General features: G+C 34.5%; 5 protein-coding genes across 5 annotated transcripts; all 5 read right to left on the bottom strand.

The window, feature by feature from the left end:
• Window positions 1-1,144: 1,144 nt before the first annotated feature.
• On the bottom strand, window positions 1,145-2,264 carry LOC125785605 (GTPase IMAP family member 9-like). The gene is made up of 2 exons (XM_049469502.1): window positions 2,261-2,264; window positions 1,145-1,929 (listed from the first exon to the last, which is right to left on the bottom strand). The coding sequence occupies exons 1-2, from the start codon at window positions 2,262-2,264 to the stop codon at window positions 1,145-1,147; spliced, it is 789 nt and encodes a 262-aa protein (XP_049325459.1).
• A 1,446-nt stretch (window positions 2,265-3,710) lies between these two features.
• On the bottom strand, window positions 3,711-8,760 carry LOC125785604 (GTPase IMAP family member 9-like). The gene is made up of 2 exons (XM_049469501.1): window positions 8,745-8,760; window positions 3,711-4,853 (listed from the first exon to the last, which is right to left on the bottom strand). Exons 1-2 carry the CDS (start codon window positions 8,758-8,760, stop codon window positions 4,234-4,236), a joined length of 636 nt encoding a protein of 211 aa, XP_049325458.1. The 3' UTR covers window positions 3,711-4,233.
• A 21,766-nt stretch (window positions 8,761-30,526) lies between these two features.
• On the bottom strand, window positions 30,527-36,535 carry LOC111197469 (GTPase IMAP family member 5-like). Its single transcript, XM_049469724.1, has 2 exons — window positions 36,223-36,535; window positions 30,527-31,622 (listed from the first exon to the last, which is right to left on the bottom strand). Coding segments are annotated over exons 1-2 (900 nt in total). The 5' UTR covers window positions 36,224-36,535; the 3' UTR covers window positions 30,527-30,723.
• A 2,060-nt stretch (window positions 36,536-38,595) lies between these two features.
• Window positions 38,596-42,442, bottom strand: LOC103046497 (GTPase IMAP family member 7). Its single transcript, XM_049469723.1, has 3 exons — window positions 42,110-42,442; window positions 41,425-41,475; window positions 38,596-40,265 (listed from the first exon to the last, which is right to left on the bottom strand). Exon 3 carries the CDS (start codon window positions 40,261-40,263, stop codon window positions 39,316-39,318), a length of 948 nt encoding a protein of 315 aa, XP_049325680.1. The 5' UTR covers window positions 40,264-40,265; window positions 41,425-41,475; window positions 42,110-42,442; the 3' UTR covers window positions 38,596-39,315.
• A 9,940-nt stretch (window positions 42,443-52,382) lies between these two features.
• LOC111197466 (GTPase IMAP family member 9-like) lies at window positions 52,383-56,841 on the bottom strand. Its single transcript, XM_022686869.2, has 2 exons — window positions 56,719-56,841; window positions 52,383-53,620 (listed from the first exon to the last, which is right to left on the bottom strand). Exons 1-2 carry the CDS (start codon window positions 56,729-56,731, stop codon window positions 52,509-52,511), a joined length of 1,125 nt encoding a protein of 374 aa, XP_022542590.2. The 5' UTR covers window positions 56,732-56,841; the 3' UTR covers window positions 52,383-52,508.
• Between the last annotated feature and the right edge of the window lie 2,028 nt (window positions 56,842-58,869).

Raw genomic sequence — 58,869 nt, 5'->3', positions numbered from 1 at the left:
ATTTATTATGGACTTGGTATAAAAGTGAGCAGATGCTGAGGTTCAATTCAAATTAAATTTTATTTATATAGCGCTTTTCACAACAAATGTTCACACAAAGCAGCTTTACAGAGATACGGGTCCAAGCCTTTTATGAGTAAACACCAAGGTGGTGGCGGCAAATCTGCAGAGGTTGCCAACTTTCTGCAGCGTCAATTACTACAGACCTCCAAAATTTACATAGAGAGACAGAAAACTAACTATGTCCCCATTTAGATTTTATTCAGTTTAGACCCAAATCACCAAAGTTATAGAAACAAAATGGATAAAACACAAAAATTATTCAGAAATTCTTTAAAACAAAAAATCATTAAGGGTTATAATCTCATTACATTTACAGCACTTCTTCCAAAATATTATTCAGATCTGTAAATGAGAATAATGTAAATGTCAGCCAGGAGGATGTAGAATGACCAACTCAAGAACTCTTAATGTGTTGAGCTTTATTGACAGAGAAATCTCATCCTATTCTACCATGAGGAAAGTGGTGTTATTATATACCTTACTAAACTAAAAACAGCATTGTACAATGCACCACTTTTAATGTAATATTAAAAACAAGACCAGCGTATACAGTTTAGATGAAGGAATGTCAATACGTGGTTTTAAAAATACCTTATGAAGGGAAATGTACAAAACACAAAGGAAACATCGTTTTTATTACAGATCTAATTTGATTATATTGATTATCTGATTACATTGTACAGCATTTGCAAATTAGTTTGATTATGATTAAACTATAGTGTAAAAACTGTACACCTACATAAGAAAAGCTTAATTCAATAAAACTCTTCATCCTATTTAATTTATATATTAAGTACAACCATGCGCTGAACTGAAATTAAAAATAAAACAAACAAAAAACAACAGTTAAGTCCCATTTTTAGAATTCCAAAATCAATTAACAGATGTAACAAGAATGTTCACATGCTTCAACATTATTACCCATAATAAGCTGTTGCATTGTATAATTTCATACTTTTAATTCATCTTTACTAAATAAATGTCACATGTAAAAAAAGTCTGTATTATTGAATGTTCAAGAAATCTATTTTAGAAAATCCTGATTATTTCATCTTAATAATTTTATTTTTAATTAGCGGTCTTATTTCATCCATGCCATTAACCCCATTGATGCTGCTACTCCTACTCCTGCTCCTACTACTGCTCCTGCTGCTCCTGCTACTCCTACTGCTATCCCAGAAAATTTACCACTGGCTGCTGCTGCTGCTGCTGCCCCTGTTCCAACAGCTCCCACAGTTCCAGATACAATATGTTTTACTCGTTTCTTTCTCTGAACCTTACTGTATATTTCTCTGGTGTAAATCTGTTTTTCATTCTTATCCATCAGGTTGTCGATCTTCTTCAGCAGCTCTGTGACTTGGGTCTCATCATTTACATTTTTATTCTCAAACACATGATAACCAGCCATACTGTCAATCATTTCCTTCACAACTGACTCTCCTTGCAGGTGTTGTTCTATATTTGTCTCCTTTAACTCGTTTCCATGAGTGAACAAAATAAGGGTGTGTTTTTTTGCCTCTTCTCCAAGGGTCTCCAGAAACCACTTTACAGTTTTCTCCTCCTCCTCTGAGAATCTCACACCCAGTTTCAGCACCAGCAGAAACACATGAACTCCAGGATGAGCCAGATCAATGGCCTTCTCTATCTGCTCTTTCACTGTTTTGTAAGAATGTGTATCAAAAGGACCTGGAGTGTCAATCACAGTGACTTTTCTGCCCTCCAGTTTCCCGTAACGTCTTTCACTTTCTTTAGTTACAGACTCAGAGGATACAGCCACCATAAACTCTTGTTTTTTAAGGATGGTGTTTCCTGCTGAACTCTTTCCTGATCCACTTTTACCCAGCAGAACAATCCTCATCTCAGAATCTGTAGAAGGAGAATTTATTCAAATGATAATCACCAAACTGTTCACTAAGCTTTAGCTGTTAAATCCAAGAAATCCTAATCTTAACAACCCCTAAATTCCTCAAATGTATTTACTGTAAGTATTGAAAGTTAAAATGCCATGTTTTATTACAGATATAATGTCAGATTGTTACTCTCACTTTACCAATCTTTTAATAGAATGTCATTAATAAGTTAGGCAATGATCATAAACACAAAACACTGAATTTAAAAACTTCCATTTATCATAAGAAACACGCTGATTATTTTTACTTTTTTAAAGTTTGAGTCACAGATTTATTTGTTAAGTTACTCATAATTTAGTTACGAGTTTATGTTTAATAAAAAAATTAACTTACACTCAGTCCACATAAAATTAAACCTGGATTTTAATAGGAATGTTCTGTTCCTCCTTAAAAGCTGAAGACAAAAAAGTTCAAATGCATGAGCTGTATTTATGGTTTAGGACGGTGTTTTATAGTTATTATTTTGAGATATTGAGCCAGAGAGTATGAATAATTATTCTGAGCTGTTCTGTCAGAACCGTCAGCTTCCTTTGTTGGAAGTGGCTGGAGCTTTAATTTGCTGCTGGTCAAGCTCCACTGTAAATTATATCATCATTAAAAAAACTAAAACCAACAAACAATGACTTCAAATTCATCACATTCTTATATTTATATGAAGAATGGGTCACCTTCATAAATACAATGGAATTGCTAATATTTATATTTAGATATATTATTAATATTCACAATATTTTTTTAAGTAATTGCATTTAGTTGTTAATTATATTAATAATATTATTTCAGGTGGAAATTACAATGTGAATAGCCTTAAAAATAAAACAATACCAAGATGTAATTGTAGTTTGTAAGCTTTTGCAGAAAACCTTGTGACCAAAATTATGCTATTAATATTATTATTAAATATTTACATAAATACTTAACATTATCAATATTAGAATTAATTATTATTTAATGTTATAATTAACATGATTGGGGTCATGCAGACCAGAGTAACATCATTCTGATATAAATAAAAAATATCTTTTATTCTGGGCTCGATCTTATGGATATTTGGTAATGGTTTTATAGATCAACATTTCTTCAGTCTCAGGTCTCTGCACTCTATCAGTAGAGTAAAGGGAGTTTCTCCTGCAGGTGAGAAAGAATGATGAAGTTCTGTTTAGGATGCTATTCTAATAGAGGAGTGCCACCGGTGGATTAAATGTGATGTGGTTCCAAATAGGTGCCTCTTGATGGGATAAACAGCATTCACCCCGCTCCTTACACACACACAAACCAACAACATCAACAATAAACAGAATAGTAAATAAAATAACATTGCTGTTCCCGTAAATGAGCTGCTGGAGCTCCTTCACAGCGTCAACCAGCAGCTCAGTTTCCTCTGCTGAGAAGAGTTTATTGGACACGTCCAGGTAGCTGCACCGTTACAATAGCAATCCACCAAAGTCAGAGCTCACCAGAGCTCACCTGATTCTTTAAACCAGTGGTTTAAAGAATGTTTAATAAAGGTAAATGTACAAAACACAAAACAATAAAAAAAAAGATCCACAATGTTCTGACAGATTTTATTGATTATATTGATTGTCTGATTATATTGATCAGCATATGCAAATTAGTTTTTGTATGATTAAACTATAGTATAAATGTATCCTGTTACCTGTGTGTAGTGATTAACACCATGCAGTAAACTAAATATGTAGAATTTAAAAACAAACCATTACACTGTATAATTTCATCCTTTATAGTAAATGTTACACATATTCCATTTAATTATCTATGTACACCATGTATGTAATGTACAGTAAATGTACAAGAAAACTGTATTTTATATGTAAATCCCTGAAGTGCTGTAATACACTTTACTCTGATCACTCTGAATTCAGAGTTTATTTAATTTCCTCTTTTTCTTTTTTATTATTTTATCTGCCCCATTATCCCAAGCTCCTCCATGACCATGTTATTCTTTTTCTGCTAATCTTATTGCTGCTGCTACAATTCCAAATATTCCACCATTTCCCATTTTGCTAGTATTGACCCACAGAGTATTTGCGGTGGAGTTCGGGGCAGCTTCGCTGTAAAGCGTGAAGCCGAAGCCCCCCCTCACACGAAGAGAAACATGAGAAAAAATAATAAAATTAAAGAAGGAGGAAGATGGGGAGGAGGTGGGTGCGAGGTTGTTCAACGAGCAGGTAGAGAGGAAGTGACGGTTTATAAAGGGAAGGAAGTGGGAGGAGTGAGGGCGTGTATCAATCTCCCAAAACTAAGCTATAATACACACTCTTTGACTCTTATTGTACATTTTCCTGGTGTAAGTCAGATTTGTATTTTTATCTATTACCTCATCAATCTTCTTCAGCAGCTCTGTGACTTCAGTTTCATCATCCTCATTTTCATTCTCAAACACATGATAACCAGCCATACTGTCCACTACACCTTTCAGCTCTGTGTTTGAACCCAGGTATTCTTCTATAGTTTTCTCCTTTAACACGTTTCCATGAGTGAACAACACAATGGTGTGTTTTTGGATCTCCTCTCCAAAGTTCTCCACAATCCACTTCACAGTGTTCTTCTCCTCCTCTGTGAATCTCACATCCAGCCTCATCACCAGCAGAAACACATGAACTCCAGGATGAGCCAGATCAATGGCTTCTTCAATCTGAGCTTTCAGTTCATATTTAGGGGTTTTTCCATCGAACAGTCCCGGAGTATCAATCACCCAGACCATTCTTCCATTAACAAGCTTGTAACCTCTCCTACTTTCCTTGGTTATATGCTGAAAGGTAGAGTTCACATCAAATTTCTTTTCATTAAAGATGGTGTTTGCTGTTGCGCTCTTTCCTGATCCAGTCTTTCCCAACATCACGATCCTCATCTCAGAATCTGTAGAAAGGATATTTATTGAATCAAAATCCAAAACTGCTCACCGAGTTTTTTGCTGTAGTAATGACTTTCACTGCAGCTTTAAAAAAAAATCTAAATAATGTAAATGTATTGTTTTAACATTTAAAAGTCTGGGCCCTGTTTGTTACCTTCTATTGTGTATATATGTGAGAAAAGATACAGTTTGTTATTGCTTCTTTTACATATATGTTGTGATAGAATAATACAACAATAACCAACAAACAGTATTTATTTATTCATTTTTATAAAACGATTTGATAATGTCACATTCAAATGTGTATATATTAATATTTCTAATAATAAAATACTTTTTTCTTGAATTTAAAGCTGTTTGTGGGACAAATATATTTAACTTTAAAGTTTTTAACACTGAATTCAGGTGAACGTGAGGACAGCAAACCCTAACCTCACTTAGGTTTTACATTCAAACATGTGTTTGATGCCATGACTCACGCAGTGATACTAACAGAAGTTCTAATTAATTTATTGAGCTTGTTTTGGTTATGAGTCTCCATTTTCCTTCTTTCTTTTATTTTCTTTGACCTTTTCTGGGCATTCTAGCTTTCAGTTTCAGTTTTTCCTCAGTCAGTAAAGTATTAAACAGGCTTGGGGCTCTATGTTAGTGATCTATAGGCTAGATGTCAATTGTGGATCGGGCACCTGGATTTAGGGCATGTGGGCGTGTCTTTGGTATCGTGATGAACAAAAAAATACACCTTGTGTGGCTCAAAACACGCAAAAGGCATGTACTAATTCTCTTAATTAATCATGGGTGTGGTTAATTTTGGGCGTAACATGAAATAAACCAATCAGAGCGTCTCTTGCTCATCGTTCTCTTTAAGAGTAGATCAGGTGAGCTCTGTCTTTGGTGGATTGCTATTGTAACGGTGCAGCTACCTGGACGTGTTCAACAAACTCTTCTCAGCAGAGGAAACTGAGCTGCTGGTTGACGCTGTGAAGGAGCTCCAGCAGCTCATTTACGGGAACAGCAATGTTATTTTATTTACTATTCTGTTTATTGTTGATGTAAAGACTGGGTTTGTGTTGCTGTGTGTTCATGTGTGTGTTTCATGAGCAGGGATTTAAAGTTCAGCACATGGGTGAGGCTGTACAGAGACCTGGGCTTCAGCCACTGAAGAAATATTGCTCTTTGAAATCTTTACCAAATGCCCAAGTCGAGCCCAGAATGAAACATTATATTAATATGCAAAGACACTTTAGAATCCATGATGTCCACCGGAATATGCACCATTTTTTCCAGCACACATCTCTTTTTCCAGCATTCATAGAAAGCATGCAGTCTTTGTGTATTTGTGCCAAAACTATGCAAAATAATCTAAATGTTGTTTTCACAAATAATATATTTTCTGATACAATTTACACAAGGTAATGAAGATAAAATACCATATAAACCCCACACTATGTCATAGGATCAAGTAATGTAAAAAATGGCTTAAGATTTAGTACCTCTTTAAATACTTTATTGAAATGCAGATAATATAGATCAGAAGAATCAACAACCGGACTCAGACTAGACTCTACAACCTGATTAAAGTCTTCATTCTGAGGGGAAGATTCACTGTCCAGTGTTGCCAACTCCCCAGTAAGGAAAGTAGCTATTGGCTGTCCTAAAAGTCGCTAGAAGTCGGTAAATGAAGTCATCACTTAATTGGCATAAAACATGTTTTTAAAGCTTTAAAGGATTAGGGTTGTGGGAGAGAAAAAAGTGAGTAAAAAAAAAACACCATAAATATGTTAGAAATGTTACAAATGAACAACTTCTGTTGCTTTTTAAATAGGCTGTCACTTTTTTACAGTAACTTCATTTTTACGTGAATTACATAAATTAGTTTTTTGCCATGTTGTTAAATGTTATTATAAGAGCAGCCAGAACTGTTATTCTACGTTTTTTTTAGTTTGTTTGTTTTATTTTATTTTTATTAATTTTTTTACGTTTTCTTATGTTTTATTTTTTATTTTTAAACCTATCATAGACAAATTGTTCAATGGTTCAAAAGATATTTAGCTTTTTTATAAAGAGGCAGACACTGTGGAGGAGGTGAGGGACAGGCTGTGTGGTGAATGAGGTGAGTGACTGAGACTGTGTGAGTTATGTAAGGGATTTCTGTTCGTGTCACACTGAAGACACATTAATATTTATACTCTGATCTGTAAATACAGAGCGGGGTCAGTCAGCGGCGGCTGTGGGCACGCGCAATTCTTTTACAGTGTGTTGGTGAAGCGGTGTGTGTGTGCTCTGAGTGTGAGAGAGTGTGGGTCTGCACTGTGAGAGTAGTGGGCGGGGCTCACGGCAGCACCCGCTGCAGCGCGGAGGACAGTAACTGAAGAGCGCGTGTTCATCTCGAGTCGCCAAAAGTCTCCAATAACACCACAAAAACTCGCTAGATTTGTCGCTAGTCGCTTTTTTACAAAAAAAAGTCGCTGGAGGGTCTTAAAAGTCGCTAAATATAGCGACAAAGTTGCTAATTTGGCAACACTGTTACTGTCTCTCATTGTCTGATGGGTCAGAACATTATCTCCACTCAATAACCAATGAGTTTTGTGTTATATTCCAACAAGAAGCAGCTTCTCTGTCTTTAGTCTTACACCACACTTCCCTGCCCCCGCTCCCCACCCAGCACCAATCAGGGCAGTTCAAGCATAACAATGATTGACAGATATCTGCAGCCAATCAAAAATGTTCTAAACTCTTAAGCATCATATTCAGTCTCCTAATTTTCTATAAAAGTTTAAGCATGTTTAAAGCGATACAGAAACTCCCAGTGTTACAATGAGTAGGATTAGGATTTTCATAGTTTGGTATATCACCATCACATCCCTCACATGAAGTCTGAGAAGGCAGTGCTGGTATAGTATAAAATAATGCCTGTATAAAAGCAGTCAGTGAACTTTTTAATAGGAAGAATAAGTAAAAATCCCCCACAGAACTAAGATACTCTCCTTATCAGTGTCTCATCTTTAAGTTTTGGAAATCAGGTCATCTTTTGATCGCTTAGTTATTATATCAGTTACTATCAAATCAGTCAATTAGGTCTAATTTTAAAACACAAATCATATTTCATAAATCATACACTCTAAGAAATATAAGTACAGATTTGTACTTAAAAGAGTACAAAGCTTGTCGCTGGGGCTGTACCTTATATTAAGGTTCAAAAAAGTACCTTTCAGTGAAAGTCCTTTTTTGTACCCATGGTTTTTGTGCCAGTAAAGATTATAAAGATTATAAACATTGTCATCAACTAAAAATGGCTCAAAAACTTGATGATACAACATTGTCTGGCTTTCAAATAAAAAATGTGCAATTAAAATATATATTGTTCATTAGTACAGTGATGCAGAATACTGAATGTACCTTTTGGCTGGTTAAATGGTACAAATCTGTACTTATTGCTGTTAGAAATGACTTTGTACTTCAGAGGGAACAAATCTGACCCTGTAAAGACCAGTATTGTACCTTTGAGGGTACAATTATAAAGAATGTACCTTCGAGTACAAAAAAGTACTCATATCGTACCTCTGTTTTTTAGAGTGTAGTTTCCCATTTTGTAATTAACATTGTCTTCTAAACACACAAATAATTTTATACAAAGATACACCAATTCATGCACACAGTTAGTATGAACATGAATTATTTGTGTAATTTTAGTCTCTTCTTATCAGAACCATTGTAAGTGTATATATATATATATATATATATATATATATATATATATATATATATATATATATATATATATATATATATATATGTATATATATATATATATGTGTATATATATACACACACACACACACACACACACACACACACACACATATATATATATATAAACTGGAAATCACACATACCTTCACAGGAGGCCATTTGTTCTTTTACCAGATTCCAGTTAAACCTGTGAACCAAACAAAAACTAGCTAAAACCAGCAGCAATAAGACAGCATTGCATTTTAACACCCCACATTTATTTGTTGTAAAATTAACACATTATTATAATAAAAACACAACCCACCTCCAAATGTATTGGAAATTTCTTTATATAAATGTAGTTTCTGAAAAGAAAAACTTTCATTAAAATGATTTTAAAATACAACTTTTTAGAACATTAGATTTTAGAGTACTATAACGTGTTAAGATAAGGAAACTAGAGTACTATAACGTGTCAAGATAATGAAAAGTTCAAAATAAAAGCCCCCTTTCTCAATATCAAGTTATTCTGTTGTGGTGTGGTACTAAAAGGAATCTATATGATATCACAGATATATTTCACATAGTCCTGATAGTAGACCCCGTGTATGTGTCACTCACTTAATAACAGGACATCATGAGTAAGATTTTTATAGCCTTATATATTTTCTATTCTTCTGTGTTTTAATTTATGTTAAATATGTTTCTTATTATATTGTGTTGTTGCTGCTGGATGCCTACATTTCCTTTGGGATCAATAAAGTATCTATCTATCTATCTATCTATCTATCTATCTATCTATCTATCTATCTATCTATCTATCTATCTATCTATCTATCTATCTATCTATCTATCTATCTATCTATCTATCGTCACTCACTTAATAGCAGGTCATCATTATGTCTATTTTCAAAATAAAGCCAATTTAAATTGTTCAGCTTTTATCATTTTATCTCTTTTTTTATTAATCATAATAATAATCAAATTAAATTAAAGGGCCTTTATTTTAAATATACACATCCAAATGTCCTGTTATTAAGTGTGTGACACAAAAGGTGCTGTACTCTCAGGACTAAGTAGAACTTATCTGTGATAACAGGTGAACTCCTTTTAATAACAGTTTAAACATTTATTTTGAATTTACAGTGTCCTGATATTAAGTGAGTAACACTCTACTATCTGGACTAAGTGCAATTGATCTGTGAAAACAGATTCATTTTAATACATTTATTAAAGTAAAATAATATTATTGTTATAATCTAAAGGGCTTTTATTTTGAAATGACACATCATGATGTCCTGTTATTAAGTGACACATACACGGGGTCTACTATCAGGACTACGTGAAATATATCTGTGATATCATATAGATTCCTTTTAGTACCACACCACAACAGAATGACTCTGAGTTAGTCCCGCCCACTGAGTTTGATGGTTGATTGACAGATTGAAATATTCCATAGTGCAACGGTGTGCATAAAATAATTAAATAATTATTTAAATTATTTAAGTTAAAACTTTAATTAAATATAAATATCACAATCAACTAACGAAAGAATAATTACATTAAATTATTTATGCTAAGTTTTTACATTTAAATTAATAATGTAATTAATTAAATCTAATTTTAGATATTTATTTAACGTTTGAATTAATTATTTCTTTATTCATGTATTTATATAATATTGTCACAAATAACCCTCATATAATATATAGCAAGATCATGACAAAACATAGATTACTATAATACATGTTAAAAAAATTAAAATTACATCACTATAATATATATTAAAATAATGAAAATTACATCACTATAATATATATTAAATTAATGAAAATTACATTATTATAATATATATTAAAATAATGAAAATTACATCACTATAATATATATTAAATTAATGAAAATTACATTATTATAATATATATTAAATTAATGAAAATTACATTATTATAATATATAATAGGATAATGAAGATTACTATAATATATATTAAAATGTAATTCAGTGTGTTTATGCATTCCAGTACATACTGTATGAGCTGTTTACTCAGCACCTTGTTGCAAAATAACGATGCATTGTTTTATCTGAAGAAACAAATCTGAAAAAATCTTTTTGTGATATCACGTTTTTAGCCCAACATGGTTTTAAAATATAGAGCCAACCAGAACAGGGATTATTTACTTTTATTATTATTATTATTTTTTATTTATTTAATCATTTTCACTCACACCAACCTTTACATTTCCATGAAACACACAAACACTCACAGGTGAGTACACAGCCTCAGACACGTTTCTAAATTTTGGGTAATGGTTGCCTCTAGTTTATCAATATATAACACTAATATTAGTCTTAACATCCTGTTAAATTCTAATTGGTATAGAGAAGCTGGAAATAAACACAAATTAAGCATAATTGTGTTTTTTAAAACTAAATAAAATCAATACAAATAATACAATACCAGAAAGTATGAGACATAAGCCCTCTGAAAGTGGTGTATAATACTGTATTGATTATTTATAGTTATAGACTATAGTGTAGGCAATAATGTATTGCATTTATACTGGATATACATGATTAACCATTTTTAATTATATTACATTACTGACCAAACTGAATGGCATATATATAAAGATAGAGACTTTACAAAAAATGATGTTTGAATACTCACTGTGAAGTGCAGAGATGGCAGAGTCCTGCGCTCTGATGTTCTGTTGCAGATTTCAGAGAAGTTAAAGATCTCTCACAACAAGCAATGTAACTTTTATCATATGATCATTTATCATTCTGTTTATTTAAGAACAGTTTGGCCCCACCTCTGTATCCTGTGTCAGATTTAGAGAAGTGTGCGGAGCTTCTGGTCATGGTGAACATAAGGCTTGTGTTGTGTACAGTAGTAAAGTTGTAGTAAAATGGTATTAGTGAATATAGTAACTCTGTATTGTAGAGAAGAGAAGTGGGCGGAGCTTCTTCTGGTCATGGTGAACATAAGGCTTGTGTTGTGTACAGTAGTAAAGTTGTAAGTAGTATTAGTGAATATAGTAACTCTGTATTGTAGTAGAGAAGTGGGCGGAGCTTCTTCTGGTCATGGTGAACATAAGGCTTGTGTTGTGTACAGTAGTAAAGTTGTAGTAAAGTGGTATTAGTGAATATAGTAACTCTGTATTGTAGTAGAGAAGTGGGCGGAGCTTCTTCTGGTCATGTTGAACATAAGGCTTGTGTTGTGTACAGTAGTAAAGCTGTAGTAAAATGGTATTAGTGAAAATAGTAACTCTGTATTGTAGTAGAGAAGTGGGCGGAGCTTCTGGTCATGGTGAACATAAGGCTTGTGTTGTGTACAGTAGTAAAGTTGTAGTAAAGTGGGAGTAGTGAATATAGTAACTCTGTATTGTAGTAGAGAAGTGGGAGGAGCTTCTTCTGGTCATGGTGAACATAAGGCTTGTGTTGTGTACAGTAGTAAAGCTGTAGTAAAGTGGTATTAGTGAAAATAGTAACTCTGTATTGTAGTAGAGAAGTGGGCGGAGCTTCTTCTGGTCATGGTGAACATAAGGCTTGTGTTGTGTACAGTAGTAAAGCTGTAGTAAAGTGGTATTAGTGAATATAGTAACTCTGTATTGTAATAGAGAAGTGGGAGGAGCTTCTTCTGGTCATGGTGAACATAAGGCTTGTGTTGTGTACAGTAGTAAAGTTGTAGTAAAGTGGTATTAGTGAATAAAGTAACTGTATTGTTGTAGAGAAGTGGGCGTAGCTTCTTCTGGTCATGGTGAACATAAGGCTTGTGTTGTGTACAGTAGTAAAGCTGTAGTAAAGTGGTATTAGTGAAAATAGTAGCTCTGTATTGTAGTAGAGAAGTGGGCGGAGCTTCTTCTGGTCATGGTGAACATAAGGCTTGTGTTGTGTACAGTAATAAAGTTGTAGTAAAGTGGTATTAGTAAATATAGTAACTCTGTATTGTAATAGAGAAGTGGGAGGAGCTTCTTCTGGTCATGGTGAACATAAGGCTTGTGTTGTGTACAGTAGTAAAGTTGTAGTAAAGTGGTATTAGTGAATATAGTAACTGTATTGTTGTAGAGAAGTGGGCGGAGCTTCTTCTGGTCATGGTGAACATAAGGCTTGTAGTAGAGAAGTGGGCGGAGCTTCTGGTCATGGTGAACATAAGGCTTGTGTTGTGTACAGTAGTAAAGTTGTAGTAAAGTGGGAGTAGTGAATATAGTAACTCTGTATTGTAGTAGAGAAGTGGGAGGAGCTTCTTCTGGTCATGGTGAACATAAGGCTTGTGTTGTGTACAGTAGTAAAGTAGTATTAGTGAATATAGTAACTCTGTATTGTAGTAGAGAAGTGGGCGGAGCTTCTTCTGGTCATGGTGAACATAAGGCTTGTGTTGTGTACAGTAGTAAAGCTGTAGTAAAGTGGTATTAGTGAAAATAGTAACTCTGTATTGTAGTAGAGAAGTGGGCGGAGCTTCTTCTGGTCATGGTGAACATAAGGCTTGTGTTGTGTACAGTAGTAAAGTTGTAGTAAAGTGGTATTAGTGAATATAGTAACTCTGTATTGAAATAGAGAAGTGGGAGGAGCTTCTTCTGGTCATGGTGAACATAAGGCTTGTGTTGTGTACAGTAGTAAAGTTGTAGTAAAGTGGTATTAGTGAATATAGTAACTGTATTGTTGTAGAGAAGTGGGCGGAGCTTCTTCTGGTCATGGTGAACATAAGGCTTGTGTTGTGTACAGTAGTAAAGCTGTAGTAAAGTGGTATTAGTGAATATAGTAACTCTGTATTGTAGTAGAGAAGTGGGAGGAGCTTCTTCTGGTCATGGTGAACATAAGGCTTGTGTTGTGTACAGTAGTAAAGCTGTAGTAAAGTGGTATTAGTGAAAATAGTAACTCTGTATTGTAGTAGAGAAGTGGGAGGAGCTTCTTCTGGTCATGGTGAACATAAGGCTTGTGTTGTGTACAGTAGTAAAGCTGTAGTAAAGTGGTATTAGTGAAAATAGTAACTCTGTATTGTAGTAGAGAAGTGGGCGGAGCTTCTTCTGGTCATGGTGAACATAAGGCTTGTGTTGTGTACAGTAGTAAAGCTGTAGTAAAGTGGTATTAGTGAATATAGTAACTCTGTATTGTAGTAGAGAAGTGGGCGGAGCTTCTTCTGGTCATGGTGAACATAAGGCTTGTGTTGTGTACAGTAGTAAAGTTGTAGTAAAGTGGTATTAGTGAAAATAGTAACTCTGTATTGTAGTAGAGAAGTGGGAGGAGCTTCTTCTGGTCATGGTGAACATAAGGCTTGTGTTGTGTACAGTAGTAAAGCTGTAGTAAAGTGGTATTAGTGAATATAGTAACTCTGTATTGTAGTAGAGAAGTGGGCGGAGCTTCTTCTGGTCATGGTGAACATAAGGCTTGTGTTGTGTACAGTAGTAAAGTTGTAGTAAAGTGGTATTAGTGAATATAGTAACTCTGTATTGTAGTAGAGAAGTGGGCGGAGCTTCTGGTCATGGTGAACATAAGGCTTGTGTTGTGTACAGTAGTAAAGTTGTAGTAAAGTGGTATTAGTGAATATAGTTACTCTGTATTGTAGTATAGAAGTGGGCGGAGCTTCTTCTGGTCATGGTGAACATAAGGCTTGTATTGTGTACAGTAGTAAAGTTGTAGTAAAGTGGTATTAGTGAATATAGTAACTCTGTACTGTAGTAGAGAAGTGGGCGGAGCTTCTTCTGGTCATGGTGAACATAAGGCTTGTGTTGTGTACAGTAGTAAAGTTGTAGTAAAGTGGGAGTAGTGAATATAGTAACTCTGTATTGTAGTAGAGAAGTGGGAGGAGCTTCTTCTGGTCATGGTGAACAAAAGGCTTGTGTTGTGTACAGTAGTAAAGTTGTAGTAAAGTGGTATTAGTGAAAATAGTAACTCTGTATTGTAGTAGAGAAGTGGGCGGAGCTTCTTCTGGTCATGGTGAACATAAGGCTTGTGTTGTGTACAGTAGTAAAGCTGTAGTAAAGTGGTATTAGTGAATATAGTAACTCTGTATTGTAATAGAGAAGTGGGAGGAGCTTCTTCTGGTCATGGTGAACATAAGGCTTGTGTTGTGTACAGTAGTAAAGTTGTAGTAAAGTGGTATTAGTGAATATAGTAACTCTGTATTGTAGTAGAGAAGTGGGCAGAGCTTCTTCTGGTCATGGTGAACATAAGGCTTGTGTTGTGTACAGTAGTAAAGTTGTAGTAAAGTGGTATTAGTGAATATAGTAACTCTGTATTGTAGTAGAGAAGTAGGCGGAGCTTCTTCTGGTCATGGTGAACATAAGGCTTGTGTTGTGTACAGTAGTAAAGTTGTAGTAAAGTGGTATTAGTGAATATAGTAACTCTGTATTGTAGTAGAGAAGTGGGCGGAGCTTCTTCTGGTCATGGTGAACATAAGGCTTGTGTTGTGTACAGTAGTAAAGCTGTAGTAAAGTGGTATTAGTGAATATAGTAACTCTGTATTGTAATAGAGAAGTGGGAGGAGCTTCTTCTGGTCATGGTGAACATAAGGCTTGTGTTGTGTACAGTAGTAAAGTTGTAGTAAAGTGGTATTAGTGAATATAGTAACTCTGTATTGAAATAGAGAAGTGGGAGGAGCTTCTTCTGGTCATGGTGAACATAAGGCTTGTGTTGTGTACAGTAGTAAAGCTGTAGTAAAGTGGTATTAGTGAATATAGTAACTCTGTATTGAAATAGAGAAGTGGGAGGAGCTTCTTCTGGTCATGGTGAACATAAGGCTTGTGTTGTGTACAGTAGTAAAGTTGTAGTAAAGTGGTATTAGTGAATATAGTAACTCTGTACTGTAGTATAGAAGTGGGCGGGGCTTCTTCTGGTCATGGTGAACATAAGGCTTGTGTTGTGTACAGTAGTAAAGTTGTAGTAAAGTGGTATTAGTGAATATAGTAACTCTGTATTGTAGTAGAGAAGTGGGAGGAGCTTCTTCTGGTCATGGTGAACATAAGGCTTGTGTTGTGTACAGTAGTAAAGTTGTAGTAAAGTGGTATTAGTGAATATAGTAACTGTATTGTTGTAGAGAAGTGGGCGGAGCTTCTTCTGGTCATGGTGAACATAAGGCTTGTAGTAGAGAAGTGGGCGGAGCTTCTGGTCATGGTGAACATAAGGCTTGTGTTGTGTACAGTAGCAAAGTTGTAGTAAAGTGGGAGTAGTGAATATAGTAACTCTGTATTGTAGTAGAGAAGTGGGAGGAGCTTCTTCTGGTCATGGTGAACATAAGGCTTGTGTTGTGTACAGTAGTAAAGCTGTAGTAAAGTGGTATTAGTGAAAATAGTAACTCTGTATTGTAGTAGAGAAGTGGGCGGAGCTTCTTCTGGTCATGGTGAACATAAGGCTTGTGTTGTGTACAGTAGTAAAGCTGTAGTAAAGTGGTATTAGTGAATATAGTGACTCTGTACTGTAGTATAGAAGTGGGCGGGGCTTCTTCTGGTCATGGTGAACATAAGGCTTGTGTTGTGTACAGTAGTAAAATTGTAGTAAAGTGGTATTAGTGAATATAGTAACTCTGTATTGTAGTAGAGAAGTGGGCGGAGCTTCTTCTGGTCATGGTGAACATAAGGCTTGTGTTGTGTACAGTAGTAAAGTTGTAGTAAAGTGGTATTAGTGAATATAGTAACTCTGTATTGTAGTAGAGAAGTGGGCGGAGCTTCTTCTGGTCATGGTGAACATAAGGCTTGTGTTGTGTACAGTAGTAAAGTTGTAGTAAAGTGGTATTAGTGAATATAGTAACTCTGTACTGTAGTATAGAAGTGGGCGGGGCTTCTTCTGGTCATGGTGAACATAAGGCTTGTGTTGTGTACAGTAGTAAAGTTGTAGTAAAGTGGTATTAGTGAATATAGTAACTCTGTACTGTAGTATAGAAGTGGGAGGAGCTTCTTCTGGTCATGGTGAACATAAGGCTTGTGTTGTGTACAGTAGTAAAGTTGTAGTAAAGTGGTATTAGTGAATATAGTAACTCTGTACTGTAGTAGAGAAGTGGGCGGAGCTTCTGGTCACGGTGAACATAAGGCTTGTGTTGTGTACAGTAGTAAAGTTGTAGTAAAGTGGTATTAGTGAATATAGTAACTCTGTATTGTAGTAGAGAAGTGGGCGGAGCTTCTTCTGGTCATGGTGAACATAAGGCTTGTGTTGTGTACAGTAGTAAAGTTGTAGTAAAGTGGTATTAGTGAATATAGTTACTCTGTATTGTAGTAGAGAAGCGGGCGGAGCTTCTTCTGGTCATGGTGAACATAAGGCTTGTGTTGTGTACAGTAGTAAAGTTGTAGTAAAGTGGTATTAATGAATATAGTAACTCTGTATTGTAGTAGAGAAGTGGGCGGAGCTTCTTCTGGTCATGGTGAACATAAGGCGTGTGTTGTGTACAGTAGTAAAGTTGTAGGCCGCAAATGGCCCGCGGGCCGTAGTTTGGACACCCCTGCACTAGTTAATTCTCGAGCTTCCTCTCTTCCTTTTCTCTTTCTAAGAGTTTGAGTGGCATTCCCTCTCTCTTTCACTACTCTTAGTAGCTTCCTCTCTTCCTCTCTTCCATGTTCCACTTTTTTTGTTGGGGGCCAGAAGGAGAAATATATTTGAAGTCACGGGCCACAGAAATGCGCACTCTCTCCGCTTTTAGACTCTTTGGCCCGTTTTTCTGCGCTAGAAATGCGCACTCTCTCCGCTTTTAGACTCTTTGGCTTGTTTTTCTGTGCTAGAAATGCGCACTCTCTCCACTTTTAGACTCTTTGGCCCGTTTTTCTGCGCTAGAAATGCGCACTCTCTCCGCTTTTAGACTCTTTTGCCCTGTTTTTCTGCGCTAGAAATGTGCACTCTCTCCGCTTTTAGACTCTTTTGCCCGTTTTTCTGCGCTAGAAATGCGCACTCTCTCCGCTTTTAGACTCTTTGGCCCGTTTCTGACACCTAGCGTTCAAACTTTGAATCTCACATTATAAAAACCTGCTTAACAGCGGGCCAACTTTCATTCTATTTCTAAAATACCTCGCGGGCCGCTCCAAAAAAGGAAACGGGCCGCAAATGGCCTGCGGGCCGTAGTTTGGACACCCCTGCACTTGTTAATTCTCGAGCTTCCTCTCTTCCTTTTCTCTTTCTGAGAGTTTGAGTGGCATTCCCTCTCTCTTTCACTACTCTTAGTAGCTTCCCCTCACCCATGTTAGGAAGGGGATCACTACCTAAGTTTCTAAGAGCACCCATTAATTTAGTAGTTTGTTTTGGAAAGGTTCCATTTACGTTTACCCCAGGAGATAAAGGGCAGCCAGTCCTCCCCTGGTGTTCTTATGTTTATTTTCCCACATGCTTTCCCCGCGCTCATTGTGATGTTTTGTCTGTCCACCTATTTTGAGAATCAACTCCTCTTGAGTTGCTTTTCTCAGCCACATCCCAATCTGGGTTCTGTGTTTTATTTTCAAGTTTACCTGCTTTAAGGTCTTTTGTTCTGCACTTGGGTCTGTTTAGTATCTGGTTCAGAGTTCTTACTAGAGTGAGCCCAACCATAACGGATAGATGGGTCATAACTAACTTCTACAACTATATAAAAATATTCTTCTTGAAACCTTAGTTCTTTAAACATTTTTCTAAAACTTATATAAATATGTATGACAATATACCATACTAGAATCACAGACCGAACTTGCTGTTCCGCTCCTGCAGCTTTGCACAACAGAATTCTTCTTTTCATGCAGGAATTTTTAAAATTGGCAACTAACATAAAATAAGCTAATATTTCTATAAAAGGGAGAATAACAGACTTTCCAGTGGCATAACATTTATTACCAAGAACCAACAAGGAAACAATCTACCAAAAACACATTTTCTTACTTTTTCTGCTATGTTTAGCTTTAATAAATTAAATGTTTTTTTTTAATATGTCCCTACTTGTTTAGACATGAGGTTTCAGTTTTTCATCCAGGATCTTTTTTACATAAACAAATCTAGTTGTACCTTCTGAAGCCAAATGCAAAACAAACAATGAAAGGACTCTTATGCAAACTTCTCGAGGCACATCCGTGTGCAGGCTCTTCTCATGCATGCCTCAGGACTGTACCAGCCTTTTACTGGAAACGCCCTATACTGCTAGTGGAGATCATATCCTGAAATATGAGTGCATCAGATAATAATCTACAGTAAACAAGCGGTTTCAGTCATGTCTCGATCTCGATGCCAGTTAGAGTTTGTCTCGTCTCGGCTTTGGGATGAAATGCCCTCAGAAATTGTGACACACTGAACAGTATCAATAAGCATCTCATAGCATAACATACAGTGTTTTACAGTACAGAGTGCATTGGATAAGAAAAATAAGGAATTAACTTAGAGTTCAGTAGCATAATTCACTAGTTCACAGTGAGGCAGTGATTAACCATGACTTTTCTGACACGTTTATTGTTTATGGGTTTTTTGATATGAGAGTGTACATGGACTACACTGAGAATTTAATTTTTTATGCAATCGATACAAATTGAGGATATTGTGGGATATTAATTTGTGTGATCTTCTTGGTTGCTATGTTGTTGTTTTTTTGTTTTGTTTTTAGTAATAACATATATGTGATGTGTACAACGTTTAGTATTTTTGTTTTGATGTATTGAGCCATGCATAAAGTATAAAAATGGTAGAGTAACAGTTGTTGGACCAGTTTTTAAGCTGGTAAAAGAGGAGCATCGTTTGCAAACAGGTTAATTGTGGATACATCTTTTAATCCCTTAGAGACTCAGACCTTCATCTTTATTGATTTTGTTCTAAAGCATGATCACATGATCTCCTGTTGACATTAACTGGAGAGTAGTAGTTTATTCACTATCTACTGTTTACATACTGTTTGCACTGCTAAATGTAAATTATTATGTAACTGTGTATATAGAAAGTAGAACAAAATAAAGAAATAAAGCATGATTTCAGTTAGTTAATGTCAACAGGAGATCATGTGATCATGCTTTAGAACAAAAGCAATACAGATGAAGGTCTGAGTCTCCAAGGGATTAAAAGATGTATCCATAATAAACCTGTTTGCAAACAATGCTCCTCCTCTTTTACCAGCTTAAAAACTGGTCCAACAACTGTTACTCTATTATTGTTATACATTGTTATACATTATGGGACAGTAAAGAAATCCATTTCTTGTCTCTTAATGTGTTTCAGAGCATCAATATTGAATCTAAATCAAATCAGAAATCTAATTTAATTGTGAAATCAGAGATGATTTTCAGCTCTGTAACTAAATGTTGTTTTTCATATTGACTGTTAGTCAAATAAATTAAATGTAATAAATTCTGACTATATTAGTAACATAAGCACTCAATGAATCAATCAATCAATCAATCAATCAACCAGTACATGAAGGGGTTTCCCTCATTTACAGTGTATCTCAGCCAATACACAGGGAAGTGATTATCAAATAAATAAATAAAAAGACCCAGCATTTTAATAAGATGTATAAGATATATTTTAAAAGAAGATAAAAAATAATAGATAAAAGATACAAATAAGAATTTAGTAGGAATCATGAAATCATAGGTAACAAAATAAAAGGTAATCAAAATGATAAGAATGCAACTACAGATTAATAAATAAAACTGAGAACATTTAAGAGTAAAAATATAATAAGCATTAACTAAAAACAATTTTAAAAACTGCTAAAACAAACCAAAATAAAAAATGAACTAAAATGAAATATGACAAAACAAAAACCCCTAAAATGAACTATAACAGTGACAGGCTGTCTGAACATGGTTGGAGACTAGGAGTATAAAATAATTTTAGAGTTTTCTGTAAACTACAGTTTCCTGTAGTGAATTCCAGCTTCCTGCTGCTCTGTAGCTAAAAGCAGATTCTCACAGTTTACTAAAAGTTATTGTAAAAGTTCTTGGTACCTCTGTAAAAGTGATCCAATCACTGGAGCAAGTCTGATAAGTTGTGTTATTATTAATAATAAGCATTTTTGTGATGAACGGTAGCTTATGGCCAGAAAGAGCTTTAAATATAAAAATTATACAGTGTGTTTCTCGACGCACAGCAAGAAAACACGACACAATTTTTTAAAACATTAAAAATTCACATCTCAGTAGATGGTTGACCTGAAATACAAGCAACTAAATGTAGGCAGGTTAGTCTAGTTATAATTACTGAATAATCACATCAATTACAGAATCATATCTTTTCTGTTCCTGTTCTAAACTTCAGGGTTTTCATTGTGATCATGGCCACACCTCCTCCTCCAAATGATCAAAACTCTGCCGAACCCCAGGAGAGGAGAGAACAGCCCAACACACATCAGCCTTTGCAGGAAGACATAGATTTCCCTACTCCTCCATGGCTGGAGATGCCAGGCACCCATGGAGGGCAGGAGGCCCAAGAAGCTTCACCAAAAGAACCAGAAGATCCCACAGACTAAGAGTCTTCAGAAATATATACAAATATATAAAGACACAAAAGGCCCATACATATCCTTATAAATTATTGCAATCTGTAGAAAGTTTTGTGTTTTTTTGTTTTGTTTTTTTTTTAGTTTAGGAACAGTAAGATGTGTGTTTCTGCTTACTCAAAAGAGGCTTGAACCTGTAGTTCTAAAAAAAAGTGCAATATCAATTAATATAAAAACTGTGTTTGTTAATGGGCGGGACATAATATTTTGTATTCCTGAGGGCTTTATAACCTGGGCACAGAAGAACTTAGAAATGAACATATTAGGTGAATAGTAAAGAACAGAAGTACTAGAGAAAGGTTAGGACATTGCATGCTCTATTAGTTGTTTTTTCTACTCCTCCATGCAGAATTCTTTCAGCTGTGTGATGTTTAAAGGGGTTATTTGTGCTACACATCATCTCACACTGAAAAGAATGATGAGTAAAATTTACTTTTTTTTAGACTTTGGTCTGTTTACAAAATAAATCTTTGAGATTATGTAAATATTTGAATGTGTGTTTTAACTAAAAATATTTAAATTTTAGTAATACCGTATAACTTAAGTAATTGTAATTAGGTAATATTGTATGCAGATATTAAGTAAAGTTTGCTAAAAGAAAGGATTGACTGAAGGATTGATTGAAGTTCAGTTCATTTATTTACTAACATTAAATAAGTGTAACATTAAATCTTGAAACCGAGTTGAAGTTACTTATATTTATCTGAAATTAAATTTACTTAAAAAAAGCAAATGCAGAAAGTTGCAAAACTTTTTTTAAATAAATTTTACTCATCATTTTTTTTAGTGTACAGCATCTCAAAATGATTAAGATCCAGACTTTGATTTGTTCATCCCAGAGCTCTCAAGTTCAATCTTTTGAGCTACTCCTTGATGATTTTGCTTCATGACAGTGATCTTTTGGGTCGTTGTCATGTTGCATAGTCCACATCCAGTTTCCGCCTCCGATACCCCCTCTGATACAGTGTAGATTTTATACTGGACTTTATGATAGAAAGCTTTCCAGGCCCGGCTGCAGCAAATCAGCTCCAAACCAGGATACCTCCACCACCATGCTTCACAGTAGATACAGGGTTTTTTGCTGAAATGCTGGTTTGGTTTACGAAATCAGTGGAAAGTTCGATTTCTAATAGATCCAAGATCTATGAAATTTTGTATGAAATTTTGCTTTCGTGTTGTTTTTTTTTTTTACTGTTACCATTTTTTTTATCTAAATTAAAAATTAATGAATTAAATTAGTTGAATTTAACTAATTTAACTTAACCTCTTCTATTATTTGCACTTCATTATTGTAAGTCGCTTTGGACAAAAGCGTCTGCCAAATGTAATGTAATGTAATGTAAATTGTTGAATTATTTCTGAATATATACTTTAAGTTACATAATTTATGTTTAAAATTAATAACGGTTAAATAATCAACACGAAGGCTTCATTTTTAAAGACCTATTCATGCTGTAGTGCACCTTATGAATGTGCAATACTGGTATTCCTAAAAAGATATTCAATACATATATTTATATATATTTGTATATTTCCCTGGAACAATAAAATCTTAAAATCTGCTTCTGTGTTACTAATATATACACCTAAAACGAAAGTAAACATACTTGATACAAATAATCAGAATAAACCACAGAATACAGTCTTATTATACACTTATTGCATCTTATTACATAGTAATAAACTAGTGATGTACAGTAAATGGCTGTTCCTCTCTAACAGTATCTGACATTACTTTCACTTTCAGTTCTTAAGCATTCTTTAAAGTAACCAGCTCTATACCGCCACCTACTGGTTATTATATTAAACAGCAACAGAGAACAGAGGAAAAGCCTGTCCATGTGATTTCAATAAAGAATAATATTGTATAAATATGTTTATCATATTATCATATTTACATTTTAGGAATGTTAAACATTGAAAGGGGAAAATAAACACCAAAAGATTATGTTGATCTATTTAACCATATATTTGTACATAATGTTTAACACTGTAGAAATAGCTCCCCCTGCTGAACTCTTTTATCACTGAAACTGACAACCAGAAAACTTACTAAAGAGAAACTTTATTTTAGTGATCTGTAGGAGAGCTGTCAACAGTACACTGTGCAGTTTGATGTAAGACGTGTCAAGGCTTAGTGGTTTCTGACGAACATGAAAATTAAGGCTTTGTTTCTGACAGAGTCTAGAAGTTTACTAATACAATAATGGGGAAACACAAATGACACAAGAAAGTACACTATGGCCTATAATGGTATCCTGTTCTTGAGTCTATCCGTTCTCCGGCTGTACTATAGTATATGTTTGGTCGTTTAGTTACTTGTGTTCTACTTCTTTATGCACATATTCAAGGGCTGATGGAGAGAACTGTTTTTTTTTCTTTTTACTTTGGAGTTTCTGTGATTGTAGTGAGCTGGTTCAGGTCTGAATTTAGTTCCCAGTCCAGCCCTGGCCATGAGGAAGGTGGTGACTCTAACCACAACACTGTTTAATGCAACACAAATACTAAATAAAATATTGAGCAATAAGACAATGGTATACAATTTATGATAATCTCAGGTTTTAAGAAATTTTAATGACAGTAAATGAACAAAACATACAAACAATCAAACTCTAAAATAGACTCTTCTTACATTTATATAATGATTAACACCATGTATTAAACTAAAGGTAAAAGATTAAGCTTCAGGCCCCGTCCACACGAACCCGGGTATTTTTGAAAACTGAGTTTTTTGTCTCTGTTTTTGGCCTTCCGTCCACACAAAAATGGAGTTTTCGGTCACTGAAAACGGAGGTTTTTCGAAAACGCCTCCCAAGGTGGAGATTTTTGAAAACTCTGTAGTAGTTTTTGCTGAGGAATGACGAGAAAACGCCCAAATGTCTAGAGAATCCCTGATCATTTCAGCGTTTTTGAGTGGTATGGCGTTTTCGTGTGGACAAAGATATTTCTGAAAACATTTTTTAAAATATCCGGCTTTGTGTGGACGGGGCCTCAGTCTCCCGTACAGAGATTAATTCTAGTCCTAGACTGTATTTTCCTATCCAGGGAAAATCTCTATTAAAAATGCTGTGTAGCCCAAGACTAGGCTCAATCCCTATCTGACAAAACTGTTCATAATATCAAGAAAACCAAAAACAAATACAAAAATGACAGGTAAGCATTATATCATAGCCAACTTCAATATACACATACAGTTACTGGATACAATCAAGAATGTTTATGTCCTCTAAAACTATCATCAATATCTTCTGTGTAATGCAACATGTACAAAACTTACATAGTATACATGATAAGTCTGATCAGACTATATTATACTGTATATCTAAATTAGCTTATTTTAGCTTCTGTTTTTATTATTATTTCATTCCTCCTCTGTTGTTTCTCCACTTCTTTACCCATGCTATTGCTCCGATTGCTAGTGCCCCTGCACAGGTTACAACCCCAGCTAAATCCAGTGGAAAACCTTGTTGGACAAGTGTGGTTGTAGCTGCGATGCCTAGTGCTGCCAGTCCTACATGTCTGGCCTGTTTAACATATTGCATGTATGTATGTTCTTGTGTCCTTGTTTTCTTGTATGTTTCATATGTTTTTTGTGTGTACGCCTGGTTTCCATTCTTATCCATCATCTTGTTGATCTTCTCCAGCAGCTCTGTGACCTGGGTCTCATCATCCTCATTTTCATTCTCAAACACATGATAACCAGCCATACTCTCCACTACCCTTTTCAGCTCTGCGTTTAAACACAGGTATTCTTCCATAGTTTTCTCCTGTAACTCATTTCCATGAGTGAACAACAAAATGGTGTGTTTTTGGATCTCCTCTCCAAAGTTCTGCAGAATCCACTTCACTGTGTTCATATCCACCTCTGTGAATCTCACATCCAGCCTCATCACCAGCAGAAACACATGAGGACCAGGATACACCAGATCAACAGCTTCTTCTAACAGAACTTGCTCTTCACCCTTAGGCATGCCTGGATCAAAAAGTCCTGGAGTATCAATCAACCAGACTCTTCTTCCATTAACAGTGCTGCAAACTCTTAAACTTTCCTTATTTCCTCCCAGACAGGTAGAAGCCACTTCAAATGTCTTTTCTCTAAGGATGCTGTTTCCTGTTGAGCTCTTTCCTGATCCAGTCCTTCCCAGCAGAACAATCCTCAGCTCTGTAGAAAAGATATTTATTGAAAACAGAATCACTGAACTGTTTACCGAGCTTCTAATGTTGGGACTAACAATTAAGACCACAGTAACTCACATTTCCTAAAAAACGCTTTCATATTTTACATTTTAAAGGTCTGGATCTTTTTGCTATGCTTCAAATGCGTGGAAAGATGTAATTTGTTATTTCTTTAAGTAATTAAATTCAGATTTTCAGCATGCATTGCAGTACACCACTCCAGACATAATATTTGGATTACTCATTTGTAAATTCATAGTGTGAATTGCAGGTTGTGTGTTTGAAGTCCCAGTTTGTCATTTCCATTTATGTACATATTTCTAGAGCTTTATTTTATTGATCTAGTCAAACGACACTGTGCATATTGATTTAGTGTGTCTTTGCTATCGTAGCAATGTGAAAAGTATCCATTGCACTGCTCAAAACGTGCAAAAGTCATGTACTAATTCTCTTAATTAATGATGGGTGTGGTTAATTTTGGGCGTAACATGAAATAAACCAATCAGAGCGTCTCTTGCTCATCATTCTCTTTAAGAGTAGATCAGGTGAGCTCTGACTTTGGTGGATTGCTATTGTAACGGTGCAGCTTCCTGGACGTGTCCAACAAACTCTTCTCAGCAGAGGAAACTGAGCTGCTGGTTGACGCTGTGAAGGAGCTCCAGCAGCTCATTTACGGGAACAGCAATGTTATTTTATTTACTATTCTGTTTATTGTTGATGTAAAAGTTGCCAAGATAGCGATGAACGTGTGACTGTTGGCGTCTGTCTAGGTTGTATTCAGTCAGTGGAGCTCCTGTGTTTTCTGTTACCAAGATAAACAAGATAAAACTCGAGAAATGTACCTGAACACACCTCATTTCCAGAACACCACGCCCATCAGTGTAGATATATTCAGAAGCTCTGCTGCTATTTAAACAATACAAGTGAAAGGAGTGAAAATAGACTGTTAGTGGGGTGTAAGATAGCAATGAGCATCATAATGCACATTTTGAAGCGTGTAAAAGATTGCACTGACTATTGTGTGTTATTCATTATAAAACTACAGTTAAAATGACTCCATATTCCCAAGATTACATTAATAAACACATATGTAGGTAATCACTGTGCACACAATTATTTTTACTTTATTTTTGTATTATTTTTACAAGTCCCCACACCAGTAAACTACCTACATTTTGTGAGTGCTTAACTCATTTTAGGCACTTTCCTTTAAAAGTAAGACTTTAGAAATAGTTTTGATTTTAATGGTCAGGTACTCGTCGTCTACCAAGAACATTCCCGTATGGTGAACACTCATGAACTCATGAACACACTACAGTAAAAACTGAAACCTCCAACAGAATATTTAAATGCTTGTTATCTTAAAATATCTTGTAACCATGAAGCGATGACACTTCACAATAAGAGTCAAAAGTGCCAGTACTTACATTAGTAATAAACATTAAGTTGTTAAGTCATGTTTATGGTATTGATGAAAATTGCCTTAATCAGTATCAATTAAGAATTGCTTAAGACATTCTCAACAACGTAATGTCATGAACTCCTTCAGGTAAGTGAGCTCTCTTTTTTCCATTTCTCCTCTGATTCATTGCCATTCATTTTCAAAAACACATATGGCCCATTCTTACACTCTGCACCAGACACATTGTGGTGTTCATTGATATCTTAAACCCCACCAACAGTAAATTTTCACTCCTTCCTCCTGCCTGGTTTAAATAGCAGCAGATCTTCTGAATATATCTACACTGATGTTCAGGTACATTTCTGGAGTTTGAACCTCAACAGGTACATCAACAGTCAGACTTTCATCAGCAGAGAAAACTGACCTGCTTGTTCACGCAGTGAAGGTGCTCCAGCAGCTCATTTATGAATACATATATATATATATATATATATATATATATATATATATATATATATATATATATATATATATATATATATATATATATATATACAGCTCTGGAAAAAAATTAGAGACCAGTTGAAAATTGTGTTTCTTTGATTTTACCAAATTGAAAACCTCTGGAATATAATCAAGAGGAAGATGGATGATCACAAGCCATCAAACCACCAAACTGAACTGCTTGAATTTTTACACCAGGAGTAAAGCAGCATAAAGTTATCCAAAAGCAGTGTGTAAGACTGGTGGAGGAGAACATGATGCCAAGATGCATTAAAAAAACTGTGATTAAAAACCAACCAGGGTTATTCCACCAAATATTGATTTCTGAACTCTTAAAACTTTATGAATATGAACTTGTTTTCTTCGCATTATTTGAGGTCTGAAAGGTCTGCATCTTTTTTTTTTTTTTGTTATTTCAGCCATTTCTCATTTTCTGTAAATAAATGCTCTAAATGACTAAAATATTTTTATTTGTAATTCGGGAAATCAGAGAAACTGATTCAGAAACTGAAGTGATCTCTTCATATTTTCCAGAGCTGAATATATACAGAAAATAAATGATCAACAGTTTAAAGGGGTGGAATATTGTAGTTCTATTTTATCAAATGGGAAACTGCTAAAACATCTGACTACAACTGTCAAGCAACATATATACCCAATAATTATTGTACACATAATAAACACAGATATTTTGTTTGATAATATTGCATTTTAATACCAAAAAACTACACAAAGTACCAGTCAAAAGTTTGGACACACCTTCTCAATCAGTGTTTATCTTTATTTCTTTGTTTAATTTATTTTCTACATTGTCGATTAATATTAAAGACATGAGAATGATTAAGGGACACATATGGAAAGACATAGTAAACAGTAAAATGTATTCCTCCACATTGATCCCCTGATCTAAACCTGTTGAACTGAGATGGTGATTTGGGATGAGCAGGAGCTTCAAAAGAAATAAGACAGAAATAAAACTATTAATATTATAAGAAGTTTTGTTTCTAACTTTTATTTTCACTCATTTCCAACTGACTTATTCAGCTCAAGGCAAAGTGGACCATTATCACTTCTAGGGAGAAATTCACGAAGGTTTGTTCTTCTCTGAAACGTCCTGACATTAGTTTCACTTTCGATTTTGAAGAGCTGTTTACTACAATCTAGTCTATACTGCCCCCTACTGGTTATACAGAAAACAAAGAACTTAATTTAGATACACTGTATATGTGGTTTATAAAGAATAATATTGTGTTAAAGTGTTTTATATTAGTCAGATCAAACTTCATAACAATAAAAAAAAACAGTTTAAACCTTAAATGATACATGAATATTACAGAACTCACATTCATATACACAGGATACTATATATCCTGAACTGCTGCAACAGTGGTTAGAGCACTGATGCTCTTATGTTAACACTGCAGGCAATCAAATCCTCACAGCAATGCTCTAATCACAAATCTAATGGAAATTCATCCAATTACAGACAGTTAAAGACAGTTACAGATAGTCACATTCCAACAAAATAAGGATAAACACTGTAAAAAAGTGAATTCTTAGCTTTAAAAGTGTGATATTTAGTTTAGTTTCACGTTTGCATAGTTTTGGTCTGAATATTATGCATAACTAAATATTACTCAACATATTAGTAGCATATTTTGACTTTAGTTACTTAAGTTATTTTATCTACTGAAAGTGTCGTATTCCATTCACAGATATTTTATAGTAAACAAGTACAAATAAAATTAAAAGTAAGTTAATTTTTCTTATGATATTTCTTAAGATAAATAATCTTAAAGTGGAAGTTTATGTTATTTTGTTTCAAAACTGAAAGCAGAAGCATTTCTGAGTGGAGAAGAATATGGATAAAACATTGTGTTTAATGGTATCAGTGTGCTGAATGTACCATCCCTGCTAAACCTAATAATATATTCAATATATTCATTTTAAAAATTCATTCTGGGGTGTTGTGTCACTTTTTGGTCTTCTGGTCATGTAACGCATCGTCTTTACGTACTTACATCACACGTGACGCCTCTAAAAGAGGATCGGGCTCAGTTTTACTGAACGCGAGCGGCTGGTGGAGCAATGGAGACTTCAGAAGAGGAAACTCAGAGCTCAGTAGCTCATTCACTCATAGTAAAACCAAAGAAATGAAGGAGTGAAGTGTCTGACTGAGCTCTCTCTCTCTCTCTCTCTCTCTCTCTGTCTCTCTCTGACTGAACATAACCTGGATTCGGATTCATCCGCTCTGAAGGAGACCTCATCACACCCGCCCAGTTTAAAATGATTCTTCCACATGCTCTGTGCAATTACCCATTCTCACCAGAGAGGCACTAAATCCCCTAAATCTCAAAACTTACGGACATCAGCTTTTAAATTAGAAATATTAAGAATATATTAGTAAAACCTTCAAGAATATTAGCAGTAAACTCTTTTTAATACCCTTGATTTCAGAGTTATAATGCACAATGCAATCAGGTGTCCCAATCTGTTTGTCCATATAGTACAGTATCCATTTATAATTATTCAATACTTTTTAATACTTTTTAATACTTTTTCAATATATACAAGAATTCTCGGCACCACTTTAAAATAAGACTACCTTTATAAAGGGTTTATAAATTATTCACAATTAGTTGATTAATGGTTACTAATTAGGTTGTAATTAATAATCAGTTATAACACATATGTAGAAAAAGCAACAATGACCTGTTTTTGCCAAATAGGGAACCGACAGCCATCTATATTGTAGCCCTTTCTACGTATGTGTTATAACTGATTATTAATGATTTTTAAGGCATTTACAACCTAATTAATAACCATTAATAAACGAATTGTAAACCATTTATAAACCCTTTATAAAGGTAGTCTTATTTTTAAGTGGTACCGAATTCTCTATTGTGCAAAAAGCTTGTATTTCCATGTTTTCTGTCTCTCACTTTTTATCATAATGTGAATCCATGAGTTGATCTTACGTGTTTCAGAACTTTTGAATCGGACAGTTCTTCGTGCCTGACACTCTGGCTGAAACGCCACCCTCTTTGACTAGGTCTGCCTAACAACAGAGCGATCTATATTCTGATTGGCTCAACGGGAGTACATTATAATATACAGCCGGTGGATTGGCAAGTGTGAGAAATACCATGTGTGAGCATGTGAGCGTGTGAACTCGCTGAGGTGCATGTGTCACACGCTCAAAGCGTGAGACTTGAGAACACTGGTGAAAGAGAAAGAGTGAGAGAGAGTGTGTAAGAAACAGTGTAAGAGAGTGAGTGTGAAAGAGAGTGTAAGTGACAGAGAGAGTAAGAGAGTGTAAGAGTGTGAGACAGTTTTAGACAAAGCATGAAAACGACTGTGTAAAAGAGAATAAAAGAAAGTGTACAACAAAATGTAAGAGAGCGAGTATAAGAGAGAAAGAGTGTAAAAAATGAGAGAGTGTAGGGCTAGACAGTAGGAGAGACAGATTGTAAGACAAAGCGTGAGAGAGTGTAAGACTTAAGAGGGAATGTGTAAGAGTAAAAGCATAAGAGATTGTAAAGCAAATAGTAAGAGTTGATGTAGTATCAGAATTTCTTCATGCATGGACCAATAGAAATGCTCCAAAAATAATATAAATGGAGCAAAATCAGTCCCACGCCTGTCTGTTCATTTCTTTTTCTGAATTTAATCTAATCAGTGCTCCGATGACTCCGCTCATCCCGAAGATCAGCAGCTTCAGGAGGAAGCAGATCCAGGACTGGGTTAAAATCCCCGTTAGAGAAAGAGCCACGATAATAATCAGCCCGATTCCGAATCCCTGAAGAGCCGATCGGAAAACCGCGCAGATTTCCATAATTACAGCCTTCAGAATCACCTGCAGCAGCTTCCCGAACATCTTCCCTACGCTCCTGATGATCAGCTCGGCTTTTCCCTCGCTGTTCTTCTTCTTCTTCTCCTCCTCTCCATCTTTCCTCCCGTACACCTCCTTCCTGCGGCGCTCTCCTCCGTTCTGCTGCACCGCTCCCTCCATCTTCTCCAGCAGGTGGGCGGGGTCGTTTCTGAAGACGTGAAACCCCGCCTTGCACTTGTGCACCAGCTTCCTGAGAGCAGAGTGCTTTTTCAGATAGTCCTCCGGCGGCTGGTGAAGAGCGCCGGTGAACAGCACCATGGTGGAGTTCAGAGCGTCCTCCCCGAAGTTCTCCTGAATCCACTTCACAGTGTTCCTCTGATCCTCTATAAAGTTCCCCACCCTGATCAGCAGCAGGAACAGGTGAGGACCGGGAGACGAGGCCAGGAGGGAGGAGCACTGATCTAATCCAGCCTTCAGATCTTCTTCAGACACTGAAGAGTCTAAGAGTCCTGGAGAGATGATCACCGAGACGCTCCTGCCGTCCACCGTTCCCTCCTGTCTCTCGGATTCACACTGTCTGTTCAGAGAACCGCTGGAGAAATCTTCTCTAAACGCCGCTCTGCCCAGGATGGAGTTTCCTGTAGAGCGCTGTTCTGCTCCATTCTCTCCCAGCAGTACAATATTCAACACAGACACTGTGAAAAAAACGATAATTAAAATTATATTAACCCTTAAAACCCTTCGGTGGATTTTCCATCAAAAATCGCATCTTGTGTTTTCAGCTTAATTACTCAGGAATCCCTTCACACATTAACATAATCCATATATGGTTAGAAAGGGCGGAGCTTACTCTTTCTAAAAATAGATGCAGTAAAGCTAAATCTACAAGAAACCCATTGAGAAAAAAAACATAAAAAAGTGAAAAATCTCCTTCCCCAACCAATATTATTTACCTTTAGTGCTTCAAACACATTTATATGATGTTTCATCAGTAATCAAATAATATCAGTAAATAAAGACTCAAACGTGTCCACAGAAAAAACAGTGTGAAACTACCTGCTTTACTCAAACTAAAGCTATTTATGATGTGCGCACTACTTTATATAGTTTGTCCTGCACATTTTTACTAAGTAGTTACTTTTGCACTAAACTAAATTTTTATAGACTAAAAAAAAAAAAGTTTACATTTTTGTATATATTGTAGTTTTGTATTGTTGTGTGTCCTGATCCTCAAAATGCTTAAAGGTATAGGCTGCTCTGAGTGTCAGGTTTTTAATAAGTTAATCTACATGTATCTTATAGGTGTGATTATTGATTATCAAAAAAACAAATAAATCCACCTGATGCTGTTTCTCCATGTATTTTATCAAAGTAATAATTAATAAACCATGTAATGAACCATCATCAATATTCTTATGCTTAAACATTTTTAAAAATATATCTTAGATGTGAATATATTTAAAGTCTATACATTCAAAAATAAGTTAAAACATTTTTGAGCAAAACATGATCATTTGCAGGAAAATATAACAATTCTGCTTTCTTTTACATTTTAAATGATGATATTTATGAGCAGCCATATGTCTTCTGGAGTAAAAGAGATCAGGGCATGTGACTGTCTGATATATTACTGTGTTATAAGAGTTAAAAAAGAGAAACTGAAAACAAAAATGAAGAGAAAACACAATAAAAGCATTAATAAAACATGCAGCCCTTATTATTGGCCAGTTCCGCCTATTGCACTTATTTTCTTTCTCTTTCTGCCAATTGCTTTGAGGAAGTTCAAACCATGTCAGCTTTATTATCACAAAAAAATCACATCATACAACATTATTTTAGTATCTCTAACAATGTCATAAATCTGTGCAGACAAAAACTGTAATAATAATAATAATAATAATAATAATAATAATAATACTTTATTTTTATATAGCGCTTTTGTAAAAACCCAAAGACGCTTATAATCATTAGTACAAAGAAGATACAGATATTCAACACACAAACAATACAAATACAACATTTACAGTGGAGCTCCTACTCAGTACTAGTACTGCAATATGTGAATCAGAATATTAGAATGTTAAGCAGAAGAAAGACCATAAGCAAGAGAGAAAATTTTGATTTAAATATGGGAAGAGTTGGAAGAGAATTCCTTTGTCGGGGAGCAAGCCTAGAGAAAGCCCGATCCCTGCACTGCTTGGCACTTAATACCCTTGTAATTCCAAAGGTCTTGCCACTGGGGGGCGCCTAAGTAACAAAAACTGTAATTCTTAAAAAAAAAAAAAAACATTAAAAAACATTTACTTTTAAAGTCCTGGATATTATATACAGACTTCTCCCCTGAAAACCATGTATTTGTGTGAACAAAGCACTTCCCTTTATTTACCATAAATGTAGATTTCGAATCTTTTGTAATATAAATAATCAATTCAACCAAACTTCCAAAAAAGTAAAGAAATCAAGAATTCATTTAAATACAACCTGTTTGACAACATAAAGCAAGATAAATTATCTCAAAAAGCAACAAATTATGCCCTGATCTAAAGAAATGAATCTTGAAAAAGGTTACAAATTACTTTTAGAGTCATTTCTAAAGCTTTGAGACTCCAGAGAACCACAGTGATTCACTATTATCCACAAACCCAGAAAACCAAGAAAACATGGAACAGTGGTGAACCTTCCCAGGAGTGACCAGCCGAACAAAATTACTCCAAAAGGGCATGAAGAACTCATCCAGGAGATCCCAAAAGAACCCAGAACAACATTTAAAGAACTGCAGGATCTCACTCACCTCAGTTAAGATCAGTGTTAATGATTCAATAATAAGAAAGAGACTGTATTTGGTTTCTGCAGCAGGACAATGACTTAAAGCACACAAACAAGTCCACTTTCTGATTGGCTCAAAAAGTACTAAATGAAGGTTTTGGAGGGTCTAGTTAAAGTCTGATTGAGATGTTGTGGATGATCTTAATCAGGATGTTTATGCTGGTAAATCCTCCAATGTATCTGAATTAAAATAATTCTGTAAAGAAGAGTGAAACTAAATTCCTCCACAGAGATGAGAAATCAGTTATCAGTAAAGATTGATTACAGTGGTTGCAGCCAAGAGTAAAACAACCAAGTTATTCCATTTAGGGGTCAAAAACTAGATTGGTTTGGATAGTTTTTTATTTTTTAAAAATTAAATTATCATAGAAAAATGCTATTTAAATTTGTACAGGTTATTTTGTCTTATATATTAAAGCTTGTTTGATAATCTGAAAAATTTAAGTATAATAAAAACGCAAAAATAAAAGAAATTGTTGGGGGCAAATACCTTTAGTATAGTATAGTATGGCATAGTCCACCCGTTTCTCACCAGAAAGAAAACTTTATTTTATTTATTTTGATATCGTCAACCCGCCCGTATCTCTTTAAATTCAACAAGGCGTGATGTTCTCACCCACTGATAACAACTGATATACATCAGGTCACAAGTGCTCCTGATACAGGTGATCCTGCCAATCAAACCTGACCTTGAATTAACCTTGAACCTGGTGCTCCTGGAAACACTGTTATTCTGGTGCTCATGATCAGCGTAAAGAACAGAATGTACTTTTTAAATAAGGTGAAACTCAATCTCAAACCCAATCTGCAGATCAGCCCTAATGTACCTGATGCTCAAAATCTGATTTGTAGCAGCAATTCTTCAAGATTCAAGAGAGAGGTTTGGCTTAAAACAACTACAAGACACTCGCAAGACCTTTAACACCTTTATACAAGACAAGCTTTTACTATTCTGGAACTGAGATGTCTATAGTTTATTGCTAACCTTAAATCTATTAGATAAAAGGCTTTGTTTTAATCTAACATTCAGGCCCAGTGTATTGCTCCACTGTAGCTATCATGTCTAACTTTTATATTTGGGTAAAATCTAGTTTAAGATATTTAAAGACTATATTAACGCTAATTAATGATATTCTCAAGCTGAAGAAATAGATTTTGAAAAACGTTAAAACATCGTTTTTAAGGGTTTGGTACTCCAGTGAAACCATGGAACAGTGGTGAACTTTCCCAGGAGTGACCGGCCGACCGAACAAAATTACTCCAAAAGGACATGAAGAACTCATCCAGGAGATCCCAAAAGAACCCAACAACACTTAAAGAACTGCAAGATCTCACTCATCCCAGTTAAGATCAGTGTTAATGATTCAATAATAAGACAGATCTTGATGATCCCCAAGACTATATTAACACTAATTAATGATATTTTCCATTGATCTAGTTTGATAAAAGTCAAGAAATGTTGTAAGTTGCTTGTAAAAATTGCATTTATTAATGTACAAGACCCTGATACTGTTAAAAGAACATTAACCTCATAATTGAGACCAATTTTATTGGTCCTAAAATTGAGCCCTGTGGAATTTCACAAAATATGCTAAAACAAAAAGGTATTTAAAGGTATTTAAATTAAAATATAGCAAACATTTAACATTGATGTCATTTTAAAGGATCCTAGCGTGGAGCTTGTAAAGTTCTCCTCAATTTCTGACGTCCTAAAAACAAGCTTTATTTTTCTCAAAATCATAAAATCTTGGATTTTGACAGAAATTATTATTTTTTTATAAGAACTTCTTAATAGAAGAATGAAGAAAGCCTATCAACTAGTAATTAAATATATGTTAAATTGCATTTATTTTTGGTAGATATGGTACAAAAGTCTTTAAGTCATTACCTACATATTACAATACAGTATTCATTGGAGATTCTATTCTTTCTATCCCTATTTTTTTTATTCTTCTAGTTTTTCAATGTTTCTTTATGATGTGAATTTTAAAAATTAAATAGACCAATCGAAATGCTCTAAAATTACTTGGAATAAAACATTTTCTCTTGAAAATTGAAAGTTAAGAGGGCATTTTGTAAAGATCTGTAAAGATTCTATTTTTTGGAGATTGAGTTTTTTTGCAAGACAGTGAAGATATGTGCGTATATTTTAGTGTGTTTCTTCAGAATCATCTCAACATCTTGATTTAGTAAAGATTAGTAAATACGCCATATTTAGGCTTGAAATAACAATCAAACGAAGTTATCTACTCAACACCCAATGGCATCACTGGACATCATGTAAAGGACATAATATTAGACAGGCATTTTTAATGTTATGTCTCTATATCTGTGCACTAAATTGTCATATACCATTAATAATACAGTAAAACTACAATAATATGACATTATACATTCATATTTTAAACAGTTTAATTTCTACCAGCATTAAAAGTCCTTAAAAAGAGATCTTTACGTTATGGTACTTACTTTATGATGTTTAGTAGAAGAATAAACCGTTTAACTGGCTCTGAATCAGTCTTGTTCAGGTAACCTGAAGCCGTCCAGGTGTTGATTACTTCCAAAAAAAAGCACACCTTTACCACAGAATATGGGGCTCTTATTGGTTCTTTCCTGGCATGGGGAATGTTTGTTTCTTCACAAAGTATAAAATATAACACAAAAATCTAATCCAATCTAAAATATATAGTGTATAAGCTACTGTATATTAGCCTGTATTACCTGTACTGTAAATATCCAGTGTATTATCCTCTACTTTCTTTAAAAACTAAACTTTTTAGTCGACCAGTAAAAGTTCTCGATGTTACCCTGGTGAATATGAATGTAGCTAAACTGGTTTTCAGAGGCTGAATGATGAACAGGTGGCTTTGCTTCTTGTTAAACTGGTTTTCTTGTTTTTAAACACTTTTTTTTCTTGCATATTTCAACTTTCCCCAACATAAACCAAGTGAGAGATTGGTGTCCTATTAGAGGGGTCTATCTAATGATGTTCTGTGTAGAACAGACCTTCTTATGAATACAGGAAACTTTTATAGGTCTAAATAACATTCTTTAGAATTAGCCACTATCTAACTAGTTAACTCACCAGAAAATGCATCACGTGACTCTTTATATAAAATATAAAATTAAAAACATGTTGACTTAATTTTCCCACCTTAAGAGTTGTGACACAAAATAGAAATTTCTGCTGCTGGAGGTTCCTTTATTAAAATGTTTATAAAACCTTTAAAAACATTTTTACACAGATACAGTTAAATCATGATGCTAATAACAGTAAAAAGTTTATTAAAATGTATTTTTACAAATCTAGCACGCTTTTAGGCCATCCAGCTTTTAGATTTTTATCTGACCCAAAAAAGAGGACAAAAAAAGTGAAAGTTAAATAAAAAATCTTTGTCTCTCTCTAGTGGTGAACTGATGTAACAAAACTTATTCTACACCACAAGCACATTTATCTTTTTTATTTATTATTTGTTTATGAAGAAGAAAGCATAAACAACTTTTATGATTAACAGAGAAACACATGCTGAACTGTAATGATTATTTATCTTATTTTTTTAGCTGTTCTTTTGTGTGATCTTTTTTTTTTTGGTTGCAATCTCTAGCCATTACTTATAGTCTTCTACCCTCCTCTGAAATCCAGCATTTAATAACTAAAGGTGTTTTCTACTAGAATTTTACAGACCCGTGGGCATTTTCTCAATGAGTTCCGGATGTGTGGTAAAGTGTAAAAACTGTTTTGGACTCTGCACAGCAAAAAGGCAAGTGTTAAATTAACTCCCACAGAGCTGATTTTAACTCTTTTTCAGGGTTTATATAGGTTCACACTCTTTGGAGTTAAATCAGTAACTTGCTCTTATAGCCTACAATATATTGGCTAGACAAACAACCATTAAACAATATATAACACAATACCCAATGGAAGGTCGCCCTGGTGGACAGGATTTCACACTGATGGTAAGTTAGGATCTGGGGGACACACCCATTATGCAAATAACATGTTTAACTGGGCGGAGTTTAATTAAATCTCTGTGGAGATGGGCAGTATTTATTGGGTTTAGTGGGATTAACACTGAAATATTCAACTCTGTCAAATAACTCCAACACTGAACACCATTGAAATACACTTTGAGAGTGAAAATCAACTCTCAGCTCTTTAACTCTGAAATTTCAACTCCTGTTTTTGCTGTGTGGGGGTGGTCCTAAGTACTTAAATCAGTGGTCTGGGGTTTGGGTTAAGCTGGGTCTAATGTGGCCGGTTTCACTGCAGGTGTGGAACTATCCGCTCCCTGTGCGGCGTGTGCGGTTACATGACTGATTCATTCTATAATGTGATGCTTCCACCTATAACTTTACTTCACTTTCAATTATTATGTATAATTTAAAAATATTAGAAAAAGTTTTAACATGTTGCAAATGAGGTACAGACTGCTTGACATCAAAGACTGTTGGCCAAAACACGAGTTTTGCCCACAAACCAATGAAAGTATCCAGTAATCAAAAAGAGGAACTTGGCGATGGAAAATTCCAGATGATCCACTAGTTCTGCATCATCTGACTCTTTATATAGAAAAATTATGCTATACCTTTCACATATTTTCTATTATTATATTTTATAGACAATATTATTTTTTACATTGTCTACTATTATTATGATTCTGTATTTCATTCCCTTTAATTCCAATTCCAGATAATTATATGTTTCATAAAATAATGGCTAACTTTACACTTTGTATTGTTTATTTTATGAATTATACCACCACACAAAAGATCAAAACATCATATTGTAAAATAAATTTGAAACTCTTGTTTCAATACATCCTAATGTTTACACTTTATTTTAAATGGAGCAAATACAAATCACACATGAAATCTGAATAATGTACAATAATGATTTCTTTGTTAATATATTAATCACAGAATGAAACATTTTCAATAGTGTTCCTCATATCCTTACATTTATATTTATTTTACCTAACATAACAACTGTTACACTGGAAATAAAACACATATAATAAAACATTTAACTGATACACCTATGAACAGTTAAAGATAATAGAATAGATGGTGTTTGCACTCATTGGAAGCAAGATTAATTATATTGCTGGATAACTGATGATGTAATTAAAACTCCACTAGGTAGGATTGAGATTTTGTGCTTGTGGGCTCCCCCTACAGTTGTAGAGTGTAATAAATGTTTCAGGCGGATTAGTTTCTCTTTCTCGTTTTCTGGCTTTCACAGACATATCCGGTCTCTTTCCAGCTTCTGCTGGAGTGCAGAGTGTCTGTATGTTAGTTCGTAAAGAATGAACCAGTAGCCCTTGTAGAACTGTTAGAACTAAAGGTCGGAAAGCAGGCCGCAGTTCTCGCGAGCGTTGGTCGCGGCCGCCTCTGAAAACTTACTCAGAAAACTCAGAGGAGCTCCGGCACAGACACGAGAGCACCGCTATTCCTCCTATTACACCTCAATGCAGCGCTGCAGTGAGTTTCAAGCTGTAAATTCACTTCTTTAAAAAGATAAAATAAATCAAGGAAATACTGCCTAGTGGGGCTTTAACTCATTTAATCATTGGCAATATGTATATATTCGGCTTCAGTCTTTAATTTGTTTCTTATTTTTCTGAAAGCCCAAACTGCAAAAATTATCGGGCTTGTGACAATCAAGAAAGATGCTCCTAGAAGGAACACTGGTACGCCAATCATCACTGCTTTTACTATACCAAATACGCTTTTGGGCCAACAATTAAAACATTCATTTACCATTTTTTGTAAATCTGACTTCAACTGCGCTTTCCACCTATTCTTTATCCTCTCGTATTCCTCAATGATCCTTTGCTTCTCTTCCTCTTTTTGCCTTTCTTCTTCCTGTCTCACTCTCTCTTCTTCCTGTCTGATCTTCTCCTGAGCCTCTTCATACATGGCGTTAGTGTAGGACTTTCCACCGTTCTTCTGTATCAGCTCCTGAATCTTTTTCAGCAGTTCATCAACCTGAGTGCGGTCGTCAGGATCCTCGTTGTTGAGGAAGGTGTATCTGTCTCCACAGCTGTCAATCAGGTTTCTGAGATATTTGCTGGCGTGTATATATTCTTGTACAGTCGTTCCTTTCACGCTGTCTCTGAAAGTGAACACTATGATGGTGTACCTAGAAGCATCTTCTCCAAAGTTCTTCTGAATCCACTTCACAGTGTTCTGCTCTTCCTCTGTGATCTTCACCCCGAGTCTGATCACCAGCAGAAACACATGAGGACCAGGAACAGACATGTAGACGCACTTTTCTATTTCACGTTTCACTTCTTCAGGAGACATCGACGTGTCACAGAGTCCAGGAGTATCAATCACTGATATCAGTCGGCCATTCTCTTCATTATTTTCCTTTCTACAGATCTTAGTGGTTGACTCAGGAGAGCACTGCGCTGTAAAAGCCTCTCTGCCCAGGATGGAGTTTCCTGTTGCACTTTTCCCCGATCCAGTTTTACCCAGCAGCACAATCCTCACAGTAGATTCATCCATTTCTACAAATATAAAACGTTTCACATTATTTTACTTAAAAAATGTATGCAAAGATTACTACTAATTATGAGTACTGTCACTGTTACAGCACCAAGTTTGAGACCAATGAGGCACAATGCACAATTTAAAGAGATTCCTCACAGTTTAGTCTGTATTTGTCACGTCTGTTGCTGTAGGCACTCCTGCTCCTTCCACACTGAGCTCCAACGGAGGTTTACATCCTAACAACTACACTACCCAGAATGCACCACACGCTGACATCACGCACAAACCCACGCACGTGACACCTCACCTGCTTCCGCAAGGAGTATTGATTACCCCAGGGTATTTAAGGACGCTTCACGATTAAACTGGTGCAGCGTATTGCCTGTTTTCTACCACTTTACAAAGCTTTACCTTTCTGATTATGACCTTGCTTTTGTTTTCTCGATTTCTGATTGTGGATTTTTCTGTGTATGACCTGGACTGTTTCACGTTTTTCGATTATTGGATTATCTTTGATGCTGGCTTCCTCATGTTTGAACTCTGGACTGTTTTCCACTCATGGTATGGTTTTTCCTATGTGGCTTCTGTTTACCGGTGCTCTGATTGTTTCTGTTCGACTACCCGTTTCTCTGCCCTTCTTTTTAATAAATAATCCATTTTACTGTATCCGCGAGTGTTTGTATTCTGTGCACACCATGACAGTATCATATTTTTTTAGGAAGAAAAAGAGTAATGAAGAGAAACACATTTGTTGAGATTTGAGAGTCTAATACCGAAGCATATGAATCTGCTATCTAACTTAAACTGTGGACTGAATAAAATGATTGTTAATTGATTTTGAACAATTTAAATTGGCTAATCTGGATGAATTTGTATTTAAAATATTGGACAGAGTCATCTGCATACTTTCATACATAACTTTACAAGGCTAACATTCCAAGGCTGCAAGGACAGAGATATACCATGTTGACTAAAATTAAGATTTTAAACAAGATTTTTACCCACAGCCTCTATTTAGGGCATCAGTACCAAATTTGACAAAAATCTGAAAAAAGCTATTTTATAAAAATAAAAACACTCATATGTAATGTGGGCAGTCATAATATGATTAGTTTTAAGGCAGAAAAACAATAAGAAATAAAACTTGTTTTGTTCTGACAAATATTACATGCTTACCATCAGTAGATGGAGAGAATGACAGTATGTTTGACACCTCAGAAGGAGACTCTGGTGATAACAGAGAAAATATTTAACAGAAATGTTACAGATTATAAAGAAATATTTTGAAGACAATTACGCTTGGTATTACTAACTCTTGGTATCTTGGTAAGTCTTTGTGTTAACATAGAGTTCTGTAATTTAAATTAAAGTTGAACTTGACTGAAGCATGCATGCAATTCATTCACAGTATAGTAACACTGCAACTTAGTGTATACACAACGGTTTTAAACTTAATTGTTGCAGAAAGAATCATTTGGGAGCTTGTAATGGGCAGAATGGTGGTTTTAATGGTAAGGTTCATGGTGGCCCTTTAAATGCCATATAAATAATAAATTATTATTAATAAATAATAAATAAATAGCAAACCAAATACACAGAGAGCTTATATATATAGTGTCAGAACTACAGGATGAGAAAAAATAAGTAATATTCAATATAAATCAACATACAGTACATCGGCTATAACATTATAATATAATATTTATGCTTAATTTACTTGCTCATCACTTTCTGTCTAATTTTTACAAAATTAACAAAAGCAAATATTTTTGTGGAAATTTTCATGTATCAGATTTTATTTTCTTTCTCAAAAAATAAGAGAATGTTTAAATTACACAGCATATCAATAATCAAACCTCACCTGATGACGGATCTTCTTCATTGCCAAGTAGGGGATCTGGTATTCGTATTCATACAGATATTAAAATGTACAATTAAAGCACAGAATACAATAAAATACATTGAATTGGTGAATGAGCTTGTGTGCCTAGTATTTAGGATCATTTTAGAAATATGTACTTACCTGATTCTCCTGACATCATGTCTTAAAAGCCAGTTCTGAACAAAAATATTATATAATCAAAAGTAAATCAGCAGGTAAATTCATATATGAAATTATATGAATAGCTCACTGTATCTCTAATATAGTTGCACTCACTAGTATGTTTGTGTTCACTGTAGTGATGTGCACTGCAAAAAAATCCATTGGCAAAAACTAGACAAAATATATGCAAATCATATATATTACAAATATATGTATATTAAGCATAAATATCTGCCAATGGGGTGAGCACATTTTTTCTTAGTAAGATTTCTTACAAAAAGCAACGGCAAAGTCTCAAAATGAGTGAAGAAACACTTAAATCAAGCAAAAAAAAGTCACTGTATTTGGACACGAGAATCAGAATAACTTGATTTCTGCTTGATTTTGCTTATTTTGAGTTCAAATTACTTAAAATAAGGTACAAATTCTCAGTAAGAATGATTAAAATAATCTAACACTTACACACAATGCTTAGTAAGATAAACTAAAAGTCTTATTAGAGAAGAAAATAAGATTTATTGCCTTAAATTTAGAAAATTTCATTTAAGATTTAGTTTTTTGCAGTGTGTACAGCACAAAAGGTTGATTTGAGTATTATCAAACTATTTTAGTAATTTTAATCTCTTCTGTAATAAACATACTGTAATCAGGGTTGGGAAGGTTACTTTTAAAATGTAATCCCTTACAGATTACTGATTACATCACTCAAAATGTAATTTGTAACGTAATCTGATTACTTTGGATTACTTACAGTACTGTAGTTTTTTAAAGCCTGAATGAATGTAGCAACCACATATTGCATATTATTGTTTTATTTTTCTTTCCAGTTAACAAATAGATAAACAAATAAAACAGCCTTTTCAATCACTCTATAGAAATACTCATGAAAGCATTTCATCAAACAATTTTATGAAACACTTCTATAAATTGATGATAAAACCATTAAAAACCATTAAAAACCAAACAATGTAACAACAACTGTAAGCTATCTAATTATTAGTAAAATAAACAGCTCTAAAACATTCTGAAGCTCAGTTATATATGTCTTCAGATAATAAGCAAAAGCTTTTATTCATCCAGCTTTGGGAAAAGAAAAAATCTATTTAGCAGAAATACAGTTCAATTAAACTTGCTGTTGTTCAGAAAATATCTAAAATACTACACAGTTTTACATTAAATTAATAGTTAAAATCAATGTTTTTCCTTGTCCAACTGCTCCAAAAGCCTTTTAAAACCCTTGTAAAACAGCAACAGTTATGAAAAGCAAGGAGCATTTAATGATGTCCAATTGTTTTATTGTGTATTATCTCTACTGTCATTAAAAGTCCCTAAAAAATAAAAGAGATTTTGACATTATGGTACTTACTTTACGATGTTTAGTAGATGAATGAACTGTGTAACTGCTTCTGAATCAGTCTTGTTCAGGTAACCTGAAGCCGTCCAGGTGTTGATTACTTCCAAAGAAAAATCCCACCTTTACCACAGAATGGGCGACTCTTATTGCTTCATTCCTGTCATGTGGACAGTTTTCTCTTCACAAAGTACAGAAATTACACAAAAACATTCAATCTCCTTATAGTGTCTGAATACACAACAGCATTAAATATATAGTGTATAAGCTACTGTATATTAGCCTGTATTATCTGTACTGTAAATATCCAGTGTACTATCCTCCACTCCCTTCAAAAAAACACTAAAACTACAATAGAGCTGAGTAACACCATCCGGTTTAGTCGACCGGTAAAAGTTCCTGATGTTACCCTGGTGAATATGAATTAAACTAAACTGGGGTGGGTTTCCCGAAAGCTTCGTAACGCTAAGAACTTCGTTAACTCGTACTTAAGATTGATCGTTAATTAAAGAGTGTTTCCCAAACCCGTGCGTAACTAAAGTACTACGTAAACTCACTCGCAGATTAACGAGTGCTCTGACCCAGTCGTTATTCTTAAAGAGCTTCTTTAGGGAATCTCGACTTGCAGTTCAGCCCCTTAAACACCAGGGACCGCCAATTTTGAGGGAGAAAAATTATAGTTTCCATGGTTTATTACATTATGTTACAATTAATTATAATCAATTCTGTAATTCGGCTGGTATAGACTCCAGCCACCCCCCGCTGCGACCCTTAACGGATAAAGCGGTTGACGATGAGTGAGTGAGTGAGTGAATGAGTTATATTATATTATATTATATTTTAATGCCAACTTTGTCTGTGGCTTGTAGTTTAACTGGGCATATTGGAATTGACCAATCAATCCCACGAATAAATAATTAAAATCCAGATTCCTGCGGATGATGCTCACGGTTTAAGCAAAGCTGCAAAGTCACCAAGTCCGTGGATTCTGTAATCAGGCTGTTACTGTGCCATACACACACTTATATACACTTCCAAACAGGGAATTACAGCACAACACAATATATTTCCATGCTATTGGGAAAATCCCTGGTACTGTAGGTCCGGTGCACGGGACGCCTGCGGTGTCTTTAATCACACCTACACGTATTGTAAAGGGTATCGGTGAATGTGCAGGTAATATTTAATTTAATTATTCCTTAATCAGGTGATTCTAACCAACATTGTGGCCGTTCATCTGGGCAAACTCTGGGGTGTGTCAGCTCACAAATATATAAATACCAGTCAAAAGTTGGACAAGTCTCAATCAATGTTTTTTTTTTTTTTTTTTTACATTGTCAATTATTATTAAAACCATGAAAACTATTAATTGACGCATATGGAATAATCTATTAAACAAAAAGGTGCATGGCCTTAACAATCCCCTGACCTAAACCCAACTGAGATGGGTTCTTCCTTCGTTAATTTTCACTTTGCGAAGCTCTTTGGGAAACACTCGCAGAACTGTCTCGTTCTTTACTCACGTCATTCGTTCGTTATTCGCTAAGATTGATCGTTTTCGGGAAACCCACCCCAGATTACTTTGGATTACTTACAATATTGTCGTTTTTTTAAACCTGAATAAATGTAGAAACCACATATTGCATATTATTCTTGTATTTTTCTTTCCAGTTAACAAATAGATAAACAAATAAAACAGCCTTTTCAATCACCCAAAATACTCATGAAAGCATTTCATCAAACAATTTTATGAAACACTTCTATAAATTGATGATAAAACCATTAAAAACCAAACAATGTAACAACAACTGTAAGCTATCTAATTATTAGTAAAATAAACAGCTCTAAAACATTCTGAAGCTCAGTTATATATGTCTTCAGATAATAAGCAAAAGCTTTTATTCATCCAGCTTTGGGAAAAGAAAAAATCTATTTAGCAGAAATACAGTTCAATTAAACTTGCTGTTGTTCAGAAAATATCTAAAATACTACACAGTTTTACATTAAATTAATAGTTAAAATCAATGTTTTTCCTTGTCCAACTGCTCCAAAAGCCTTTTAAAAACCCTTGTAAAACAGCAACAGTTATGAAAAGCAAGGAGCATTTAATGATGTCCAATTGTTTTATTGTGTATTATCTCTACTGTCATTAAAAGTCCCTAAAAAATAAAAGAGATTTTGACATTATGGTACTTACTTTACGATGTTTAGTAGATGAATGAACTGTGTAACTGCTTCTGAATCAGTCTTGTTCAGGTAACCTGAAGCCGTCCAGGTGTTGATTACTTCCAAAGAAAAATCCCACCTTTACCACAGAATGGGCGACTCTTATTGCTTCATTCCTGTCATGTGGGCTGTTTTCTCTTCACAAAATATAACACAAAAATCTAATTCCATCGCCTCATATTGTCTAAATACACAACAGCATTAAATATATAGTGTATAAGCTACTGTATATTAGCCTGTATTACCTGTACTGTAAATATCCAGCGTATTATCCTCTACTCCCTTAAAAAACACTAAAACTATAATAGAGCTGAGTAACACCATCCGGTTTAGTCGACCGGTAAAAGTACCTGATGTTACCATAGTGAATATCAATGTAGCTAAACTGGTTTTCAGAGACTGAATTTATTATTTATTTATTTATTTATTTTATTGAACCAATTAAATTATATTACTATCAATTATATTATATCATATTATATCGGCAACTTTGTCTGTGGCTTGTAGTCTAACTGGGCATATTGGAATTGACCAATCAATCCCACGAATAAATAATTAAAATCCAGATTAGCTATGCAGTGTCTTTAATCCCACCTACGCGTATTGTAAAGGGTATCGGTGAATGTGCAGGTAATATTTAATTTAATTATTCCTTAACCAGGTGCTTCTAACCAACATTGTGGCCGTTCATCTGGGCAAACTCTGGGGTGTGTCAGCTCACAAATATATAAATACCAGTCAAAAGTTTGGACACGTCTCATTCAATGTTTTTTTTTTTGTTTGTTTACATTGTCGATTAATATTAAAACCATGAAAACTATTAATTGACACATATGGAATTATCTAGTAAACAAAAAGGTGTATGGCCTTCACAATCCCCTGACCTAAACCCAACTGAGATGGTGATTTGAGAGGAGCTGCGTGAAGGAAAAGCAGTAATTATTGTTTAGCACCTCCAGGAACTCCTTCCTTCAAGACTCTGAGAAAACTATTCCAGGTGACTCTCCCTCATGAAGACACTGAGATTAAAATACAAAGAGTGTTCAGATCTGTCCTCAAAGATAAATGTATAAAGTATAAAATTGTATCCAATTAAATTTTCATTTTGTTGCAGTAGTGCATTCTTGAATATATATATATATATATATTCTTTTTTTTTTATTTAGTGTTTCGATATATTGATATCAAGAAAATACCATGAAATATAATGATAATATTTTAGGGTCATATCAATCACCCCTGTTGCTAATGCAATAAGACACTTTTAGTAAAGAACTAAAAGTGAGCAAAAAATAAGTTTATTATTCGTATGATGTTTCTGAAGATGAGTAAAATCTTAAAATCTCAATGAACTCTGTGTGATTCAATACTTTTTAATACTTTTACAATATTTACAACTCACTATTGTGCAAAAAGCTTGTATTTCCATGTTTTCTGTTTTTCACTTTTTGTCATAATGTGAATCCATGAGTTGATGTTTATATAGTATCAGAATTTCTTCATGCAGGGACCAATAGAAATGCTCCAAAATAAAATAAATGGAGCAAATTCAGTCCCACAAACGTCTTTTTATTTTTCTAATGAATGCGCCGATGACTCCGCTCATCAGAAAGATCAGCAGCTTCAGGAAGAAGCAGATCCAGGACTGGGTTAAAATCCCTGTTAGAGAAAGAACTACGATAATAATCAGCCCGATTCCGAATCCCTGAATCGTACATCGGAAAATCGCACAGAGCTCCATAATCATAGCCTTCAGAAGGGCCCCCACTATCTCCTGGCAGATCTTCTTTGCGCTGCTGATCTGTTCCTCTTTTTCCTCACTGTTCTTCTCCTCCTCTCCTCCTCTCCTGTGGCGCTCTCCTCCGTTCTGCTGCATCGCTCCCTCCATCTTCTAAATAAAGTACTGAAAAAGTGTAATTAAGTAAAAGTACCTTTACTTTGCTAAAAATCTACTCGAGTAAAAGTAAAAAAGTACTCAATTTAAAATGTACTTTGAGTAAAAGTTACATAGTTACTTTTAATTATTTGATGTAAAAAAGTACAACAAATCATAAATTAAATCGTTTTTAAATGAACTATTATTCTACATAATAATTTGGAGATTTAAGGCAGTATTTGTTCAGATCACACCATAAAACAAACTGTTGTAAGTTTCTTTTAAAAAGAGTATTTACTAAGACCCTGATACTGTCAAAATTCCTCCTCTTTTTCTTTCCATTTTCTTTCTTTTCTCCACATACAAACCAAATATATTTATATATATTTGTCTGTTGTCTTTTGTAGCTGTTTTGCTCTCTTTGTTGTCATTCCTTAATATTTGTCTTGCTTTTATGCTATATTTTTTTCTCCCGCTTTTTTCTTGTTATTTTTGTCCTTCTTACTTTTTTGCCCCTACCTCTCCCCCCTCTCTTCTTTGTGTCTGTAATGTTGCTTTTATTATTATATATCTAACATAACTCTATATAAACACTAACAATGATTAGTTGGTCCTCCGTAGTAAATAAATAAACCAAACTATTACACAGCAATACACAATAGTTTCTGCATTAGAACTGGACATTGAATAATACACTTCAATTGCATAAAATTGGGTAAAATGTCATAAATGTAATGCTGATGTATCCCAGCATGCAGCTTTTAAAAAATTCGTAATGTAAAATGAATGACAATTGAATGAATCAATAGTAATGCTTAAAAAAAATAAGAATAAAATATTTTATAACAATGACTTTTATTGTTCAAGTTAAATGCGCATTTTTTCTTCTTCTGTAAAGATTCCAATTTGGAGATTGAAGTTTTTTGCAAGACAGTGAAGATATGTGCGTATATTTTAGAGCATTTGTTCAGAATCATCTAAATATCTTTTTTTTAAAGATTAGTAAATATGCTGTTATATTTAGGCTTAAAAATAACATTCAAATTAAGTTATTTACTCAACACCCAATGGCATTATTGGATATTGTGTAAAGGACATAATATTAGACAGGCATTTTGAATGTTATTGCTGTATATCTCTGTATTAAATTGATATAAATCATTAATAATCCAGTAATACTACAATAATATCCCATTATACATTCATGTTTTAATAATTTTCATCTGTACTACCACCATTAAAAGTTCCTAAAATTAAAAGAGATTTTGACATTATTGGTACTTACTTTACGATGTTTAGTAGATGAATGAACTGTTAAACTGCTTCTGAATCAGTCTTGTTCAGGTAACCTGAAGCCGTCCAGGTGTTGATTACTTCCAAAGAAAAATCCCACCTTTACCACAGAATGGGCGGCTCTTATTGCTTCATTCCTGTGATGTGGACAGTTTTCTCTTCATAAAGTACAAAAATTACACAAAAAACACATTCAATCTCCTCATAGTGTCTAAATACACAACAGCATTAAATATATAGTGTATAAGTTACTGTATATTAGCCTGTATTACCTGTACTGTAAATATCCAGTGTATTATCCTCCACTCCCTTAACAAAACGCTAAAACTATAGAGCTGAGTAACACCATCCGGTTTATTCGACCGGTAAAAGTACCTGATGTTACCATAGTGAATATCAATGTAGCTAAACTGGTTTTCAGAGACTGAATGGTGTACTTTCCCCAACATAAACCAAGTCAGAGATTGGCGTTCTATCAGATGTAAGGATGTTCTGTGTAGAACAGACCTTCTTCTGAATACAACACTCTATTATATGTTTTTTTTTTATGGCACCTGAGGTATTTCAATAACCGATGTTAATTTTTAAGGTGGAATGGAATTTTTGGAACCGAAAGATGGAGAAAAATAAAGCTATTTCATAGTTTAAAACTCGTAGATAGATAGTATTTACAAAAGATAATTTAAGATGGAAAAAATATAAGAAATGTTATTGGCTCTAACTAGCTCTACATGTATGTTGTCCCAGCTGGAACACATTTGACCTTCAGTGTTGAAATGTGGTTGAAGTAATGTCTGTTAACGTATAATGTTAAATGGTTGTGCAAACAATGAAATTTTAACATTGAATCAACATAATGTATTCAATGTAAAAAAATAAAAACGGTTGGATGGAGGGAAGAAAAAGTGGTATGGAAGAGTAAAAAAACTGTATAACATGACGAAAAATGTTCGATTTTATTTGTATTCTCTCTCTCTGAATATATATATATATATATATATATATATATATATATATATATATATATCTGAGATATAGGAACTGAACAACTACAAACAAAAAGCTTTAATTACTACAAGTAGCTAAAAGTATAAAATACTATGATTAAGAGTGTTATTAATAATAAAAAAAAATTATGCAGGTATGGTGAAGAATTGGGGCCAAATTGAAAATAAATGATTGCAAATAAAATAAAATCACTTTTTAATCCCTTCATCCAATCGGTTTTAAAATGATATGGTGATGAAATGTAAAATTCTATTTTAAAAGGCAGAAGATTGAGGACATTATGTTGATTCAACATGTATGTAAAATTAAATGCTTTTTCAATGTTGTTTCGATGTTGAAACAACAACAGACATTACTTCAACCATGTTTCAACCACATTTTCTTATTATTTTAATTTTTGATTAATTACATTTATTTTTACCTAATGTTTTATATTTTGCTTCTTATGTTCTAAGTTCATTATTATTTATTTTAACATTTCTTATCATTCTTGTCATTTAAGTTTACTTTTACTATCACCTTTTTATTTATATTATGTTATAAATTCTTTAAATACATTTTATGTGTAAATTTTGTCAGTTTTCCCGAGTGAAAATAAAGGTAGATTGATTGATTTCAACGTTGAAGGTAGTTTATAGAACCCTTTAAAAATACTTTTACTTATAAAAACTGTAAATTGTAGTATGTTTCTATACACAGATACAGTTAAATAATGATGCCAACGACAGTAAAAAGTATATTAAAGTGTATTTTTCACAAATCTACCACCTTTTTAAGCCATCGAGACTACAGATGTGAAATGTGACCCAAAAAAGACTTTTAACTTTTAAAAGTTATTTGTCTCTCTCTAGTGGTGAACTGATGTAACAAAACTTTACATCCAGTTTTGACCCAAAGCATAAACAACTAGAGATCTGATACTTTATGGTGTTTTGGTCCTCAGTACCATGTTCCAAAATATTACAGTATTTGTAAGCCATGTATCAAAAGTAATGTATTAAAATACATTCTCTCACATTTCATGTTTTACTTATGTTAAAAATGAAACACATTTGCACAGATTTTGAACAGATTTTACTGCAATTTCCTCGTACAAGAAGAATCATTACAGATAGAATATAGATTAGAATATATATATATATATGCTAATGTTTTGTTAATACGCACAATATGTAACAGTATATAAGGAATATGCATGTATCCAAAGCACATACATCAAGCAGTTAAAACAAGGTCACCTCACTGTGAAAACTAAACAACTAAACTAAATATGAAAAAAAGTTGCCATAAATGTTGATCATATGATCTCCACCAATTATACAAGACTTAAATGCACTAGAAATGCAAGAAACATTCAATGCAATAAATTCTCAGCTTTATTAGCCGTATTAATATGATTTTAACTTCTTATAAGAAAGGTAAAAGAAGCCCTGTAACAATAATTAAATATATACATTATATTTATTTTAAGGTACAGAATATATAATACAGAAGGTACAGAGTCCCTATACAGTAGAAGCTAGTGGAGATTTTCTGTTTCTGTTTCAAATACATTTAACATCTTGTAGCCCTATTTTCTTGTATACCCCTGGTTTTCAATGTTTCACCTCAATGTTAATCTGGCCGTTGAATGGACCAATAAAAATGCTCCAAAATGACTTACAATATTTTTTTTTTACATTGACTTCCATTTTTTCTTCTCTTACAAAGTTTCCATTTTGGAGATTGGAGGTTATTGCAAGACAGTGAAAATATGTGCTTATATTTTAGTGCATCAGCTCAGCATCATGCTTTTGTCTGACTGTTCTTAATTAATTTAGGGGAACTAAGTTAAGTAAAGCTAACTTAAGTAAACAAAACTGTAATTCTTAAACAAAAAACATTTTATTTTAAAGTTAAAGGAGTGCTGGATGTTAATCTACACAGATTTCTCTCCTCAAAACTGTTTATTTGGGTGAGTAAAGCGCTTTTGTTTATTTACAGTAAGCTTAAATTTACAAAATTCCACTGAGGCTGGGTGCAGCAGCATTAGCATTAGCAGCTAACCACTAGCTCTAGTCGAGGTTATAGAAAGAGCTAGCGCTTTGTGAGGTTAGCAGCTAATGCTAATACTTCTCCAGCCTTGGTGCTGGAGAAACTTCACTGAAACTTTTGTATAACTAATACCTGACTGGTAGAATTTGTACATAAGACGCACCGTAGTATAAAGAGCACTGACGATTTTGGGGGAAAATTAAAGGATTTATAGTGCGCCTTATATCGTGAAAAATACGCTTCTGTAGCTTCTGTTCTAATTTGTATCAACCTAGTTATAACAGTTAAATATCGTTATATATATATATCTATATATATATATATATATATAACCACCCAATGTCCCCACAAGAGTGTGCATTTACTACATATTTGAAGCGAATTCTGGGATGGTCCTGATGTTGTTTTGGGTGTTTATTGATTTATGATTAATTTATTAAATGTTGTCTTTCCCCCTCTCTTGGCTGTTTCATTCTTTTACATTTCCAACCAATCAGAGAACCAATAAGGGGTAAAAATATGATTGCAATTGGAAATGCAATTTCTGCTAATAAATGAATTTTGTATACTATAGCTACTGGTATTGTCACTCCTGCTACCACGATGGCCAAAGCTATCCCTACCAAAAGTCCTATCACAGTTCCTGATGGTTTTCTACAACAAGTTCCACTGCTTTCTTCACTGCTTTCTCCAGATCTTCTGTTATTCACACCTTGTCTCGTCCTATTTTGCTGCTCCTGTAGCCTTCTTATTTCCTCAGAAATTCTATTTCTCTCCTCTAACACCTCCTCTAACTTCCTCCTCGCCTCCTCTGCCATTCTTAACCGGGTCTGCATTTCCTGATTCTCTCTTTCTGTCCTCTTTCTCTCCTCCTCTCTTATTTGTTCCTCCCTCTCTCTAGTCCTCCTCTCCTCCTCTTCTTTCTCTCGCTCCTCCTTTTGATTTATCTCCTCCTGGGCCTGCTGGAACATCTCATTGGTGTAATATTTCCTGACCAAAGCATCGATTTTTTCAACGAGTTTCTGAGCCTGAAAGCGATCCTCTGAATTAACGTTATTAAATGAGTGATATCCACCCGCACAACTTTTAATAAGATGATCCAACGGCTGACTTACTTTAATAAACTGATCTAAAGGCATGACCAGCTGGTCTGCATGAGTGAACAGAACAATAGTGTGTTTTAAAGCATCTTCTCCAAAGTTCTCTTGAATCCACTTCACAGTGTTTCTCTCCTCTGCAGTGAATCTGGCATCCAGTCTGATCACCAGCAGGAACGCGTGAGGACCAGGAACAGCCAGCTGCACACAATTCTTTATTTTAGCTTTCAGATCTTTTTCACTCAGAGACGTATCGAACAGTCCTGGAGTGTCGATGACTGAGATCTTCCTCCCCAACACTGTGACTTCACGCTTCTCACAGTTTCTGGTCACAGATTCAAAAGAGAAACTTGCACGGAATTTCTTTTCTCCCAGGATGATGTTTCCTGCTGAACTCTTCCCTGATCCAGTCTTTCCCAGCAGGATGATCCGTAAATCCTTATCTGCAGATTAAACAAATTAATTAGCATGTATAAACCGTTCAGACACTGCACCCATTGTAATGAACATGACGTGTTTTCTTCTTTTTTATGATTTGTTGCACTTAACACAGACTGAGCCCTTCAGTACGGATGATTATCTTCAGTACAGCCAATCAAACAACAGCTTAGCCCCTTATATATTTGGCAAATTGGCATGCACATTCACTGTTGGATAACATAAGATTTTGTTTAGGTTTTTACTCCATTCCAAATAAATGTTGCAAAGCAGACGATCTGTTATTTCCAGCCATGCAAGACTCGCCTTTAAGTCCAAAATACTGGAAACAGAAGGTCAGATTACCCGTTCAGAAACATATGTTTTGCATCACTGTAGAGTTTGTCACCTTTGACTCAATAATGCACAAACAACACGATTTCTTTTTCGCTTTTTTTTCATATTTCATTTCGATCCATAGGAGGTGTACTTTTCCCATCGTTACGATAGCAAACACACACTGACACACCCTAAATCAAGCTGCACGGTGCACAGTTGACGGCTCATCTATAGATAAGTAAAATAGGGTCCTTAATGCTAAATCTGGAATGGTCCTAATGTTGTTTCAGTTGTTTATTAATTTCTTGTTCATGTCTTTCCCCATCCATTGGCTGTCTTGTTCTTTTACAGCAGAAGCATATTTTACATTACTCTATTGTAACGTTTAACTCAATAATGCACCTTCCCGACAAAGGCAATCCCATAATGCATTTCAGCAGCTCAGGTTTAAAAACATGGCGGACGGAGTCGGCACAAATGTAAGTAAGTTTCTTCTGTATTTCCACTCACTGTAGATTTAATACTGTTTTAAGTTGTTTTCCAGTGTTGTTTTCGCCTGTATCCACCGGCTGAATCCACCGTTAGCTTGACGCTAAGATAACTACTGCTAGCATGCTAGGCTAAACCTGCCGGTGCGCTAGCAACATCAGGTGGTTGTGTAAACCTGTTAGATGGAATAACTGCAGATTAACTCAGTGGTTTAATGTGTAAATAGTGGAATTATGATTACTGTTACTAATTCAGATTAATTCAGATTTTGTCCCGAGGTATGAATGGGATTATCAGGCCAGCGAAGAGGCTCTAACTATGGGGAAAAGAGGCAACATTAGTTCCTTTTATGAAGAGTTCTTTTCCTTTGAATTTAATAAAGTTTTCTCTCTTAACATTATTTATTTAGCTTGTTGTCTTTTTATTGTAACTATGCTTAGTTTAGTATCACATCTAAACTAGTGAGTAGATCATGATCATACTCTGAGTATGAACAGACAGGAAGTGTATAAATAAAAGTAAATCTTGAATATTTAATTGTATCTGTAATTTTTGGATGAGTACATTGCTGTAGAAATGTAAAGGAAAGAGAATTAGCTGCTGCTGTTTGAGATATATCCTGAGGTAAATGGTTAATAACTTTAGTTATTAGTAAAAAGAGCTCAGGAGCACAGCGCGCTAAACGTAAAAGCGTATGCTGACTCCAGAGCGTGTCCTGAACGCACTGCCTTATAAGATCCCTTATCGGTTAAAATGCTGCAGAACGAGGAAGCTGCCTTTGAAGGCAGTGACTACCTAGACAGCTTCTTTCAGATTGGAACGCAGATAATGGCTTCATATATATATATATATATATATATTTTTTTTTTTTTATCACTAGTTATTTACCCTTATATAAGGATTTAATAATAATAATATTAATAATAATAATAATAATAATAATAATAATAATAATAATAATAATAATAATAATAATGAAATAGCAGATGCACACTTAAGTAAAGCCAGCATACAAAGGCTCGTTTTAACCAATTATATCTGATTTAAAACATATTTTTAATCATGTTTAGAGATATTCTAGTATCTAGGCATGCTATGGGAATTAAAGTCATGTAAATACTCAAAGCTACTTAAACAACACGAAACAAAAACCTAACAGGAACCTGATGAGTGCAGACATTTCCAAACATGTCTAGCGTGTCTGACAGTTTCCAGAAACTGATCACGTTCTTGCCGAATCACATTCTTCTGCTGGCTCGTAGTGGTTTTACTTAAGACAGGCCTTTATTTTTTTCTTTTAACCTGTCACTTGTTCCAAAACCGAACCGTTTCAATGTTTTTTTTTCATGATTTGTAAAATTAATTGTTATTTACATGTAGAGTTTGTTGATGTTTAATTCAAGGCCTACTGTACCTGCTTACCCAATCAGAAGTCCAGAAAATACCAATACTCTTGAACATATTCATTTTACATGCTTGTACCACCCAAATTGCCAAACTATTATTATTTATGTTTCATTATTATTATGATTAATATTTCTACCAGCCCGCTACTAAAGCTAATGCAGATGATTTCTGATTGACGTAGTGACAAGCCCAGAGTCAGCAGACCAAAACCAAGCTGTGGCACAGGTTAAAAAATAACCTAAAAATACCAAATACTAAAAATAATAAATAAAAGCACCAGAAACTGTTTTACAAACATGTTTTTTGTTGCCTTTAGTTAATCTTGGCTAAGCTTTGACAAGTAAAACATTGGTAGCATTTTACAATAAGGGTGCATTAAATATAAGTACTTAAGACACTCATAAACACAGTTAAATTGTTGAGAAATGTCTCAAGCACTTATTAATGGACAACTAGATATTATTCATTATTCTATGATGCTTAAGAATCTTTTAAATAAAAATTAACTTTAAATGATTAAGATTTCAACAAAAAATAGTGTCAATTAATAATTAGTTGAGCAATTTCACCAACTATTTAATCAAGTATTGTTAATAATTGTACCCATATATTTTCAAATGCTTCATAACAACATTAAAATTCAATAAAGTAATACTGTTTTAATGCTTTCAAATTTTGCTGTTCAGTGTTTGACTGAATGTAAATGAGTAAAATTTGCTATTAGAACAATTTTATCAATCTATGAAACTGATGACATTTGCTTTTATTAGATACTGTACTCCACACACGGTTTCTTTACAGCACTACATTACTTCTCTACCACTAATTATACCTTTTTCTACACGTTTCTATCATTTCACTTAATTTCCAAAATGATTTCCATACTCACCTACATCAGCCATTTCTCTTTTCGTGAAAGGAACCTTTCAGCCAATGCAGCCAACAACAGTATAAGAATGATGAGGAACACAAAAAAGGAAGGTACATAAGAAAAACAAACAGTCAAAGCATAACTTGCATAATAATAATAATAATACGTTCATCCAGTGCTATCAGTTAGCTCAGGATAGCTCTAAAGCAAGGATACAGCTAAAGTCACCTGTCTGGAACAGATTGTAGACTGTGATTGGTGGAGAGTCTACATAACTGGCATGCGCATTCAGTATTAGATAATATCAGTTTCAGTTCTGTGATTTTTTACATTCTTCTGAAGCTGGTTAGACACTTTAAACGAGCAGTTATTTCCAGTCATGTGAGACTAGAATCTGTTTAAACGTGAGACGCCAAAATACTGGAAACAGAAGATCAGATTATCCTTTCAGAAGAATGTTTTACATCACTGAACAGTGTAGCTACTGCGCTTGTGCAGATCTCCCACTCTCTGCACTGGGAGTAAGCTGATTAGCTATTTGTGTTGAAGCACTGGGTCTATGCCATTACTTTGAGGATTTCATAATTTTATATATATATATATATATATATATATATATATATATATATATATATATATATATATATATATGAAACGAGACAATGAGAAAAAAGAGGGCTATGTTTTAATGTATTTAAAACATTTTAGTCTGCTCCATCCATTCTGGATGTACTTGAGTGATATTGCTCACCTTGAAATCTTCCAAACCTCATGGCTCCATGTTCCTCACCATTCCCAAACTTGCCTTGGCCTTCTCCATATTCCACAACATCCTCTACTGTGCTTTCCCTGCCCACTGCCAAGAGTGGGATGATGATTATCTCTACATTATTCCAAACCTTACAGTTCGTTTAGCAGCTACAGCTTCTGCAATTTATTAAGTTAGTTTGGAAAAGCCAACTTACTGTTTTTCGTAATCGTCTTCTTATTATTGTTCTATTCATGTATTTTGTTTTTTTTTTTACTTTTACTACTCCTTACACCATTTTCAGGTTAGAACCACAACACTATTGCTGCATCGTAGGACCTATATTAATGTCATGGCTGGACAGGACTCAGACATGTGCAGATGCAATTTTAGAACTTTATTAATTAAGGGTAAGGCACAGGGAGTGGTCAAAACAAGCAAGGTCAACACCAGTAAACAGCAGCAGTAGGGAGCAAACATACCAGGAATAATAGGAAACAGTCCAAGGGTCATACACAGCAAGGCAATGTCACAAAACATGCAAAAACAAGGTGAAAAACGAGAGAGTTAACACAGGTAATGGGAAAAGCCCTTTGTACATGGAAAACCAACAATAATCTGCAAAGGAAAAAGTAAAGTGAGGTGTATTTATAGTGAGTAGAACAGGTGTTGTCAATATTCAGGCGATTAGCTCCCTGTATGTGCCGTGTGCAAAGGGAATGATGTCAATGGTGTGGTGCATTCTGGGTATCAGAGGCCGGAGATCGCAGGTAGAGTTAAGTGTGGGAGAGACAGGAACGCCTTTAACGTCAGGTGTAACAATTAAAACACGTTGCACCTGCCTATTGGAACGATACCTATGCTTTTTATACAGCAACCATTCTTCTAATCAGGTTTTTCCCACCTTAATCAGTTAAGAAGAATTTCAAATGGCTCTACTCAAGAAAATCACTAAAACTTAGAACTTGTTGTGAAGTATCTTATGTTATGCTATTGAACCTAATGTCTCTCTCTCTCTCTCTCTCTCTTTATCTATATATCTCTCTATTTCCCTTTCTTCTCTCTCTCTCCTTCTCTCTCTCTCTCTCTACTTTATTTCAGTAATTCAGTTCAGAATGTGAAACTCATATATCATATGGAATGTCCAACTGGCAGAAGACAGATGCCAAAATGGTGAGGCATTGAGCCGAATGGGAAGAAGATGCATCGTGTGTTATAAATTCATCAAAAAAAGGTGAATAGCAAAGAGAATATGGCAACCACTGAACAGAATCCAGGAACAAACCTTTTAGACTGCTCTTGTGGGTGAGCTAGATTGCAATATATATATACATAACTTGCGGTTTCTGAGGCTGGCTATTCTGACAAACTCCACATATTTCTAGAATATTTCTAGAAACCCAAGGATGCTTTACAATTTG

Source organism: Astyanax mexicanus, chromosome 21, assembly GCF_023375975.1.
Source record: "Astyanax mexicanus isolate ESR-SI-001 chromosome 21, AstMex3_surface, whole genome shotgun sequence".
In the NCBI taxonomy this organism is placed as follows: domain Eukaryota; kingdom Metazoa; phylum Chordata; class Actinopteri; order Characiformes; family Acestrorhamphidae; genus Astyanax; species Astyanax mexicanus.
This window is presented reverse-complemented; position numbering and strand designations above follow the sequence as displayed.

What these genes read in the sequence shown, in the direction of transcription:
- LOC103046497 (XM_049469723.1), bottom strand. Translation starts at nt 40,263, where the DNA reads ATGGATGAATCTACTGTGAGGATTGTGCTGCTGGGTAAAACTGGATCG.